Source organism: Eumetopias jubatus, unplaced genomic scaffold (assembly GCF_037043125.1).
Source record: "Eumetopias jubatus isolate StellerSeaLion01/CBP00866 unplaced genomic scaffold, mEumJub1_p1.0 scaffold_17, whole genome shotgun sequence".
Classification (NCBI taxonomy): Eukaryota; Metazoa; Chordata; class Mammalia; order Carnivora; family Otariidae; genus Eumetopias; species Eumetopias jubatus.
Genome location: NW_028274823.1, coordinates 542,626 through 610,324, shown reverse-complemented (window position 1 = coordinate 610,324; position 67,699 = coordinate 542,626). Strand labels below are relative to the sequence as shown.

Sequence of the window (67,699 nt, the reverse complement as noted above, 5' to 3'; positions counted from 1 at the left end):
GCCTTGGCTTGGGAAGAGAGAGGAAGCTGGAACGGAGAGAGATGTTGAGGGCAGAGGCCAGGGCCACGGTGCTTAGAGAGGAAGGAGCCCCAGGACCCGCGGGGGAGGGGCTACGATGCTCCCGGGGGAGGGGCCACGGGATGCATGGAGAGGGGTCACGGTACCCACAGGGGAGGGGCCCCAGGACCTGCGGGGGAGGAGCTACGATGCTCCCAGGGGAGGGGCCACAGTGCGTAGAGAGGAAGGGGCCCCAGGACCCGCGGGGGAGGGGCCCCGATGCTCCCGGGGGAGGGGCCACCGTGCTCCCGGGGGAGGGGCCACGATGCTCACGCGGAGCTAGCTAGGTGGAAACCTCTGAAGCCCGCAGCGGCTCTCGGTCAGGTCAGCGTTCTCCTGGGAGTTAAAAAGGCCCACCCAGAGTCTAGGGGACAGAAGAGCACGTGCTGTTGTGGCCATTTCTGAAAAATGCCAAACCACCCGAAGCTTTCTCTGGGGAAGAGCCCTTTGTCAGGACCCTCTGGCTGAGAAGGGCCTGGAAAGACAGCAGGAGGCCTTTGTGGGTGGGGTGTGCGGAGTGATGGGAAATTGGGGCGCAGGGGGCGGAGAGCGGGTCGTGGGGCTGTGGGCCGCGTCTGGGGTCAGGGTGGGGCGCCCTGGGCCTCCTCTGGCCGTTGTGTGGTCTGCGAGTGTACTAGGAGGACTCCGGAGCCGCAGGGGAAGGGACAGCCTGGAGCTTGCGGTCGCGGCCAGGACTCCTGAGGCGTACCCCTCACTCCCGACGGAAGACGAAGAGGGAAACAGAAGCCAGGTCAAGGCCTCACCGCTTTCTTGGTGCTGACAGGAGTCTGGAGCACCACTCACCCACAGGGGTGGGGGCGCCTCTCCAGAGAGGGGAAGGGGAGTGATGTGCAGGGTGTGGCCGCCCTGGCCTGCGCTAGGCAGCCTCGTGGGCTTGCCCCGCCGGCTCACTGTTGAGGGGACCCCTCCTCATCCCACAAGGACTGCAGCGCCAGCGCAGGAGCATGGGGTGAGGAAGGGTGACATCCCAGACCCCACCCGAGGGGGAGACAGGGGTCCTCCTCGGCCCGGCCCCCACCCCTGGGAAGTTAGAGGGTGGTGTTGGGCTGGGGCCACCTGCGCCCCTGCCCAGAGGCCTCCGCCCCGCCCCCAGCCATCCGGAGCGTGCCTCCCCCACCCCCCAACACCGCTGCGGGGCCTGCAGGCACTCGGAGCACCTTGTTGGAGAAGGTTGTATCCAAGTTTCTGCCCATGGCGCCGGCCCTTTAATCCCGGCCGGGCCCCGTCTGGGCTGCGCAGGACTCTCCCAGGCATGCCCGCACAATGCGGGAGGAGTGTTCAAAGGGCCTGAATAAACAGGCGGCACATTTCGGGAACAATGGGCGGCCGCGTCTCCAGGAGGGGAAGGACCTGTGGAATCCGAGGTCCGGCCGCTCCCGAGGCCTGGGGACTGCGGCGCTTTGTGCCCCGGGTTAATGAGCTGGAAAATACAATTGCGCTTCCCCGGCTGTGAAAATCGCTCCAGGGGCAGCAGAGTCACTTAGTTGCCCAGAGAACCCGGAATTGATTTCCTTTGTCCCGAGGTCCCAGCGCATCCTTGCAGAGGCCTGGGCCAGGGGCTGGGCCTCCTCCCAGGAAGACCCCAAGCCCACTGGCCTTCAGAGAGACCCTGAACTGGGCCAAGGCCCTGGGAATAATGAGGCTATATTTTTATTTATTTACTATTTTTGGATGAGGCTTTTAAAAAAACAAGTCTGTTGTTCCCACCTGACAGAGCCCCACCCCCTCTTTTGGACCACATCCCCTCCTTGGGTAGAGCTGAGTTGTGGCCACTGTCCCTGGAGGATGGCACTGCCCCTGCATCTGGACACTGGGAAGGTCCGCTAGGTCAGCCCTACCTGGGAGGCCCCAGGAGAATGATGGTAACTCGAGACCTTGCCGTTCTTGGCCAAACACCATATTTGCTGTGTAACAAATGTCTCAGGCCCGCAGGGCATGTTATTTTGGGCAGATTGTGGGAAGTTTCTTAATCATTTCCCAGATACAGGGTCATGAACATTGAATAGGTTTCTGAGCCGAGCAAACAGTGCCTGACACTTCTGTGATAATTTCCTCCCATCTTTCAGGCTGACCCAATATTCGGCGTTAGATGTGTATGAAGCTTTGAGGGCTGGATGGTCGAGGTCTTGCTGGTTGTCTGTGGAGATCCTACTGGCCAGGTTGAGCCCTGGGGTAGAGGGCTTCCCTGCTCTCTGCTGCAGAGACGTCTGACACCAGGAGCACTCCACAGAGGGACCACCAAGCAGTAAAGCCCAGGGGACCTGTGAGCTGTTTTCTACTTGGACCTGGAATTCAGAGCTGAAACCCTGATTCCCAGACCTCATTCCTGTGATTGCCAGAAGCCCCGAGAAGCCAGAAGTGGTTTGAGGAAGGCCTGTAAATCCCAGGGGAGGGGTATCAGGACAGCGAGGGGTGTTGAGAGGCACTGGCCTCAGCTGGACAACCCCTGGAGTAAGACACAGGACCAGAGCGCAACCCCCTCAAAACTCCTTAGCTATGGAAAGAGAGGAAGAAGGCTCACAGCCTCAAGGACTAACACTTTCCTCCATTGAATTCTCATTGACGTACATGAATTCTCAAAACAAATGCAGCCTCAATGCTGGTGATTTTCCAGCCGACCTGTCTCTGCTCCGGCCACTGAGAAATGGGAGTTCTTCCTGCAAAGGGATGCTCCCAGCCAGGACTGAGCCGCTGAGGGGAAGCTTCTGGGGTTTGTAATCCGGCCTAATCCTGTCGGACCTCAGACCCCCACAGGCTTGGAGGAAGGCAACACACAGCAGTCCCAGCCAAGACTGGCCATGGTGACAGGCCAAGAGAGTGGCCTGCTCCCAGCCCTGAGCCCCTCGGGACCCTGGGGGTCTGGGTCCAGGACAGGCTGACAGGCAGATGGGCCAGTCTTGCCTGACTCTCTGTGGCCTACCCTCAGCCCAGCCGAAGTCCAGGGCCGAAATAAACCAAAGCTGGGGCCTCCACAGCCACTACAGTTGTGTGGGTCAGAACCAGATAGGAGACACTGGGGTTCTTAGGAGGTGTTCTGGAGTTCTGGTTCACACTGAGCACTGATCCTGCCTCAGGAAGTACATGAAAAGGAGTGGTGCCTCCAAGCTGACCACTTCTGTTCCTGAAAATGGCAAGTGGGAGGCAGTATCCTGGTATGAGGCTCAAACAGGCCAGCCCCAGAAAGTGATGGTCTCCCCAGTCTCCCTTCGGCGCCCCAGCCCATGCCTGGTCAAGGGGAAGGAGGGCCCGGGGCCACTTGGGTCCAGTCTACCCTCCATAGTGGCCTCTGGTCAAGGCTTGACCTCTCCAGCAACAGAGTAAGTGAGGGACACTCCCCACACTCAGGGCAGGGAACATATCCCTCAACAGGCCTCAAGCTGCTGGAGCAAAGAGAAGGACATTGGGTGTGTGGTTAGGGAAACCCAAAGCATGAAACTTGAGCAGAGAATCTAATGCCAGGAGTGTTTTGGGGACAGAGGCAAGGCCAATGAAGCTGGCACTGTGGGAGGAGGCCAGAAAGGGAAACAGGATTGTGGGGTCATGAAAAGTAACCTTGGGATCATGAGTTCTGTTCTAAGTGAGGGGGGTGGGGTGTGCAGGACTGCACATGAAGCTTGAGATGGCCACTCCAATGTCGGAGATATCTATTCCTGCCTCACAGATTACGCCAGTGCGGGTGGCATAGCCTTGGGGGCTGCTGAGACCTTACCAGGAGCCCCCACTCCTCACCTCCAGTGGGGGGGTGGGGGAGGGGAGGCTGCACTTGGGAGCTCTGCTAAGAGACATAGAGGTCCACAGAATTCCCCTTCTTTTTTTTTTTTTTTTTTAAGATTGTATTCATTTATTTGACAGAGAGAGACACAGCGAGAGAGGGAACACAAGCCGGGGGAGTGGGAGAGGGAGAAGCAGGCTTCCCGCGGAGCAGGGAGCCCGATGTGGGACTCGATCCCGGGACTCCAGGATCATGACCTGAGCTGAAGGCAGTCGCTTAACCAACTGAGCCACCCAGGCGCCCCAGAATTCCCCTTCTTAATCGAAGGCAACAGGCAATGAGTTGTGTGCATCGGAACGAATCATGGCCCAAGAACTGTTATGTTTGAAAGCAATCTAAACTAGAAAGTGATCTGGGCACCTGGTGGCTCCCTTGGGGAAGTGTCTGCTTTTGGCTCAGGTCCTAGGATGGAGTCCAGCATGGGGCTCCCTGCTCTGCAGGGGAGTCTGCTTCTCCCTCTCCCTCTGGCCCCTCCCCCAACTCATGCTCTCTAATAAAGAAAATCTTAAAATAAAATAGAAAGTAAGTAACAATCTAGTAGCTAATTTAATCCTGGCCTAAAAGACCACTTAAGCCTGGGCAGCTGGGCTAACATTTCTGGCAGTGGGTCTGACTGCCCACGATTCGTCCCCAGTCCTGGAGGAAGGAGGCTGCAGGGCAAGTCTGGGCCCTGGGCTTTGGTCGGGAGGGCCTGGAGGCTGCTGTGTGTCCCTGCTCCCATGGGCAGGCTCAGGGGCGGTGAAGGAAAGACTGGCTCTCTGCTTCGGGGATGCCGTGGGGCTCCCCTGCCTCAAGTTTTCCTTCACAGTTCTGGAACAGGCGATTCTGGGGGCACTGGCCCAGGGCAGGCACTGGGCAAGGGATCTGCTCTGGCTGCCCTGCAGGCCTTTTTCAGCGTTTCCGAAGGGAGGACAGAACCCCTGACCCTCTGCTTCCCTGCAGGAGCATCCTGCGGTGCGGGACGGGAGACGCACCCAGAGAGGACTCTGGCTGGGCACTGGGGCCAGGCTCAGGCCGGATGGGTGGACTGGCCACACTCGAGTGCTCTGGCCGCCCTACTGGGGCTGTTGGCCTCAAGGCCCGTGCCCCGCGGCCCCTTTGTCATGCACATGAGGGCGCTGAGGCTGAGAAACTCTCTCCTTCAAACACGTTGTCAGCAATGACAAGCACTTTTTTCTTTCCGGATCCGCGGGCTTGGCACACGCCTGCTGTCCCAAGGGGCCCCTCATGGAAGGCCAGTTCTTTGTCCCTCGAGGTGCGCGGCTGACAGCCCCAGGCAGCTGCTGCGCGGTCAAAGGCTCTATAGAGAGTCTCTGCAGGTGAGCCTCCTGCCGGGGGGTTCCCCGTCAAAGGCTCTTTGAGACGTCACCGGGGAGCGAGCTCTGCGCGTGTAGCTTCTCACAGCGCCGGCACAATGGGCGCGCCACTCAACGGGCGACCCCGCCGCCGCCCCGCCCGCGCGCGCTACCGTCGGGGGGGCGTCCGGGGTGGAGGCTGCCGGGCCTCGCTGTCCTGCGGCAGGCCCCCCCGCTCCCCGCCTCCCCACCTCTCCCGCCTCCCTGCTCCCACAACACCGGGCCTCCCCGGGCTCCCCCGCTCCGGCCTCTACCCCCTTCCCCGGCCTCCCGGGCCTCCTGCCGGCCGCGGGTAATTGCCCCTTTGAAGCCCCGGCCGGCGTGGTGGCGCCCTGAGCGTTCCCACCCGGTGCCCGGGGCTGCCGTCCGGTCCGCGGGGTTGCAGCTCCTTTTCAACTCGATTAAAACCAGCCCTGCGCCGGGGGAGCGGCTCCGCCCCGCGAGGCGGCCGGCCGGAGGGGCAGGGCCTACGCTCTGCGGGAAGCCCCGCCCCGCGCCACGCCCCTCCCGCCGGCGAGCGGGGACAGAGCCCGCCTTGCCTGTGGGAGGCCAAGCGTGGCCCGCAGTCCTAGGGCCCCAAGGCGACCAGGTGACACTCTTAGGACTCACTGTCCACAAGCAGCATGAGGTCCTGCTGCTCTGGTCCTTCTCATGGTGTTTGGTTTGGTTTTTAGTGTTTCTTGAAAGAATGAGAAGGAAAGGAAAATGCTGGAAGCTTTAGGGTACCCTCACCTCAATCGCCCTGGATGGAACCTCAGGCCTCAGAAGCTGTGCTGGGAGGGGCCTGCAGGGGGTGGGCGTGAAGAAACCCAGGCGTCCTGCCCCTGGGAGATCCAGCTGGTGGCTCAGGGACAGGAGTGTCCTTGGGGTCTAGCTCCCAACCCCTCAGCTCCCCAGCTCTGCCCTCTGGGGTGAGGGCCAGCAGACATGGAGTTGTGGGGAGGTTGGAGGGGCAGCACCTGCTGTTTGCACACATGTCCCTGGGAAGTCTGTTCTCCGCCTGGAGCAGATCAGCTCTTCTTGCAAGTGCACAGTGTGTGATATGAAAACACTTCATTCACTCACCATTCATACTGAACAAACACCTGTGGGCCTTCTGCCAGGTATGGCCAGGCCCTGGATGCGGCCCTGGGAGGGATGGACTTGACCCTGGACCTTGAGGAGCCAGGAAATGGCTCTGGAGAAGAACAACCCTTTGGAGCTTTTGCCGCAGCCCTTGCCCCATCCCAGAGCCCTAGGCTGCACCCCCAGCCCCAGGCTGCACCCTCAGCCCCAGGGTGCACCCCCAGCCCCAGGCTGCATCCTCAGCCCCAGGCTGCACCCCCAGCCCCAGGCAGCACCCCCAGCCCCAGGCTGGACCCCCAGCCCCAGGCTGCACCCCCAGCCCCAGGCTACACCCTCAGCCCCAGGCTCCACCCCCAGCCCTAGGCTGCCCCCCCAGCCCCAGGCTGCACCCCCAGCCCTCGGTTGCTCCCCCAGCCCTAGGCTGCACCTCCAGCTCCAGGTTGCACACCTAGCCCCAGGCTGCACCCTCAGCCCCAGGCTGTACCCTCAGCCCCAGGCTGCACCTCCAGCCCCAGCCCTTGCCCCATCCCCCAGCCTCAAGCTGCACCCCTAGCCCCAGGCTGCACAAGGGGTTTGCCTGCCCTGGGCTTTTTGGTTGGGGGTCAGGCTTCAGGGACTCTGAGAGGTCAGGCAACACTGTCCAGGGAACTGGGTCATCTGGTAAAGAGCACAGGAGACACCTCCTGGCAGGGCCTGAGTGAGACCGCAGGCACAGATGTGGAAAGCCCAATGGCCATTTGTCAGAACTGTATCTACCCAGGACCAGACATGCAGGCAGCACTGGGTGGTGTCCAGGCTCCTAGACTTACAGCCCCTTGGAATTCCCTGGGGCGTTCCGACAGTGGCTGCCCCCCCAGCCCAGGAGATAGCAGCCTCTTGTTAGCTCAAAGAATGAAGGTTCCCTCAGGTCAGTCCTAAATCTATGCCCAACCTGTCCTCTGAGCACTACGTGCCCCTGCCCACTCTCCCTTCCCTGCTCTTCTCCCTATAGCCTCTCAACCATGGGCCGTGTCTCCCCACAGGCCACCCCCTGCCTGCCCCACTCATGCTGGGTCCAGGCTCCAGTGACCTCCTAGGCGGGCATCAGGTTCTGGCCTTGCTCTGTTACCTTCTCGAACTGCTCAGAACAGCTGACCATACCCAGTGATGGCCACATCTTCCTGGTGAGAGCAGCCACTCTCCCTTCGTGGACTCCAGACAAACCACCTTCTGGATGCTCGGCCCCTGAGTGGGCTTGTATGCTGGGGTGCATAGCAGGTAGAGGGGAAGCAGGCTGGTTCTGCCCCCCGTCCCTGTGTCCAGGCCCTGCCAAGGCTGACCCAGACATGGCATCTCCATACTATGCCATGTGGTCATCACCCCAGACCTAGGATCACTCTTCCCAGACCTTGGAGCCCACCAACCTTGATGGAGGGGACAGTACCTGTTGGGCCAGCCTGGCTGACCAGTGGAGCAGAAGCCCTCGGGGTCCTGGAATCAGCCGGCTCTTGCTTGCGGTGTGGGTGGGTGGGCAGAGCAGGTGCTAGGAGAGGTGAGGGAGGAACAAGGCTGGTGTGTGTCTCAGTCTGGTACGCTTCTCATTTAGAGGCTGTGGCTCTGGGCACGGTGCTCCCACTTGAAAATCCGAGAGAGGTTCCTTGGAGCCCTTGCTCTGCATCAGGGCTGTTGGATGCCTCTCTCGGATTCCGAGTTCACTCCTGTTTGCCTTGGTCTTGAGGACTGGGACCTGTGGACACATGGCAGCCATTGGGCTGAGGAGGCCCAGGTGATGCCCATTGCCGTAGCCCACCAGCAGCCCACATCTGGTTGGCCTCATGGGAACGAGGGCAGGCAGGCCAGCCCCTGATGGCTCCTTCTCCCCCCAAGCTGGGTGGGGATGGGCAGCTTTTGAGAGGCCCTGCAGAATGGAGCCTTCTCCTTGGGCCTGGTGCCCAGGCTGCATTCCGTGGACACTCAGATATCCTTCTAGTAGGGTCTTCTTGCTTTGGTTTCCCTAGGCCTTGTTCACCTGCTGGGGCTTGGGCTCCGCCTTTCCCTCCCTTTTTCCTGTAGCTGAGCATCGCAGAACAACATGGGGTTCAGGTCACTGGGAATGCATCTCAGGACCTGGTTCTCCCCTCCCCCCACACATGACCCTTCCCTCCTGCCCGCAGCCCCGGTGAGCCTCCGTTCCTTGCCGTACAGGGTTCTTGGTTCTACTTGCTGTTTGGGGCCTCTCAGTTTGGCTGTTCCTCTGCCCAGTGTGGGGGCCCCTGGACAGGGCCCCCAGGAGGTGGTTCTCAAGTCTAGCACCAGCCTCCACCTTGTGACTGTGCCCAGGCGCTGGACCAGGAGGGGCCACAGGTGCCTCCAAATCTGGGATCATGAATGCAAAGATGTCACTTGACCAGGGGCACGCCTCCATCAGCGAACTTCAGCAGACCAGACAAGGGCACACCATGTGTGGACGTGGCCCCCATAGGGCCTCCCTTGCTTCCCATCAGTCCTCCACTGGGCCTGTGGCTCTTGGGTTCCTAGCTCCCTGGGTCCCCCCAACGGTGGCCACATCCCAGGGGAATGAGACCATCCATGCCTCACCTGCCAGACCCTCACCTGGAACCCAGCTCACCTTAGCCCCCAGGACCCCACAGTCCCCTTGTGCCCCTTCATGTGCACAGCCCTGCCCCATGTCACCTTCCCAGGAGGTCTCCCCTGACCACCAGTGGCCACATCCCCTGTCCTTCTCAGCCCTTAGGACCACTTACAGGATCATCCCTCTCCCTTTTCTCTGTCTTCCTACAAGCGTGGATGTTCCTGTGTTTGCCAGCTGTTCCTCAGCATGGACCAGCAAGCACTCAGCAACCATCTGTTGAATGAACCTGTTGAGGGTCATGGGCACTAGGAACATGCTACGCTTGGGACACCTGTTCTCTGTCTGGACCCTTGGGAACCTGTAGGTAGCAGGAAGCACATCCCACCAACGAGATCAAATGAGCTTCAGGTGCTCATAAGCAGGGCAAGGCTGGAAACTGCCGCTCCCCATCCCTGGGACACCCCCAGCCCAGGGTCTGGTGCAGCATCTCTCAGAGGCAGCCACGCCTGGGGGCTGCTGTGACCTGCCTCTCCTGTGCAACGCTGCACCCTTCCACTCTGCTGTGGCTGTCACTGGGCCAGTGGCTTGCCGACCAGCTCCATGGGTGGAGGGAGGTGTCTGTCCTGGGCTGGGGAACAATCCGGGGAAGGATGTGGGGCCCCCGCTCAGTCTCTCCACCCCCGAGTCTGGGGACTTCCTTCAGCAGCGGCCTCTCCCCTCCCGGCCCAGTAGGGACGGCGCCAAGCTGCACCTGTTTCCAAACCCTCTTCAGGGTGCAAGCAGGTGAAGAAAGGAGCATCCTGTGTGTGCCCTAACGTAGTGAATCACCCCTGGGACCGTGTGAGCCATGGTGGCCCTCGGGAGCCCTACTGTGCAGCCGGGAGCTGGAGACCCATGAGCTCGGACACGCAGTTTCTCACGGCCCCCAGCGGCTCCCACTGCAACTGTGTGCGGGACAAGCTCTGTGACAGTTTTCTGGGTCAGACATTGTTCTCCGTCCAGAAGGAAGTCAAAAGAAACACTTTGTTGACGCCGAGCAGATGTGAGCTTTTCCTCTGGGTTCAGACGTGAGCGTGAGGGCTGGTGAGGCGCGGGGGGCTGGCCTGGGTGGCAGAGCACAGTGTCGGGTCTGACTTCCAGGCTCCCCCCTCAGTGAAGGGACCCGAGAGCAGGACACCTCCTGCCGCTGAGAGGAAGCACCTGACCTTGGTCGCTGGGGTAAGCTGGAGCCGCCCCCTGGCCTTCGACCTCCTGAGGGCGTGTGGGGAAGGGGTGTCAGGACAGCCAAGCCAGAGTGGAGACAGGACCTGGCTTCCTCACGCTGTAGGGCCGCTCCAACCCAGACAGTGACGGACACGGAAGGGTCGGGACCAAATCTGGGCTGGGGTGCACCCAGAGCAGGCCCTGCGCTCGTGGGCCCAGAGTTCAGCCCCAGAGGAGGCAGATGTGTCTCCCCCCTTGCTGGCGTGGGGGAAGGGGCAGAAACAGCACCGGGGCACTGACCCACCAGGCTCTCAGGTGGGCAGTGAGGGACACTGTCCACGCAGCCAGAGGGGCTGCGTCGGGATCCGCTGATTTGCTTCCAGGGGCTCAGCCCAGGGGAGGGCTAACGGGGTTTCCATCTCTTTCTCTTGAGCTTTTCTAGGACAGCGTTTGGACTCAAGCCCACCCAGACCAGCAGCTTCCCCACCGCTGCCTAGGGGTGCGTCCGGTCTGCACGGGGCCCACTGAGAAGGAAAGCCCTGAATGCTCCCTGCCCTCTGACCACAGGCCAGCCCCGTGCCTGCGCCCTTCTTGCCTCACCCTCAGACTCAGGGCCGCACGCACTCACGTGGCACGTCAGCGGGGCTGGAGATGTCCTCGAACCTTTGGAGTCCTTGGAGAGGGCTCCCCAAGAGGAAGGACCAGGAGTCAGCGCCGAGAAAGACCCCTCAGCCTCAGGCCTCCCCCTGTTGCCAGGACCATGGTTGCGGTCTCAGGGCTGGGACCACATGGTGCCCCCTCTGTGGCTGTGGGCTGCCAAGGACACCTGGCCTCCTGAGTGACCCCAACGACCTTGGCCAAGCTACCAGGCTGTGGGCAGCACGTTCTCTACCAGCCACCAGGGACCCCAGTGCCCAGGATCCCCCCCTTGGCAGAAACTTGACACCTCCTGCCAGACAGGAGATGGCTGACCAAGGGCTGGGGGGCAGCATCCTGCTAAGGCCGTGAATGAGGAGAAGTGAATGCTGGGCTGCACACAAAGTGAGAGGCAGCTCTGTCTGAGCCGTGGGCGGGGGAGGGGGGATGTCCCCAGAGCCTGTGGTGCAGACATGGGGACTTCCCTCCATCCAGGCTCTGGGGGGGTCCCCACCCGAGGCTCTCTGTGTTCTGGGACCCAGCTCAACATGGAGCACGATGCCCAGCACAGTCTCTGATCCTGGTCGTCAGGAAGGCCCGTCTCCACCTCCCCTTACCTGGCAGGGGCTTCCCTCCCATCCCCACATCAGAGGCCTTTGGAAGCAAGGATCCCTTCTGGGTGTGGCGGCGGGCGGGCAGGTCTGAGGCCTGAGGCCTGGGCCTGGAGCTGCAGCTGCGATGGACGCAACTGACCCATGGCTGAGTCACGGCAGAGGAGCCTGTCGTATGCAGGGCTGACTGGAGCTTGGTCCTCTCTCCCCCCCTCCCCAGACATATCTGCGGCTTGCCAGCCAGCTGTGCCGGGGGCTGGACACACAGACCCCACAGATGCTGTCCGCCTCATGGAGCCCAGCCAGGTGAGGCTGTGAGCCAGGAGGCAGGTGCTGCGGGCTGAGGGTGAGAGGGATGGCTTGGCAGAGCCGTGACCCAGGGATGGAGCGCTTCACATGGCCAGAGCCCTGGGAGTGAAGGGGCGGAGGAGGGGAGGGCCTGGAGCCAGTGGGGTCCCACCCAGGAGACACCCGTGGCCATCCAGACACCGTTCAAAGAGGCTCGGACAGCAGCGCCGAGGTCTTCCGGTTCAGCCTTAATGAGAAGGAAGGAGGAGAGCCACCTGTCCTTCAGGAGAGGTGAGGACCTACCTCAGGAGAGTGTGGTCACGGGGGCTGGGAGGTGAGCAGGAGAGGCGCGGGAGTGGTGCTGGCTCACTGTCTGGTTCTCCAGATCTGGAGGGGAGGAGCGGGCGGAGATTTACAGCCCAAGCCCCGAGCTGGGGCACAGTGGCTCTCTTGGCTGTCTTTGAAGAAAACACACAAAGCTCCAGAGGGCTTGGCTGGTGTGGCTCCGTGGCTCCGGCAGGTGGCACTTCCTCCCTGCTGATCCAGCTGCATTTCTGGTCGGCAGCACCTACACCTCCTGAGTTCCCAGCGCTTTGCTTACACAGCCCTACCTTTCCTATGCCATCTTGATTTGTTTTAGTTGAAATATAATACACAGAACATAAAATTTACCATTCTAAAGTGTGCATTTTAGTGGGTTTTAGTGTATTCACAAGGTTGTGCGGCTGTCACAATTCTCTAATTCCAGAACATTGTCCCGGTCCTGGTAAGAAACCCCGTCCGCCATTAGCTGCCGTTCCCTTTTCCCCTCTGCCCCTGGCCCCTGCCCTGGCAACCGCTAATCTACTTTCTAGCTGGATTTGCCTGTTGCGCACATCACCGGTAAACGGAATCAGACAGGATGTGGTCTTTGTGCCTGGCCCCTTTCACTCCAGATACTGCTTCCCGAGGCTCACGCACACTGCGGCATGTACAACACACTTTGTTCCTTCGGTGGCTGGGCCACACTCCATTGTGCAGATTGACCTTCATCAGCTGTGGGACATCTGGGTCGATCCCACAGTCTCGCTATCGTGGGTAACATGCCATCGTATTTTATGGGTAATGCTATAGAACAACATGTTTTCAGGGCCCAGGAGGATGTGTCCTAGCAGGAGCATCTGTGTCCTCTACTCCCACGGACCACAGACCCACCCTGGTGGCGTCTCAGCTGCCTTCTGGCCAGGCTCCACCTCCCAACCTGACTCTGAACTTCCTTCAGTGCCTGGGAAGGAGGGGGTGTTCCTGGACCTTTGCTAGGGCCAACCTGCTAGTTTTAAAATGTGGCAACACATTAATAAAACAACAACAAAAACCCCCAGAAACTTTAGGTGAAACAAAGCTCCCTGCCACCTTGCTTGGCCAAAGCCCTGCCCTTGACCTCAGAGAGGCAGCGTCTGTCCTTCCCAGCTGAGCCACCTGAGTTTAAGGGTCTGTCCCAGGGCCACGTGGATAGTCAAAGAGCAGAGCTAGGGTCGCAGGAAGCCTTACAATCTCTGTTCCTCCCTGACCGAGTCAGCCCTACCTCAGATGCCTGATAGCCGTGGGCTGGGAAATGGTGTGACCACCAAGGGACAGGGCAGCCAGGTGATGGGCGGGACCACCCCAGTGGGGCAGCACCCCGCCTCTTGTGTCCCGGCCCTACACATTCTGGCCTCGAGTGCTGGGGGCACGGGCTTGCTTTCCAGACTGTCCCCACTAACACACGGGCAGGGGCCCCAGGCGATCCAGGAACCCAGGATGTGGTCATGTCCGCTCAGCTCTCCCACCAGACTGGGCTCAGGGGTGCACAAGGGCTGATGGCCCTTGGATGCACTCAGGACTGGGCCAGGTCTGGCTGGAAGGGCAAGCAAGAGGCCCTGGCTGCCCCCGTGTGCGCCCGGGGAGCGGTGCCATTGCCACCTGGACCTGGCCAGCAGCCTAATGACCACCTGCCTTCTGCCACCTTCCTCCAGCACAGGGTTCTCTCCTCCCTCCCTCCCTCTGCTCTCCTCTCCAGCCCCCACCAGCACCGGCCCAGGATGACCGGAACTGGGGCCCGTCCCTGCCTGTGGGAGGGACGAACCTGCCCGTGGCTGCCCCACGAGGCCGCGGCCCACAGCCCTCTCTTCCCTCCCTGCTCTGTCTCCCTCTCCCTTCTTTTCCTCCTTCCCCTCTCCCTTCCCTCCCCTTCTCTCCCTAACTCCTGTCATTCCTTCCTCCCATTTCCTTGATAATCCGTCACCTGTCAAAAGGTGGGGGGACCGGGAGCAGGGTGCAGAGGGGGGAAGGGAAGAGGCTGTTCTCGGTTGGGCGCTGAGCAGCATGCCCACAGAGAAGTGAAGACAGGCCCAGAGAGCCACACCGCCCCGGGAGCTTCCGGAGTGCCAGGGCAGGGCACAGAGTTGGGAAGCAGGAGCCCAGGTGGGACAGGAAAGCGGTGCCCTCTGCGGAGTCGCTGAGGTCTGGGAGGCCTGAGCCAAGCGGGGTGCGGGCAAGGCGGTCGCTCAGGCAGGCACGTCTGCCCTGAGTCGCTGATAGCTCAGGACTGCAATGATGTCTATGTCACTGACTAGGCCCCAAGGACAACTGACCATGGCCCAGAGGGTCCCTGACTACAGACGGGGAGGAGGGCATGGTGGCTGCCCATGCCCAGCCCACCCCCAAGGGTCTGCACTCAGTGAGCAGCCTTGACCCTCGACAGAGGAGCCACGGAAGGGGAGGGTTGGGTCACCTTCCCTGTAGCATCTCACCCCCACCTCGGCCGGGGCTGTGCTGCACGCACCCTGGCACCTCCCCAGCTCCCCCTCGCTGGTCCAGACCCCTCTTCTTGGTGCTGGACCCCTCACAGTGACCTGCCTGGAGTACGGTGGATGGAGCGGGCCCAGGCCAGGGACCCCCTCCCCCACCCCCACGGTCACCTCCTCCCCCACTGCCACCCCCAGAGGAGCGGGGCCCTGCCGAACTGGGTCAGAGGCAGCGGCTGACCTGTCAGAGCCGCCCAGCACATGTTGGAACTCTGGGAGCTGGGAAGCCAGAGTGGATCGCGCTGCTCTGAGACCCCAGGGACCCCTGGGAACCCGGCCCACGGCACTTAACCGCTAAGGAGCGAACAAGCTTTAGTGAAGAGCCGACAGCTGTCTGCTAGGGAAGCAGAGTTAACGAGGAGGGTGGGGGGTGTGAAACGGGAGGGTCCACCTTTGAACCCCCCACCTGCCACTCCTGTGCTCTCCCCACCCCCCAGGCTTGGGTTTGGAGCCCCGGGTCTGAGCCAGGCCTGGGCTCAGCAGGGTCCCCTGGAGGCCTGGGTGTGAGTGCGTGTGTATGGGGGGGGAGTTGTGAAACTCCTCCGGTAGGGAAATGAAGTCTGGGTCTGGGACCACCCCACCCTCCCAGACCTGCGTAAGTGTGACCGCAGAAAGTGGGGGGAGGAAGGGGTGTCCCCAAGTGCTACAGGACCCAGGAGTGCAGGTGGGTGTGCAGCCAGGGAGGGCTCTGGCCAGCAGACCTCCTTCCCAGGCTGCCCCCAGCCGTCAGGGGCCTGGGAGTTATGCCCCCTCCACCCCTCTCTCGGCCCAGGTCACAGGAGCAAAGAGCAGTGGTGTCTTCTGCCTCCCAGGGGCAGCACTGACTGGGCTTTCCCTTGCAGCCGCTTCTCCCTCCCTCCCTCCCTTCCTTCCTGCAAGTGGAAACTACCCCTGAGCCCTGTTAGCTTCTGCTGAACAGAAGAGGGAACTGAAGCAGGGAGGCCACAGGCTTCTGCTCCTCTCCTCATTGGGTGGCACCCCAGGCCACCCTTGCTTTGGAAGAGTGAGTGTTGGTGAGGCGTGGGCATCCATCTGATCGGGGGGAGGGGGGCAGGATGTGCAGGGAGGGGTGAGCCCCTCGAAGGACTAGTTGTTGTGGAAAATCTTCTTCATACCGGATGCCTGGGTGGCTCAGTTGGTTAATTGTCTGATTTGTCTCGGGTCATGGTCTCAGGGTCCTGGGATAGAGCCCTGAGCCTCTGGGCTGCACCCCCAGCCCCGGAGCCCCTGAGCCCTGAGCCCCCGAACCCGTGAGCCCTGAGCCCCTTGAGCCCCCAGCCCTGCAGGCTGGCTTCACCCTCAGCCCACCCAGGAGTCTGCTTCTCCCTCTCCCTCTGCCCCTCTCCCCCTTGTGTACTTGTTCTCTCTCTCTCTCTCAAATAAATAAAGTCTTAAAAAAAAAAAAAAAAGAAAATCTTCATCCTCCAAAAAGTGACAATGCTGGAAGTGTGCGTCCCTCAAAGTCCCATTATTTCAGGCACGAATCCATCAGCTAGGCGTATGGCTTTTTTTTCTATGGGATTCTGTCCTCAAAGAGCAGACCCCTCTCTCCATGCCTCTTGGAGGACATTACCGGGTTGTGTTCCAAACCAGTGGTGACAAATCAGGGGCCACCGTGGTTCATGTAGTGTGTGCCAGCTTCCCCAGCATCACCAGCAGAAGCTGCTTCATAAATTCTGGGTTTTGCTTGTTTCCCAGGAGCAACACAGTAGCTTGTGAGTTTGAGTTTCTTCCTCAGGTATGAGTTTGAATAGCGATTTCCTTAAGTGATCGCCTGTAGGGTGATGGATCAGATTGGAGAGGAGCCTCTGGAGACACACCTTCGGCTCAGGTGGGAGGAGGTCTTGGAGGAGGGGACAGGGCCCCGAGGGACACAGATGGCTCCTCCCTTGGGTTATGAGTAGAATTCGGGAAAGGGCCAGTGTTGGGGCTATTGGGTGGGTTTCCCGAAACCGCCAGGAGGGGTGCAGCTCCCAGGCTGTTGTGTCCCCTTGGCCTGAGAGGGCAGGAGCAGGGGAAGTGACCCGAGCCCCACGTGGCTGTTTGGGGAGGCCACCCAGCAGCTGGGATCTTCTCTTGGAGGGTGCAGCCAGCCCCAAGGACACAGAGGATGCACTCCCACCCCTGCGCCTGGCCAGACCCCCTCCAGCGAACCCAACCAGGAGCCACCGAGTCACACCCAGTCATCCCCGTCACTTCTTCCAGCAGGAGGGGCCTGGTCCAGCAGCCAGCAAGCCCAGTGGCTCCAGCAAAGTCCCCATCACACAGATTTCCAGAGCCCCAGATCTCCAGACCTGGGGGCTCCAGCCAGAATCTTTTCTCAGAAGGGGCAGTGCTGTGCCTGTTCTCCCTCTGCCCACCCATCCCCATCCTGCAGGCGGGGCCTTCCTCAATTCACTTCCTTCTTTCGCCTTCCCACTACTTGTGCTTTAGCAGAGAGCCTCTAGAAAGTGTTGGGTGCAGACTTCCTCCTGTCTGGGGACAGCGTGGGGGAGGGTCCCCAGCTGCCTCCCAGGCCTCCCCTGAGGACCCGCATGAGGAGCAGCAGTGAGGACCGAGCGGTGCCCGCTGGCCGAGAGCCTGCACTCTTCAGGCCCTCGGGGCCCAGGATAGTGTCCGAGCCCCAGCACTTAACCGTGGCGGAGCAGGTGCAGGTGCCTCCTGGACACGTCCTTACCCACTCGGTGAGAGAAAGGGGTGGCCAGCCTTCCCGGAGCGGGAACCCTGTGAGAGCAGGCTTTCCAAGTGTGTCCCCCAGAGCCTTGCTCCCCTGGTGTTCATGCCACCTGGAAGGGGGTGGTCTGGGGGATGGTGCCCACGCACCAGGGCTTGCTGGGCAGGAAGGGTGGACACCGTGGCCTCGTGCAAAGGTTCCAGCCCAGTGCTGTGCCGGCTGGGCTATGGGATGAGTCCCCTCCTTGTCACCCCCATGTGGGTGCCTTCCTCCCAGTCACCAGGTAGAGCAGGTGGAGATAGGGGTCCCTGTGGAAGCAGAGAGTGGGCAGATGGGCTCCTTCCTCCTTCGTTTCCCAGAGTGGCTCACTGGTCCTCCTCTGACTCCCCTGCTCCTGCTCTCACCCAAGAGGGGAGGGGTCTCAGCGGGGGACTGCCTGGCAGAGGGGCATCTCGGCCCACGGTGTGCCTGTGAGGCTGGCCGTCACACCAGCTGCCATGTGGGTGTGCAGGGCTCCAGTGGGCAGGGTGTCTGGGCAGGGTCACCTCAGCTAGCTGTGGGCACATGAGAAAATCGAGAAAACCTCCGCCGTGAGTCCTGGGGAGATGGTGCTTGATGAGCCTCCTTAGAAACGAGCAGACAGACCTCTGGTGGCCAGAGTTGCAGCTCAGTGCTCTGTTCACTGAGTCTGAACAGCAAGATCTCGACATGAGGGTCTCGAGCGGCACAGAGACAGTTCTAGTGCTTTCTGGAAAGTGTGACTGCTTTCCTGGAGCAAGTATTATCGAAGACCCGTCTTCGTCCCCTTGGGCTCCGGACATAGCGCCGTAGTCTGGGGGCTTAAGCAACAGTTATTTCTCAGTCTGGAGACTGGCATTCTGGGGTCAGGGCGTCAGCACGGTCAGCTTCTGGTGCGGCCACCTCCTGGCTTGCCTGCTCGCTGCATCCTCACCGGTGGAGGGCTGAGGGCGTCCTCCGGGACCTCTTTATAAGGGCACTCACCCCATCCATGGGGCTCCACCCTCATGCCCCAATCACCTCCCAATACCATCACCTGGGGGTTAGGGCTTCAACATGCGAATTTGGGGGACACAAACATCCAGTGTATAGCAACCCCTCCTTCCCAGGAACCACATGAACCACAAATGAAGAGAAAGAAAGGACGGGAAGGTGTGGCCACCATGTGCACCAAGCCTTTCAAAGCCAGTGTCTTGTGGACATCAAGGAAGGCCCCACCCCCCAGATGAGAACAGCGAGGCTGATTCCTCAGAGTGCACTGAAGTGGGGGTCCCATGACACTTGTGTGTGGCAGAGACCCAGGGGCAGGCAGGGGAGTAGGAGACGTCGTAGTGGGAAGGGGGCTCAGGGGCCCCGATGGAGGCTGGGAGCACAGAGCTAGAAGAGGGGCACCCTTGAGGTTGGTCCGGGGAGCACGCTGGCTTTCTCCTGAGTTGGAAGGGGGAGCGGTGAGTGGGAAAGCTGGTGCACACAGGACCCTCACGTCTGGTCACTGTCCATCTCCTGGCAGGTTTGGGCGAGTGGTCCCAGGGGCTGTGCATGGCTTTCCGAGCTGGTGGTCCCGTAGTCTGCCCAGTCAGTCTGTCTCCATCTCTTGCAGCCCGAGGGTGGTTTTCTTCTCTGGAGACCAGAGGCGGCTTCCAGGGCTGGATTCGCAGGCAGCACCCATGGATCCTGGCCCTGCGGAGGAAGGTGTGGCCCCGGCCATCTCCCCACTGAAGCCTGGCGAGAAGTTCCACCTGTTTGTGAGTTACAGCAGCATGGATGCCGTGTGGACGCACGGGCTCATCAGCCGCCTGGAAGCTGACCTCCCGGGGCTGAGAATCTGCCTGCACGAGCGGGACTTCACCCCGGGCAGGAACGTCCTGGAGAACATGGCCGAGTGTATCCAGCAGAGCCAGAAGGTGCTGCTGGTGCTGAGCCAGGACTTTGTGCAGAGTAGGTGGTGCCTCCTGGAGGCCGACCTGTCCCTGTTCGGCTACTGCTTGGAGAGGAAGCCGGTCATCCCGGTCCTGCTGCGGCCCTGCCAGATCCCGCTGCACCTCAGCCACCTGACCTACCTGGAGGCCACAGACAGCCGCTTCCACCTCAAGGTGCAGCATCTCCTGTGCCAGCCCAACCACAGGCTGACGCGCGCCCTGCCCGCCCGGCACCCGACCCCCTCCCTCTACAGCGGGAAGACCCTCCTGACCCTGAACTGCATCAACAGGGACAGCCTGCCCTCATGGAAGGTGGGGTCCTTCAGCACCCTGGGTGTCCCCGACCCCTTGAAGGAGGTGTTGGAGGACCCCGAGGTGTACAAGCATGCCGTGGGCATCCTGAATGGGGTGCAGTCCCCCAGGTCCTGCCTCCGGTACCTGGGCTGCCGGGTCCCCCTGGGCATCTTCCTGATCACCCTCTCCTTGGCGATGCTTCTCCTCCCCGTGATGCTGGGGCTGCAGCGAAACCCACCGGCGGAGCGCTTCCTCCTAATCTCCGCCACCGTCTTTTTCTGCCCTCTCCTCGTCGCCTTGGGGGTGAACAGCCTGTGCTGGTTCAGGAGGTTTTCTCGGAAGAAGATGCGGGAGCTGGAGCTCAGAGTGGGCGAGGCCAACGTCCTGCTGGCGCCCCACTCCCTGCTGATGGGCTGTGACACCATGAACAAGCTGCACTTCGTGTACGTGCTGCTGGGGGACTGCAGGCAGGTCTTCCTGCAGGCCCCACAGGGCGAGGCCCTGTTCCGGGAGGCCCTCCTGCGCTTCTCGTCCAGCTACACCTGCTGCGTGGCCCACGCACACTTCCCCGCCTGCGAGGACACCCAGGGGGCTCCAGGCCACCTGGAGCTGGGCCTGTGCTTCTGCCAGTTCGTCTCTCTGCAGCTGATGAAACACGAGGGTCTTGGGGTTAACCCCGTGTGACGACAGGAGGGGCCCCTGGGGCCATGGCTGGCCCTGCAGGCATGGCCTCCCCGAGACCCAGGTGGTGTACACGGGACCCTCACGTCTGGTCAGGACTTTCACCCTCGCCGAGGGCCCCACAGCCTGCTCTGAAGGCAGAGGTGGCCACGTCAGCCCAGGTGGCCTGACTGTTTGGGGAGGGGCTTTTTGATGAGACTATGTGAGGGGAGGCTGGGGAAGCAGCAGGTCCCCTTAGGATCTGGCCTGCTCTTGAGGAGGAGACGGTCACTGCCGCTGTCTGGGTGGCCGGTTCGTGTCCAGGGGACCAGGGCAGACCATGCTGGCTCCCTGTGGCCCCCTCCCTGAGCAGCTCTTCCAGGCACCTGCCCCTCGTCCTGGGACACGGAGCATGGTGATGCTGGGGTGAGCGGGGGCACCAGGCCGAGCGAAAGGACCCTGGGCCGTTCACCCTCTGCTCTCAGGGCACCAACACACAGCTGTCGACTCTGAGAGCCTGTGAGGGGCCAGCCACAGCCGTCCATGGCTGGGAACGATAAGGCCTGCGTGTGTCCTCAGTGGGGACGCCCCGTCAGACCTGGGTCTCTGCTCCCTCCCGGCCTCAGCCTCAGCCCGTCCCCAGCCTCCCTTTCCAGGGCGGAGGGTGTGCCTGTGCCTGGGGGCTGTCGCCTGGTGGAGCTATGTTCTCCACGCTTGCCCGCTCACCCTGAAGTCTGGCTTCCTGGGCTCAGACGTCACTCCGCACCCTGGTGTTTCTGGGCTTCTGCAGACGCCCTTCCCCGTGAGAACAGGGAACTATCTGCAGACAAGAACATGAAACGCTTGAGCTGGTTCTGTCTGTGGGGGCAGAACAGGGGGCACCGCGAGGCCGAGCTGCACGGCCCCCTCCGCTCTGAGCCCTGCCCAGTGGGTGGGGGTGAGACCCTCACACCCCATGCCCGTGCCCATGTGAAGGTCAGTCAGGCTCCAGAGACCCCCTCGGCTCCAGCAGAGCGCCAGGGCAGGACTTTGGAAATGAGGGGTGGCCCCCAGGGCGCTGCCTTGAGCCTCAGCTCACCTGTCTGTAAATGAGCAGTTGGCAGGTGACCTCCCGACAGATTTGAAGTTAGTGCTGGGCACATGTCCCCAGAACGCCTGGGCTTCCCTTGGGCTTGTGGCCCGGTGCCACACTGGTGAGTATTTGGCTCAGCTACTCTGGTTTGCTGACTTGCAAGCTCGGGCCCAGGCCACAGCCACAGAGCAGCAAGTCCCTCATCTGACCCCCGAGCAGCCCTTACCCTGTGCCCACCTCCCAGGACCTTCTCCTTACGTGCCCCTTAGATAAGATCCCCCAGCCCACACCATGGGTCTTACCAAAACCTTGCTCTTGTGGTTTGAACTGACCAATCTGGTCCTAGCTCAGGATCCCCAGAGCACCCCACCCAGAGACCGTGGTATTGGTGGGAGCTTCTGATCCTGCCTTGTCTGCACTCTGCCTTGACCACACTACCTTGACGTGGCCTCTCCAGGCATGCGCACACCTCCTCCAGGACCCGTGAGCAACAAACTTCTCTATTTCAACTTCTCTTGTGGAAGCACAGCAGATCCTGTGGTCTGTTGCTAAACCAAAGCTCCCCACTCGGCAGCCTGGACACTTAACACGTGTTAATGGAACACAGAGGCTGGACTGCTCGCCTCTCTCCTGGGGCCAGGACTGCCCCAGGAGGGTCGCCCTCAACAGGAGACTGGCCAGAGGCAGGTGTGTGAGGGGCAGAAAAGGGAGGGGCTCTGGGCAAGAGGGCAGTGTGAGCAAAGGCACAAGGTAGGACCCCAGGTCACAGGAGGACCTGCCAAGTAGGGGATGGTCCCGTGAACCCCAGGGCTCGCTGGGTGGCTTTGGGTGCCAGAACTTTCTTGGGGGCAGTGCTTGGCACCAGGATCCACTCCAAGGGGCCCCAGCACCTGGTCTCTGAGATGTCCAAAGCAGGGGGCATGGTCTGGGCCCCAGGCTGAGCAAGAGCCTCCCAGGAGCAGTGGGGACCCTCCAGCCCCCACAGTTGTGGCATGGGACGGGGACCCAACAGGCCCATCCATACCCACTGTGGGCCAGGGCCAAGCTCCCAGAGGGCACACACGGTCCTCACGGACACCGAGGGCCCAATCCAGGCCATATCAGTGGCTGCTCTGTCTGGGGTTGGTGCTGGGGGCCTGCGGGCCAAAGCCCAGCTGTGTGCAGGGGCCCCCACATGCACACACAGCCCCCACTCCTCAGGCAGTATTCCCACCCTACAGTGCTGTGCCGTGTGGCCCAGAGACAGCAGACGGATGAAAGAGAGACGACAAAGTCCTGTCACTTCAAAAGGCTGTGGTTTTTAAGGTCATGAAATAACACAGTTGTGCACACAATAAAGAGAAAAGGTCTAAATGAACCACTTTATAGGACCGTTGATCTTTTGCTCTGGCGGCTTTCAGATTGTGCCAGCTCAGAAGGCCAAGGAGGCTGGGCCTGTGGGGCCCTCGGCCTCCAGCCTGGACTCCTCCTCTCGCTCCCCATGCGGCATGTGTCCAGTTCTTGCACAGATCCCCTGCTGGGGCCGGGCCGTGTCAGGCTTGCGGAGACGCTAGGCCTAGGGGAGTGGCACCCCCAGTGCCCTCAGCGGAGCAGGGTCTGGGGCTGGCTGCACTCTGCCCCACACCCCCAGCCAACACCTACCCCCGGGTTGCATGACCCAGACCCGTGGCTCCAGAGGGCAGGGACCCCAGCACGCCCAGCAGCCTGGACGCGGGGCTGCCCCAAGCCACCCTGCCTGCCCTGACCCTTGTCCTTACCCACACCAGCGGTCAGTGGTCGGGGGTCTGAGGCCCCCTGTCCCCAGGCTGCTGGTGTTCCCACCCCCAGGCATACCTGCTGCACCCAGGAGCAGTGGCCTCCACATGAAGGAGGAGAGGCCACTGCCTGCCTGACCTCCATTGTCGACCCAGGCCAGCCCCTCAGCTAGCCCTGCAGAGCACCCAAATGCACCCCCTGGGAGCTGCATCTCCTGAAGATGTCTGTCCTGGGCTGGTTCTCAGTGGGGTGACCTCAGGAAGGCTGGGGCCTGAGAACCCCACAGAGGGGCTGAGCCTCTAACACTGCAGTCCTGGGAGGACCTCGCCAGGCTGCTGGTCACAAGGTACCCCAGCTGCTGTCCGGGGCCAGCACTCAGTCTTGGTGCACCACCCACTGGTGTCCGCCCTGTGGGGCCTCTGCGGCAGCCCAGGGGCTGTCCATGAGATAGGAGATGAAGGCCTCCAAACTCCATTGCAGTTTGGGCCTGGCTCCTGTAGGGGTGACTGGGGCTCTCAGTGGACAGGCCCCAGGGCCCTATGAGACCCTTCAAGTCCTTCCGGGACTCCCCAGATTCCCTAGTGTGCCCCCTCCCCCACTGACCCTCCGCCTGGCTGGCCTCTGCCCTCTGGGTTCTGGAGACCAGTTCTGGAGGGAGTCTATTCAAAACATGCATCAGGTCTGGGGCACCTGGGGGGCTCAGTCTGTTAAGCGTCTGCCTTCAGCTCAGGTCATGATCCCGGGGTCCAGGGATGGAGTCCAATGTTGGGCCCCCTGCTCAACAGGAAGTCTGCGTCTCCCTCTGCCCCCACCCCGCTCATGCTCTCTCTCTTTCTCAAATAAATAAATAAAATCTTAAAAAAACAATGCATCAGGTCAACTCCGGCCAGTTCAAGGAGCCCTATTCAACACCCCAGGATAGCTGCCACCTTCTGCTTGCCCCCACCCACTGCCCCACCCTGGGGAAGGGTCTCCATCCAAGAGAACACGCATGTGGATCTGTGTGTGGGGACATCTGGGGAGGGGAGAGAGTGATAGTACATGTGCATGCATGTTTGCATGTATGTGTGAGTGTGCACATGTGTGCCTTGCCTCTGTGTGTGTGTACATTGCCTGCCTGCGTGAGTGTGCATGTGTGTGCATGAGCATGTGTCTGCACACGTGAGAGTGTGCACATGTGCGTGCACCTTGCCTCTGTGCATATGAATGAGTATACACGTGTGTGAGTGTGCACCTTGCCTCTATGCACGCGAGTGTGCACGTGTGTGCGCACCTTGCCTCTGTGCATGCGTGAGTGTGCACCTTGCCTCTGTGTACGCATGTGAGTGTGCACATGTGTGAGTGTGCATGTGTGGCACATGCATGCAAAGGGGACCCTGGAAGGGTTACCTCATCATAGGACTCCTAGGAAGGAAGAGCCCGTGTTCTGGTTCCTCTGTTCCACGGTCTTCCTCAAGCTGCAGCCCCTCAGGGTCACACCGTGGGGCCCAATGCAGGGCCTCACCAGGGGGTCACACCTAAGGTCACACTGTGGGTCACATGTTGGGGGTCACATGGTGAGGCCACACTGTGGGTCCCACATCAGGGTCCCACTGCAAGGCCACCCAGCAGGCTGCAGTTCTAAGAGGTTCCAGGGTGCTGAGGCCGACTGCAGTGTGGTCACCCCCGTGAGCTGGGACTCCCTCCTCACTACCCCCTGCACAGGCTCACCTTTCTGCTCCGTGGCAGCTGGCAGGGGCCTGGCTGGGGGAGGTGCCCTGTGCTCCGGGCACTATGAGTGCACACGCGGGTGTGTCTCCGTTTCTGGGACGGTAGCATTGGTGAAGGTAATGACCAATTGAGTAGAGGCCTTCTACTGCTGGATCCCGCCCCTGAATCCCCAGGCCTGGCCCTCAGTGTTTGCCTGATGGGGAAAGGCATGTAACCTTGCAACGACCCTGAGGATGGTGTTTAAGGGTTGCACTTGAAAGCTGCCCTGAAGAGATGGGAGGGTGTGATAGGAAGTGGGGGAGAGTCAGAGGCGGGTGGGGGTGATGGTGCATAACAGCGTACCTCGATGGGGCTGGTGGGTGTCTGTGGCGTGTGCGTGCGTGTATATCCTCCCCAAAAGGGTGCAGCGCTCTGTGTTTGCTTGGTAGTTCCACGGTGGAAACCTCACCCAACCAAACAAAACTCAGGTCCTACCTAAATTATCCCCTCATGCGTCGATCACACTGAGATGGGCAGCCTGAGGAAGCAGAGCGGACTGTGCATCTGCTTACTTAGGTCTGCCCCGCCCCTGAACTCAGGGTTAACTCACAAAGGACCCACGTGGTGCACGCGGCATGTCCAGTAGAAGGATGGCCGGCCCCAAAGACCATGATGCCCTGTGTGTGACTCTGCCTGGTTTGACCTCGAACGGAGGGTCTAGGATTTCTTCTCCGCCTGAGCACAAAGTTTCTCACATTGTCCCCGAATCTCACCATCCTGTGGGATCCCGCATCAGGAAGCCTGTGAAGTTGGGACACAGTCTATGTTTGTGTAAGAATTGTTTTAACTTTCGGATATTTTATATGACACTATCAACAATATGGGGTTCCACTCCAGGGCGTCTGGCTTGTGAAAGAGTTTTTGCAAGCAGTTTCTGTAAAATTTGGGTGAGAACAAAATTTAAAGGACACTCAGAGGATGTGTGGGACCCTGGAAAAGGGAGCCGGCCGACAGCAGGGCGCCTGGCACATGGCCCTTCGGGGAGCTGGCTCCTGCAGCCCAGGTTAGGTCTGCCCCAAGCCCTGGGTACACCATGAAGTCATACTGTCTCCTGCTGATGGAGCATAAGCAACTTGTTGTAGTTTGAAGGTTTAAATTTTATCTCAATAACCTTGGCTTTTAGTGTTAGATGTGTGAGAAAATTTCAGTTTAAGATCTGACTGACTCTGACTTGGTTGTGTTCAACATGGAGTAGCATACAAATGCTTATAGAGGTTTTGTTAGGTAGGTTTGTAGGTCTGCATGATGTTCAAAATGCTTAGAGTGGTTAGAGCTTGAAATACCTAGGACATCTAATTAATCGAGTTCATCGTGTTTGTGAAATGTCTTTTAAAAAATTAGAGACTGAATATATCAAATGCTTAAGTTAATAGAATATTAATTACAGAGTAAGTGAAGACACACTCACACAAAAGTGACTAGATTCATAAGTAAGCTTCTAAATGGAGCTCTAAAGCTTGGGGAAGCTGGTGGAGAGGTTCAGGACAGACCTCCCCAGAATGTGCCATGTTGGCATACGGATTATTGTGAGCTGAAGACACCTGAGACCCTGCAGGCTCAAGAGAAACTTTTGCCCCCCTCTTAACGACACAGAAGAACCTAAACTGGGGATCTTTCCCAGGATAAGGGTGATTAACAGATCAATTTCATCTGAGTGACCCATCTGTATGGCAGGGCAAGCATTTGCTCTTCTCATCACCCTGTGAAGTGCATCCCTTTCCTCTGAAGTCCCAGACCCCCACCCCCTTCTGCAGGATGACAAATGGATTTCATTTGCCTGACTTTAGAATTTCCATGCCTGCATGGATTCCCCCTTACGGACGGACGCCATTACGTTCAATTTTCTCCTGCTAATCTGTCTCATGTCAATCTGATTCTTACTCAAGCTAGAAGGACCTTTGAGAGGTCAGGAATTCTTGCTCCCTGACACTGGTTTAAATTTATAATTGTAAATGATAACATTTTATAAATTAAAACATTTTAACTCAGCAAGACCACTCCTGGGAATTTGCCCTGAAGATAAATCTCCAACAGTACAAAGCACATATGCATAAATTATTCATTGCAGCATTGTACTGCAAAATATTGTAAACCACCCAAACAGCCCCTGTCAGTGGGCGCTGTGCGTCGGTGACGGTGAAGAAGGAGAGTGCGTTCACACCGTGCACGGTGATTCTCTGTGTGTGTTAAGTGAATGTGCTGCAATAAAAAATGTATTTGGCCTTTGTCCCCGGCTCCTGGGGCAGGGCTCCTAAAACCCTTGGGATTTCCCGAGTTACAGAGAACCTTTTGATACTCAGCCACATCGGAGTTTATGCTGATGAGATAGGGCAGGGTGGAGTAGAAGCTGCTTGGGGGGCGGCTTTCAGCCCCACCCCTGACCTGTGCGAGGGGGGGGTGAACACGGGTTATAGGAACTCTTGAGCAAGGAGATTCGGAGGGCTTCCTGATTGAACACTCAGGTGCAAGGAGGTTCGATGCTCCTGTGCCCACACCTGGCCTGTACCTCTCTTCCATCCGGCTGTCCCTGAGTTGTATACTTAATAATAAACTAGTAATCTAGTAAGTGCTTTCCTGAGTTCTGTAAGTCATGCTATCGAGTTACAGAATGCCTATATTATATATCACACCCCCAGCTCTATGTACCCAGAGTGCCTGAAGCAACACCCACAACCAGCACCCAGATCCCAGTGGCACAAGTCAAGCCTGGAGCATCTTTGTGCAAGAAAGTTAGGAAGTGCCCAGAGACTGATGGACACATGCCCAGAGAATGACTTCCACGAGCCAGATATGAAACAATGTGAACACAAAAATAAATACTGATAGCAATGGATTTTAGCCTATTGAATAAAATGGGAATCAATGTGTCACACTGATGTAAATAAGTGAGTAAATAAATGATTGGGGGGTAGGGACGACAGCCAATCTCCCAGAAAGCGGAGGAGGGAGAGCTTTTCTTTATGGTAAACTAATAGAATGTCAACCAATCAGGTGTAGAAAAAATGCTGAATTTAGACAACCACCACTTGGAAAATACAGTATTATTGATTCAGACAAGAATGGTCAATGAATGCTAAAATGAGGGAGAGATTGGTGAGGACCAAGATATTTATATACTCTCAGAGTATCTTCCCACAAAACGTGTATTAATTTACAAAGGGCAAATGGTAAGGTCACAGGGCAAAACCCATCAAAGCCACCTTAGCCGAGTGATCTAAGTTAACCTCAGGGGTGGACAACCAGACCTCACGTGGCTCCTGACGTGACACTGAGGGGAACACAGCATCACTCCTGGGAAAGCTGATCATGACAACACACCTCACGCGTGTGAGCTGAGGCCAGTCTACAGATCACCTGGCCTGCATGCTTCAGAACTGTCAAGGTCATGACAGACAGACTGAGCTGCCCCAGGTGAGAAATGGGTAAGGAGGATGTGGCCAGGCACCTGGACCGTATCTCAGGCCAGATTTTTTTTTCTACAAAGGACATTATTGAGACAATTGGGAAAATACTAATAAGGTACATAGATTAAATAAGAGTATTGTTTTGAAGTTAAATTCCTGATTTTGATCATTGCATGAAATAAGCACATGCCCTTCTTAGGAAATCCACACTGAGGTATTTAAGGGTAAAGAGGCAACTTCCTCTCCAAGGTTCAGAAACACTTTAGCCAGGTACCTGCTAGAGAAAGACAGGACAGATGACAGGTCATGACTGGCAGATGAGCGGATGGATGGAGGGCTGGCTGGACAGATAAGAGCTCAGTGATGATGGACACAGTACTCACAGCCCAGCCCTGACCTGCCCACCCCCACTCCCGCCACCTGGCCTCCAGTGTGTCCATGGTGTCTCTGGAACCCTTCGAACCCCTGTCTCACCCACTTGCTGGTCACTGCCCCCTGTTCCAAAGCTGCTCAGACCCTCCCCCCCAACCTTGCCTCCCTGGCCTGGAGGCTGGATAGTCCAATATTGTCTGAGCGCCTGGCCCTGTGTCCCCCCACATGACTGCACTAGGGCCAAGGGGGTCCCCCCGGGACTCTGACCCATGTCACCCGACACTGGGAAGCATGCTGAAAATGCCTCTTTCCTGTTTCTGTTGCATGAGCTCCCAAGGCTGTCATCCCTACCTCCCAACCGAGCTGTCAGTGCTAGGACCTGAGTTCACCTCTCACCAGGTGGGGTGTCTGGGCTTAGGATCAAAGCTCTCAGAGGAGGATATGTGCTGGAGTGGGGGCCATGGTCAGGCCTAGCCAGGCGGGAGCAGACCTGGGCTTCCCAGTGCTGAAGCAGAGGGGAAGGTGGGCCATGCTGTGGGCTGGGTAAAAAGACTCTTGCCAACTCCAACATCCTCAGACCTCCCACCTCCCCTCTAGCTCCAAGGGAATGGGAGATGGGGTGCTCTGGGAGCAGGGAGCCCTTTCATGCCCCAGGGATAGGCTCACATCCCCTCTCCTGTGGCCCAGGGCCCGGTGGATCCATGCATTCTCTCATTTCTTCAGTGACTCACACCTGTGGGCAGCCAGTTGAGGGCAGGAACCACATGTGGGTGCTTGCCCAGAACAGGGGAATTCAGATGCTCCCGTCAAATGGGGTAGTTGTGTGGGGACCAGGAACGGCAGCAGGGGATGGAGCAGCTTTGCTGGATGTAGGGTAGGGGGTAGTCAGGGATGGAGCCCAGGTCCTAGAGGCTCCCCTGAACAGAGGTGTGCTTATTTCCTTGCAGTCAGCTGAGCAATGGACCAGACAAAGCCCTGTCCGCGCTGTGCCCTGACACCCAGGGCGGCTAGCACACCGCGGCTTGCCAGGGCGGCTCACTGCCCCTCTACCGCCGCTCTTCAGGATCCTTCGGGGTCCCTCTGGGCAGTAGGGGGTTGGCATGATGCCAGTGCTCACCCACGCGGGGGGTTGGGAAGGCAGGAAAGAGGCCAGGGGGACGGAGGATGCTCAGGAGAAACAAGAAACCCAGGTGGATGTGAATCTTTACTTAGAGAAAAGCAACAGAGCTAGAAGCTCAGGGGGCAGGGGGCATCAGCAAGGGGTCCTGGAAGCAGGGGCACGACCACAGGATGTGAGAGCGTCGGGCGAGGGCTGTCACAGGTGCCGGCGCGGGGCGCTGCCGAGACAGAGGGGAGGAGGGGCGAGGGCGGGCGCTGCGAGGAGGGTACACGACCCCCCACCGCCCACCTGCGTGGGAAGAAGTGCATGGCTGAGCCCCGCACGGGACCTCCGCTTCCAGGTCCCGTGACCCCGCCCCCGTCCCCTCCTCCCCGCCCCTCCCCCCAAGCACACCTACCCGGGCTGCCGGTGCGGAGGCCTCACTGGGGGGCCGGGGGCGGGACGCTGCCTGCCGCCTTCCGCGCTGCCTCTTTCTCTCCCGGCGCGGACGTCTTGCCGGGGGGCTCGGTGGCCGCCGCCCCCGCCCCCGCCGCCGCCGCCGCCGCCCCCGCCGCGCCCGCCTGGGTGGGCGCCTTGGGCCCCTCCTTGACTGCGCGGTAGCTCCCCCCCCAGGCCGAGGGTGTCTCCGTGCCGTGCTTGCGGCTCAGCGGGTAGGCCCCGATGGCGGCCAGGATGCTGCGGTGGCGCTCGGGGTCCATCTCGGTGTAGTACATCTCCAGGGTCAGCGGGGTGCAGATCTTGTGCTGCGGGAGGGGGCGGGTCAGGGGCGGGGTAGGAGGGCAGAGGGCGGGACCGGAGGCAGCCCGCCTCCCACGCTTCCACGCGGACCCCTCCGTGGGACCCTCCCTGGCACTCTGCCCAGCGGCATCGGAGCTCGGGAAGGCCTGGACGGCCCCACGCCCCGCCCCGTTCTGCAGCTCGCCAGGCCTTACCCGAAGCAGGAAGCCGTCGGGGCAAGTGAACTGGTCGTACCAGATGGCCTTGTACATGATTAGGACGCAGCCCAGGAGCGCCATGGCAAAGGCGATCATTCGTGCGGTGGGCAGCTGCAGGGGCGGGTGAAAAGGAGAGGGACCCCGTGGAGGGGGCTGTGAAGCCGCGGCAAGGGCAGGGCAGTGGTCAGGGGCTTACTGGCCTCTGTCGGGGGAGTGCTTCTGGCGAAGGCCTCTGAATGGGTGAGAGCAGGAGAGAGAGCAAGGGGACCCCAGCCAACCTGGCTCAGAGCATGGGTACCCATGCCTACAGCTGCCTGCTCACCATCTCCTCTGCCCTGAACCCCCCCTGGAATCGACCCCTGGGCAGCATGGGACTGGGAGGGTTGGGTTACCCTGCGCCCTTCCTCTGGGTGGTTACAGGCCAGCTTCTGGGCCTCCAGGTCGGGGAACTTCTTTGGCTGGTCCGGGGAGGACAGCTGGTATTCCGTCTGTGTCTTGATAACCACCTGTGGAAAGAGATGACCTGGAGGGCCCTGAACTGGGAGGACTGTGAGGGGTCCAGGGGTCAGCTGCCCAGCAGTGGTGTGCGTGCTGACCAGCTGCCAGGACTGTCTAGTGGCTAGGCTCCGCTGGTTACGAGCCAAGGCTAAGGGAAGGTGGATGCTGGATGCCTGCTGGGCCATGGCAGCCCTGGGGCCTGGCCACACCACAGATGGAGGCCCTCAGTCTGAGGGCTGCCTTCAGTTCTAAGGGTGTCAGCTCTTCTTGCCAGGAGCTTCCCCTGTAGCTGTTCCACATCTTGGCTCCCTCCTCCAAGAAGTCCACCCTGACTTCTCCTCTGGCTCCCAGAGTCTTGAGGCCCCTACCACATGCGGTGCAGGCAAGTACAGTCCTGTGCTCTGTGAGTGCTCCCAAGGGGCAAGCACTGAGCCTTCCCACCTGTCTGTTGAGTACAAGGTCCAGAACTATAGTGGACACCACTGAAGCCCCCCCAGATCCCCGGAGAACTGCCCTTGGCCAAAAGTTGACTGACATGGGTACAGATGGCTGCCCCCTCCCCTCCTGCTGGGACAACTTCTGATGCCGGCCATGCTCCAGAGCTCAGCTGGGGTCAGGCAGGACTACACCAGAGCTGAGTTCTGCTTCCTACAGATTCCTCCAGAAAAAGGCTCTCCCTCAGTTGTTGCCCAAAGACCCTGTCTTGGGCCCACAGGGAAGGGTGGGCATTTTTGCTTGCTGAGCCCCTGCTGGCGGCCCTTCCCGCTGACCGAGGCCCTCACCTGGTCAGGGAATGGTGGCTGGAGCTGGCTGACGTCCAGGGGACTGATCAGAGGGACGCTGTCCGTGGTAGCCCCATCCTGGTGCCCAGGGTCTTTGCCCGGCTTCCCAGAGAAGCTGCAACCCAGCTTCACCATGGTGCACGGTGGTCCTTGTCCTGTGCAGAGGTGTAGACACAGGTTACTGCCCACTCACCACCTAGCAGATGTCCGTGCCAGCTTATGAGGGAGCGAGAGGGCCCCAGGCTGGCCCCAGTGTTGCTCATGCCAGAGCCAGGGCAGGCCATGCACGGACAGGCCAGCCTCTCAGGACAAACTGGGCCTGTTCAGCCACAGGCCTCTAGTCCCTTCCTGCCCTCTGGTCTCCCCGTGGGTCCCAAAGCCATGGACAGGGTGGTGTGTCTGACCAGTGACTTCCCAGACACACAACACTGGCAGAGTGTGCCATCAGCCAGCCTGCTCTAGGGCACATTCTAAGGGCAGCTATTGTGCTTAAAGAAAATGACCCCAGGGCGCCTGGGTGCCTCAGTTGGGTAAGTGTCAGACTCTTGATTTCGGCTCAGGTCATGATCTCAGGGTCCTGGGACCGAGACCTGGATCTGGCTCTGTGCTCAGTGGGGAGTCTCAGATTCTCTTTCTCCCCCGTCCCTCCCCCCTTCCCCTAAAATAAGTAAATACATAAATAAAATCTTTTTAAAAAATCATCTGATCAATTTAAATAATATCTGGAAAAGTATTTGACAAGATTCAACATCTGTTTATTATTTTAAAAGTCTATTAGCACTCTAGGGGCAGAAGGAAACTTCCTCAATCTGATTGATAAAGGCCGTCCACAAAAATCCCTACAGCAATCCTTATTGAATGTAAACAGTGAAAGCTTTGCCTTTTAGATGAGGAAGGAGATAAAAAGGCCTTTTATTATCAGTTCTATAAATCATGGTGCTGGATGTCTGAGCCAAGCTGTAGGGCAGGAAAACTGGATAAGAGATAACAGGCCTGGACGAGATCAGGTAATACTCTGACTGTTCACGGATCGAACATTGTGTGTGTAGAAAATCCACGTGAATCTGTGGATCCATTACAAAGCTTGAAGAGTGAGTCCAGCAGGGTCCATCCAAGGCTTTTAGGAATCATTATATTTCTATGTATCAGTGACAAAAAATTAGAAACTAAGTTTTTGAAAGACTCCATTTAAACGGTATTGGAAATACCAAATGCTCAGGAACAGACTTCAGAGAAATGGAAAGAAATTCCATATGGAAAATCATGGAAGACCTCAGGCAAAACATTGACTAAGACAAAAGGAGACCTAACTGCCTTAACAAGTGGGGAACAAAACGGTCATGGATTTTGGAAGGTTCCACATTTAAAAATGTCATTTCCCCCAAAATGTATCTGTAGAATCAATAAATACCAATCAACAGCCCAAAAGAATTTTTTTTGTGTGTGAACTTGCCAAGCATTGTAATTTTATACAAAAAGGAAAGGAACAAGAACACATGTGACATCTTGGAGAACAAGGGGGTACTCATCGGCCAGGCACCCAGCTTACACAGCCGTGTGGCACTGACGTGTGGTGCACAAAGCTCCGTGTGACACACCCCACACACAGGGACCACGGATTTGCGACAGAGAGGCCATGCAAAGCAGGCGGCATGGCCACCTTTTGATAAACAGATGTCCACACGGAAAACAGGGACCTGATCCCTACCTCCCATCACATATAGAAATCTACTCCAGGTGGATACACCTAAGTTAGGAAAGCATCTTGAAAATAATACAGGAGAGTATTTTCCTGGTCTGGGGGAGGGAAAGAGTTCCTCAATATGAGAAATAAGTACTAACCATAAAAGGAATACATTAAAATTAAGAACTCCCGCTTATCAAAACATAGCCTTCAAAGAACGGAAACAGAAAGCAAGACCGGAGAAGATATTTGCAACATGCAAAGGACTTGTGGGTTCGTCAACAAGAAATGTTCAGGTCCTAACCCCTGCTACCTGTGCGTGTAACCTTACTAGGAAATAGGGTCTTTGGACATGTGATCAAGTGAAGGTGACGTCACACTGGATTACAGGGGCCCTAACCCAATGACTGGTGTTCTTGTAGAAGGGGGAAATCTGGACACACACAGGGAGGTGGTCATGTCAAGATGGAGGCAGAGGTTGGAAGGATGCATTCACAAGAGAAGGGACACCTGGTGTCGCCAGAAGCTGGGAGAGGCAGGAAGGATCCTTGCCTAGAGCCTCAAAGGGAGCACAGCCCTTCCCAGTTCTTGATTTCCAGCTTCTTGCCTCCATAGCCTGTGAAAGAATAAATGTCTGTTGTTTTAAGCTAGCCAGTTGTGGTAATTTGTTACAGCTGCCCAAGGAAGCCAATACAGGGCAGATATCTAAAGTATGTAAAGAACAGCTCAAGTTGATAAAGAAAAAGATAGATAAACCCAATAAAAAAATGGACAGAGAAGGATTTCAAACAGCCATGAGTACTAAAAAGGTGCTCACCCTCATTAGTCCAGAGGGAGACCAATTAGAACCAGCTTAAAGAGATATACTGAAGCCCATCCAAACCCAGGAGAGCTCAAGGCACAAAAGATGCCACACAGGTGGTGTCAACTCACAGAATCCACACATGTCGAACCTTGACCAGCCCTCATTCCAGGGTGCACACCCAGCAAAGAGACGGGGTGCATGAACTTGGAAAGCAGTGCTATTCCCACAGAAGTACACAGCACCACGCATCACCCAGAGTAAAACAAGTCAATCAACGGAGGCATTCCTAGCAAGTGAAGGGTCACAGCAAGCACAGCCTGGAATCCCACAAAATGAGGCTGGCCAAAAGCAGCCAGGCACAGAGGCAGGTTCAAGAACAAGCCAACTCTAACCATAACCTTTAGGAACCAATCTCGGGCAATTAGGGACACGCACTCCAGGGGTCCAGACCAATTAACTGCTCCTGTGTCTGGAGAGTCTGGGTGGCCGTGCCTTTGGGGGAGGGGAGCGGCTTCAGGGACAGGTGGGGATTTCTAGGCTTCACTTGGATGGTGGATGACCGGGGAGCACTTACCTTAAGTCACTAAACCACATGTTTGTTTTATGTCCTCTTCTCAATATTCATTATATTTCACAACAAAAAGAGTTCAAAATAAACGAAACCAACAACCAAAGGACAGCAAGCTGGTGGCAGAGGTACAGCTACCCCATGCCCTCCCCCAGGATTTGGACCCTGATCAGAGAAGGTGAGCCCCTTGGTCGCAGTGTCTTGGCTGTCCCTCGACTCCCTTCCTTGTGAGGACCAAAGGGCTGAGCCCCAGGGGCTGTGCTTCCCTCCCTGGCCACTGCCTGCACCCACCCTACAAAGACCGCTGTGCCTCTGAATCCCCAAACTTCTGCCCTAGGGGACTTCGCCATCCCCAAAGGCCTCTCACTCTAGCAGCCCCACCAGCGCAGGTGCCTACCAGGCCCATAGGTGACCCAGTCTCACACCCCAGAGGCCAGGGTGAGGCAGGGTGGGAATGCAGAGGAGGAGCTCCCACCCAGAGGCAGAGAGGCAGAGAGATGCCCAGGATGGAGAGTATGCAAGGTGCTGGGCAGGGAGGTCAGGGCTGTGTAGGACAAAGGGGAGGGGTGGCCAGGAGCGGCACTGTGGGGCAGGCAAGAAGCAGCCAGCTAGGCAAGAGAGGGGCACCCCCATCGTGGACTTCCCCGGCGCTCCAGGGAGGGAGGTCCCATTAGGGCCCTGACCTGGGGCCCTTCCTTGGATTTACGCGCCTGGCCCAGGGCCCTTTCAGGTCAGCGAAGCGTCCCCAACTCCCACTCCCTGGCTGGAGGGCTTTTCCTGAGGAGAGTCGGGCTTGGCAGGGGAGCAGCCTGGGGAGGACTCACGGACAAGTCCGCACCTGCCCCAGACCGGCGCGCAATGGGTTATTCTTCACGCGGACCATGCAGACGACGTCCGCTCTCTGTGAGGCAGAGATGGACAAGGAACCACCGGAATATAAATATAAAGAGGTCGGGCTTTGCAGCGCGAGGAAGAAAACGGCTCAGGAGTGCTGGGAAAGTGTCACGGAGGGAAGGACCGACAGGGGACTGTAGGGGAGGGGCGGGGGAGGGGGGGCAGCAAGTGCCCAGGGCTTGAGGGGAGCTTCGCAGGGGCGGGAGGGGTGTGGCATTGCGGGGGGGAGGAGGCTGGAGGCCTTCTGGCCCCAGTGCCCCAGTGGCTCACAAATCCAGCCTATGGTTTGCAGAGGAGAGTGCGGAGGGGAAGATCTTGTGGCCGCCCCGCAGCCCCGCAGCCCTGCCAATCTCGGGTTGCTGGCCACGCCCGCTGGAAGGCTGGGCCGGGGTCTGCCCAGTCTCCCTACAAGGAGCTCCGCCTCTGGGGTCCTCTAGGAGCCAAACCTAAGCTCCAACTCCTCCGACATGGCTTGACGTCCATGTTGCGTCATCGTGGGTTTCCATGGAAACGGAGCCGGGGATGACACATCTTCGTGAAGGAAAGGAGATTATTTGGGGCCTTCTGGACTCTCCGCTCCTGGTTCCAGGCCTCATGCCCCAGGCAGAATGCTGGGGAAGGGGCTGGGCTACATGTGGGACTCCCTCCCCCGAACATTCGTTTCCCTCGCTGAGTCATGGGGACCTTCTGGGGAAGCTGGCTGGGCTCATTCACACGACAGACACAGAACTCTGTGGACTGGGGGGGGTCACCCCTATTCCTCCCACTGGCCCCCCCTCCCTCCACCCTGCGATGTAATTGTGTCTTCTCCAGCGGGTCGTCTGCTCCCCACCCGCTGTGGGCTCCTGGGTCGGGGCGGTGCATGCTCCTCTCCGACGTTTGGGGAGGGGGCACGGGATGGGCGGTGAGGCTGTGCGGCTGGACCGACGCACCGATGAAGAGGCGGGACAAGGGCCCTTAGCTGAAAACACTACAGAAGCCCGGCTGCAGATCCGCGGGTCGCAGACTCGCATTCACCGCCCCCCCTCGTATGCTGCGTCACTCAGAAGGGTGCGCGCCAGTGCGCACCAGCGCGGGCTTGTGCGGGCTGGGCACGAGCGTCCTGCGCGTGTCGAGAGCGTGCATGTGACTGCGGAGCGCAGGGCACTGCGTGCTTTGCTGAAACCCCGCGGAGCGCACACCTCCGCCCCCGCCTTACCCCCCCCCCCGCCCCAGCCGCAGCCCCCACCAGAGGCCCTGCGGGCGGGTCCTGGGTTTGGCTTTTGGTTCAAGGGTAGGTGAACTGCGAGCGTCAGCGCAGTCCCGAGAGGGGAAGCGCAGGTCTGCACCCAGCTTTGGCTTCCCACATACCAGCCACCTGTGGCCCCGAGTCCAGGGGCTGCGGCAGGTGGTTCTGGAGAAATACCCTTCTGCCTGCCTCCTGGCCACCACGCAGCTGCCCCGCCACAGCCACCCCAATCTCGGTGCCAGCAATGTTTCTCGGTGATCTGGTTCGTCCGACGCCTTCTGCCTCGACGCTTCCCCCGCCTCCGCCCCCCCGCCCACCGCCCCTCCACCCCCCCCCCCCCCGCTCTCTCCCACCCTCAGAAAGAGCTGAACGGGTTCTGGAACTGGCACCCCCTCCCCACCTCGGGGACGCCCACCTCCTAGGGGCTCTCTCAGACCATGGTGAGGGAGCCGATGTTCAGCAGTCCGACCCCCACCCAAGCTGTCCCGCTGTGCTGAGGACCGGAGATCCGGGCAGCCGTCGGGTCTGTGCAAGGCTGGATACCTACGGTTCTTCTGGAAGGTCCAGGCAGCGGCTCACCCCGCGGAGGCCCCCCCGATCGCCGGGGAGGCGTGGGGACAGCACCCCCGCTCCGGTCAGCAGAGACCCCAAGGGAGGACCCCCGGCTCGACCTGGCTGCCATTGGGTCAACCGCAGTGCCCCCATCCCTGCACACGCATCTTGCACACGCACCTGCACACGCACCTGTACACGGACCTCACACACCCGTGCACACTCCCCTGCACACACTCGGCCCCCCTTGCCCCCGCTCCACAAGGAGAAATGTGGAAATGGCTCACAGGCGGCTCCAACGGGCAGCTGTTGCAGGATGCGGTCGCAGGACGACGATGCGGAGGAAGGATGCGGTTCCAGACGCTTCGCAGCCGGGGCGGGGCGGGGGAGGGGCCGAGCCGAGACCGAGGCTGCTGTTGCCTGGGAGACGCGGGCGGAGGGACCGGAGCACTTGCGTCTGCTGCCGCGGCTGTACTCCCACTGTGCCCACCCCCCCCATCGGAGCTGTGCGGGGTGTGGGGGAGTATAGACTAAACACGCAACACCCCTCACACTCCCACCGCCTCACTGCAGGGGAGCAGACGCCCTGGCCAGCTGAGCCTAGGCTGCTCCTGGGCCTGGGGTATCGAGGCTGTCCCCCGCGACCTTGGTCAGGTGCTCAGACTGTCCTTCTTGCTCCCCTTGGCTTGGCCTTCACGCCCCCAGAGGAAGGCCTCCTCATGTCTCAGCGCCTGAAGCCCCTGGGCCGTCAGCTTTCCTAGGGTAAGCCTGTCCTTCTTGGTCACTGTTGTGCCCCAGCACCTGCACCTTGCCCCCATACAGAAGGTGCTCCGTGGGCGTTTGTCCAGCGATCGAGTGCGGGGGCTCAGCCCTGCTGGGGTCAGGCTCCACATCCCTGGCTCCCAGCTGGTGGAAGACAGCAAGGAAAAGAGCGTGTTATCAGTGATTGGTCTCTTCGGCTGTTGAAGAAAATTTGAGTAAAGCCACGGTCTGGCTAGGCCCCCTTTGATTCGCTGATGGGCCCCTGGACTGTTTCCAGCTTCGTCTGTTGTAGACCGTGTTGCTGGGAACGTCATACTTGTATTTGTGTGGACATCGGCCTCACTTCTCTGGGTAGGTATCTAAGAGTGGGATTTTGCTATAGGTCAGACGGTAGCTTGCGTTGAACTTTTTAAGAAAATGCTAACCTTTTCCCAAAGGGGCTGCACCGTTTTACATTCCCACCAGAACTGGACAAGGGTTCTACTCTCTCCACCTCCTGCCAACACTTGTTATTGTCTGTGTTTTTTCCAGAAGCCAAACAGCCACCTGTGGCCGTCAGGCAGGGCCACCATGACAGAGTGCCCCTTGGGCGGCTAAACCACAGGAATCGGGTTCCTTACGGTGCTGGAGGCTACAAGCCTGCTCCCAAGGGCAGGGCTGGTTTCCTCGGAGGCTTCTCTCCTTGGCTTGTGTTTCCAGATGGTCTTCCCTCCGTGCGCGTCTGTCTTCACCTCCTCTTCTTATAAGGACACTAATCAGAATGGATTAGGCTGACCCATATGACCTCCTTTTTTTTTCCAAGTTCATTTATTTAAGTAATCTCTACACCCAAATCAGGGCTTGAACTCAGGACTCCCAGATCAAGAGCTGCACACTCCCCCAACTGAGCCAGTCAGGTGCGCCCCCTATGACCTCATTTTAACTTAATTATCTCTTTAAAGATCCCATATCCAAATACAGCCACATTGTGCTAAGGGTTAGAACTTCAACGTAAGAATTTTGGGGGGAATGATTCTGCCCTAACACTGACCTAGTGGGCAGTAGTGATATTTCACTGTGTTTTGAAATCGAATCCCTAATAACTAATGATTCTAACTAAGCATCTCTTTATGGATTTATTAGCCTCTTATATTTTTGATGAAATATCTGTTCAAATGTTCCAAATATTTTTCAGTGGGGTTTTTTGTCTTATTATTGAGTTGTAAGAACTCTTTATATATTCTGCATACAAGTCCTTTATCAAATACATAATTCACAAACAGTGTCTCACAATCTATGACTTGTCTTTTCATTTTCTTCGTGGTGTCTTTTGAAGTGCAAAAGTTGGTCATTTCGATGAGGTCCAATGTCCGTTTTTTTTCTTTTCTGTACCATGTTTTTGGTGCTGTAAATTTTCTCATTTTTTTTTCTTCCAGAGGTTTTACAATTTTAGCTTTCACATTTAAGAATGAAGCGTTTTGATTTTTTTTTTTTTTAAGTAGGCTCCATGCCCAGCGTGGAGCCCATCATGGGGCTTGAATTCACAACACTAATTGCAAGATCTGAGCTGAGATCAAGAGTCGGAAGCTTAACCGACTGAGCCACCCAGGTGCCCCTAGAATGATGCATTTTGAATTAACTTTTGTGTGCAATGTAGGGTATACATCTAAATTGTTTTGTGGGTGGTTTTTTTTTTTTGGCATATGGACATTCACTTGTCTCAGCACCTTTTGTTGAAAACAGTCACTTTTCCATATCAAATTGTCTTGACATCTTTGTCAAAAATTCGTTGTCCATATTTACATGGGTTTATTTCTAGACCCTTAATTCCATTTCACTCATCTATATACCAATCCTCATGCACGTGGCACATCCTTTATCACTGTGGCTTTATGGCAGGTTTTGAAATGGAAGTAGTGTGTGTCTTCCAACTTCGTCCATCTATTAGAAATTTGTTTTGACTCCTCTGAGTTTTGCACCTTTTCACATAAATTTTAGGATCAGCTTGCAGATTTCTACAAAGAATCCTGCAAGGAATTTGATAGGAGTTGCATTGAATCTACAAATCAGTTTTGGGAGAATTGCCATCTTAACAAAATTGAATCTTCCAATCCATGAACATGGAACACTTCTCCATGTATTTAGATCTGTAATTTCTCTCATCCCTAGTCTTGTGCTTCTTTTGTTAAATTTATTTCTATTTCATTGTTTTCAGTGCTATTATGAATGAACTTTTTTCCTAATTTCAGTAAAATTGTTCATTCCTAGTATATAGAGAAGACTGATTTTTGTACGTTGGTCCTATATCCTGAGATCTGGCTACTAATTTATTTGCTTCTAGTAATTTCTTTTTGGATTCCTTAGAACTTTCTAAATATGGGATCACATCCTCTGCAAATAAAGACAGTTTTACTTTTCCATTCTAATTCAAGCATAATTTTCTTCTTTTTCTTGCCTTTTGCTGCACGACAGTACAGTGTTGAATAGCAGCGTCTTCATCCCAAACCCAGTCTTAAGGAGAAAGCTGTCCACCCTACACTGAAATACGGTGTTTGCTGTAGGTTTTTTGTACATTCCTTTTTATCAAGCATGTTCTTAGTTGAAAGTTTTTATCATAAATGGGTATTGGATTTTGTCAGATTCTTTTTCTGCATCTATTAAAATGATCACATGTTCTTTGTCCTTCATTTTGTCCGTATAGTGTAACGTATCAATTCATTTTTGAATATTAAATCAATTTTGCATTCCTAACATAAATTCCTTTGTAGGCGTTTTAATATTTTATTAAGAATTTCTTGTCAATGTTCATAAAGAATACTAGCCTATACTTTTCTTTTCCGTATAATATCTTTGCCCTTGGAGTCAGGGTGACACTGGCCACCTAGGAGCGTTGTTGTCCCCTGCACAGTCTGCTAAGACGGGGCCGCGGCCTGGCCTGTCTCTGCTAGGAAGTCAGCTGTCAGCCAGATTCCTGGTGCTCTGCCGGCATGGTTTTCCTCTCTTGCTCTTCTCAAGACTTTGTCTTTGGGTTTCAACAGTTTAGCTGTGATATGTCTGTGTTTTATCCTAGTTGGGGCTCATCGAGCTTGTTGGGTCTGTAGTAAATGCTTTTCATCAAGTTTGGAGTGACTTTCGCCATTCTGTATTGATACATTCTTTCTGATCCTTTCTCTCCCTCCTCTTCTTTTGAGACTGTGTACCTATATGTGTACAGATGCATGGTGTGTGTGTGCACGTGTGTGCACGTGTGCTTGACACTTGTGGTCTAACAGGTCTCTGAGATGCTGTTCATTTTTCTTCTTTTTTGGTCTCTCCAGATTGGATAATTTCTTTTGATCTGTCTTTAAGAGCTCATCTAGGGGCGCCTGGGTGGCTCAGTCGTTGAGCGTCTGCCTTCGGCTCAGGTCATGGTCCCAGGGTCCTGGGATCGAGCCCCGCGTCGGGCTCCCTGCTCAGCAGGAAGCCTGCTTCTCCCTCTCCCACTCCCCCTGCTTGTGTTCCCTCTCTCGCTGTCTCTGTCTCTCTGTCAAATAAATAAATAAATATTAAAAAAATAAGAGCTCATCTAACTTAAAGATATTAAATACTTAAATGTGTCTTCTACTAAACCCTCTAGTGAATTTTTAAATTTTAGTTATTGCGTTTTTAAATTACAGAATTTCCATTTGATTCTTTTAAGAATTCTGTTAATTGAAATTACTTAAGACATTTCATCACCCTTCTCTTTAATTCTTTACGATGGTTCCCACTCAGCTCTTATCTGCTAAGTCCAGTATCTGGGTCCACTCAGAGAACTTTCTATTCCCTGCTTTCCCCCGAATATTGGTCACACTTTTCTTGTTTCTTTGTCTGTCTTGTAATTTTTGGTTGAGAAATAATGATCTCATCAAGGGAACAAGTGTGTCATACCAATGCCAGAGGCTAGTGGTGGGGAAACAGGGTGAGCTGGAGAGGGTGTATGGGGACTCTACTTTCTGCTAGATTTTTCTCTGTACCCAAAATTGCTCAAAAAATCAAATCTCTTCATTTAAAACAAACAAACAAACAAACAAACTAGATGTCTTAGATTATATGTTGCAGCCACTTTGGATTCTGGTATTTGCTGATGAGGGTGATGGTTGTTTGTTTAGCAGTTTCCTTGGATTGGATCTGCACACTGTTTCTTTGTGATGTACGCCCTGACCTCATGCTGTACCTTCCCCTCCCTGGCTCTCTGACACCTGGCTTCCTGTGGGTTGCCCCTGGGTCTACACTGCTCAAGGCCGTGCCCGGTTGGGCAGTGGGGTTCTGCTCTCTGCCGACGGCTGGGAGCACAGAGATACGTTGAGGCAGCTTTTAGGGCTGCTTCCCTGAAACCCCCCTGTGGAGCCTCTGTGCCCACCGCCCATGAGGAGGCTGCTGGCCCCTCCCTTCTGACACAAGGTTCAGCGCCTGTTTGAGCACCCACTTCTCAGTTGCGCCTGTGCCATGGGTCGCGTTCCAGAGCCCTGACCCGGTTGGTTGTAAGGCTCCTCACTCTCACTTGTGGGAAGCCCCAACTCTTGCACGTGTCTCTGAGCAAACCCAGATCCAGGAGGAGGCCTGTGCCCAGAATGCCCAAAGGGCAGGGGGCTGCTGGGACGGTTTTCCAGCTTCCAGCCAACCAGTCAGCCCAGTTTGGGGTCCAATGCCCCCAGGTCACAAAGCTCTGGCCTGCAACATCAGGACACCTTGCTGGTGGGTGGCCAAGAGGAATGCGCATGGGGCATGCAGATTCCAGCACAGGGGGCTGAGGTGGGAGGGGCGCTGCATCAGGCCCGTCCTGAAGTGGGTGGTGGGGCACTCATGGGAGTGACAGCTGGTGGAGAGCCAGCTGGGTAGAACCAGTCATCAGTGTAGTTGGGATCCCTGGTCTCTGACCTCTGTCCAGGTACGCCCACATGGGGCCATAAAACCCCGAGGAACCTGGGTGGGGAAGAGCAGGGCCAGGTGTCTGAGTCACTGTGTGCTTGGATCTGGAACTACGGGTCCCTGAGAGCACCGTCTACGCTGAGAAGGGGACCCCATCATGAGGAGGTAAGGCCCAATGCTCCTGAAGCCAGACACCCCCAGCCCCTGGGGCACCTCCTTCCCAGCTCAGGCTGGCTCCAGGGGAGGGAGTTGGTGGGGAGGAAGGGGTGGCTCTCTGTCCTCACGCCAGTGTTTGGCTGCAGTCCCCAGGGCTGCCAGAGGTCTCCTTCCTGAGCTACCAGCGATTGTGGCCCATCTGGTGTCTGTGTCTGGGCACCAGCTTTGAGGGCCACCCCTGGGATCCCCACGAGAGAGAGAGAGCACACCTGTCCCTTGGGGTCCCTTGACCCAGCAAAGCATCACCCCTGCACGTGGGAGGGAAGAGGCACCAGGTTTGTGACGGCCCCAAAGAAAGGGTTGGGTCAAGAAGAGGAGGCTGGAGGCTGGCAGGGGCTGAGGGCAGGGGTCAGACGCTACGCTGAGAGAACATCACCCTGGAAGCAGGGGTGTGTGCTGGGCCCTGGGGCCAGACACTGTCTTCATTCCATGGGGGTCCCCTTTCCTCCTCCTCTACGCCAGAGCCCTCCCCTTGCCCTCCTGTTCTGGGGGTTTCTCCTTGGAACCCTGGTGTGAACCAGAGGCCATACCCTCCTGTAGAGAGGTGGCTCGCTGGGTGGCTTGGGGGTCTTGGGAACATTTTGGTATCCAGAGCTGTCTTCCTGGAAAGAGACCTACAGGGGGCCCACAGCCAGGATGCCCCATGCTCCCCACCACTCTCTGGACCCAGCAGAGGTCCTATGTGGGAGGTGTGGGAGGTGCTTTCCCTGGCTTAGCTGGACAGTGTGGTGGTGCGTGTAGAGTCCAGACACGTAGGCACAGGTCCACAGTTCAACCCCTGCCAGCACGAGAGCCGGCCGCTGTCTCCGAGTCGGTGCCCAGGAGAGGCAGGGCAGTTGAACCAGACCAGGCCAGTGCCCCAAGGTCCAGGGCATGCCCCGGCCCTTTGGCTCCCGTGGTGTGCACAGGAACCCTCGCCCCGAAGTGCTGAGCCACTTGGAGAGAAGAGGCAAAGGTCTTTGTGGGACTGGAATCTGTGGCTACGGGGGTGGGGCAGCTTGTAGGAAGCCTTGATCTGAGGCCCCTGCTGACCCTCTGGGCTCCCCGGCCCCTCCCAGCCCTGCCCAGCCTGCCAGCTGGCCAGCCACAGAAAGAACCCTTCCCCAGAACGCCAGGAAGAGCCCTGTGAGCACACAGACTGTTAAAAGATAAACGGAGGCATATTAAAATTTTGAGTTTATTTGAGCAAAATCAATTAGAATCAGGCAGCATCCCATCCGGCAGACAGGAATTACAGGCAGAAGGGAGCGGGACGAGAAAGTTCCTGCAGCAAAACGCAGGTGGGTCATTGCAGGGTGACCTTTCCTCAGGGGACAGCAGGGGCCTGTCAGGCAGATGACCTACCCAGGGCTGACCACGCGTTCCCGCCTCATTGCTTTAAGGATCCATTTCTGGGTTTGGGTTGGTGACCTGGGGCTTGGGGTGAGCGATTCCATTTTGGGCCTGTTGTCTTGTCTTTTAACAAGACACACACACATGCTCACCCATGCACACCATATGCACCATGCACACACACCATGCCCACATGTACCACACACCATGCACGCACACATGCATCATGCACACACCGCGCAACACACACACCATGCCCACATGTACCACACACCATGCACGCACACATGCATCATGCACACACCGCGCAACACACACACACACACACACACACACACACACACACACACACACACCAGGCACCAGTCAGTCTCCCAGGACCTTTACTGCTGGGTCCATTGGTCACCTGTCCTGCGTGTGTTTCTTTGCAGACTCCCTGCTTGGGGCTTGGTCCTTGGCTCCTCTCCCCTCTTGGCCATCCTGGCCTCCCTAGGGGTCAGGCTGACTGTGTCCAGGAAGAGCACCCATCCTGCCTGCCTCCTGTGGGGCTTTGTGCCCAGGCACTGACACCACAGTCCACCCACAGCTCTGAGATGAGCCAAGGTGCAGTCTGGCCCTGAGGGAGCCACCGTGCACAGCTTCAGGGTGCCACGGACACAGAGCACTCTGAGATCCTTGCCCCAGGTCCTAGCCCATCAGCACCTAGGCGAGGATGCTGTTAGCCCTCACTGCTCTGTGTCCAAGAGGGTGCATATCTGTGTGCAGCTGCTAGCCCAGATGCTGGGAGCTGGAGGCAAGGCACGGATCATCATATCCACCTGGCGGCCCGTGCTTGCAGCGATCTGTCCAGAATGTTGGGTGCAGCGGGGCAGCGGCCCCTGGTCTGAGGGGCCCTGAGAGCACGTGTGGGCCTGTGGCAGTCCCACATCTCTGTGCCTGTGTGTCCTTGGTCTATGAGATGGAGAAACAATGAAGTGGACCTGGCCCCAGGCCTCCCTGGCTGGGACCCATACTGCCAACCACACTGGGCTGCCCCCCTAGGCGTCCCATCTGGAGGTTGATGAGCAGGAGCAAACCTGCCCGGCCTCTCACTCTCCTCTCTGGTCCCCTCAGGCTCCTCCTGGTCACCAGCCTGGCGGCTCTGCTGCTGGAGGAGGCAGGCTCGGCTTTCCTGCCCCAGGTATGTGTGAGCTCCTCCGCCCAGCCCTGCCCCACCGGCAAGGAATGTGAAGGAAGGGCACCAAGTGTGGCGGGTGGCCTTTTGGGCACTGGGAGGGGCCCTCAGGATGACGGGGAGCAGGTCCCTGTGTGGGGTCCGATGGGCAAGGCTCACGGACGCCCAGGTGGTCCAGGTGGAGGAGGGGGCCCTTGATGACACTCACTTGCACTGAGTCCGAGCACATCCTCCGTCCTTGTGCATGCTCTCTGTGCAGGTAACTGGTGCCAGGCCATGTCTCCCCATCCCTCTTCCCCTCCGACCCCACCCTGGGCCAAGACCACTCAGACTTGCACATCTGGGAGAGACCAGGTGAAGGGGAAAGCCCACCCCTTCCTGGCAACAGACAGCTGGTCGCTCCCCAGGGGTCACGTTTCATTCACTCCCCCGTGCTCAACTCGCTCCACAGAGGGCTGGACTCAGAGGAGCTGGCCCCCCTTCCTCAGGCCATCAGCCAGGGAGGGGTGGTGCAGACGCAGCCTCAGGGGTGGTCCTGTCTCTCCAGGAACCACATGGCTTCTGTCCAGTCCGCAGAGGGTGGGGTGGAGTCAGCAAGTGTGGTCCAGGGGACCTTGGAGCCATCTCTCTGCAGGTGTCCTCTGACCTTGGACCCCACACCTGTGACCTCCCTCTTCCAGGTCCTCATCAAGACCAAAGGCCACGTCGGGGCCCCTGAGCGGGACACAGAGGAGTGAGTGCCCCCAGTAGCCCCTTCTGGGAACCCCCTAAGCTAAGGGCGTTGTGGACGGCGGGGAAGCCCCGCACAGCAGCTTCGGGGAGGGGGCAATGCTCCAGCCTGCATGGGGCCCCATGGGATCTGTCAGAGGCCTACCAGAGCCTGGGGGCAGGGGGCTCCAGGATGATCCCCTAGCTCTCCTAGCAGCCTCGGGGACAGGGCCGAGGCCCCAGACAGAGGTCCTCCTAAGCCATGCCCCATTCCCTGCACTCACATGAGGCAACACCTGCTGGTTTCTCCCCCAGGGCCACTGGGCCAGGCCAGAGGGCAGAGAGCCACTCCCCAGCGTGCACAGTCCTGGCCTCCGGAACAGGAGGGAGCTCCTGCCCACGTTCTCTGGGTCTCCACGACCCAGGGCTGGGCCAGGACGTTTTCTCAGGGGACACCCTTAGGATGCCTCCCAAGGGACGCTCTGACCTTCCTGGGCCCCCTGCAGCTCAGGGATGTGGTGGGGAAGCCTGGCCTGCTTCCATGGAGGTTGCCTGGCCATAGCTCTTGGGGGGGGGGGGGTGGGCAGGGCTGCTTGTCCCAGGGCCCCTGGGGCAGGTCGTGAGTGATGGAACTGAGCCACCAAGGACTCTGGTGGGGAGCAACTTCCCACTAGGTCTCCTGCCCAGGGCCCCCAGGCTGCTCAGAAGGTGGTGGGCACCCTCACTGGCCGGGCTGGCTGGCTGCCTCCTTTGGAACAGGTAGACCTGACTGACCCAGCCGTGCTCGCAGGGCCTGGGGCACCCGAATGGTGGAAACTCTGAGAAAGGACAACCAGCTCACGGGGCTGCTGGTGGCACCAAAGCCTGCGGCTGCCACATGGGAGAAACCACAAGGTCAAGGTGAGCACCCCTGGCGGGGTGTGGAACAAGGTCACAGCAGGCGAGCCCCCATGGAGTCGGCTTCCCTCCAGAGGGGAACCACACCTCCATCCCATCTCCTTGTCCTTAGGCACCAAGGCCCAGGCAGGAACCGAGGACACCCTGGGCCATGTTCCAAGCCCCAGGTGGGACCCTGAGCCGGACCGTGATGACCTGTACCACCCACCGCCCGAGGAGGCCCAGGAGGTCCAGGATGAGGCAGGGCTCTGGTCCTGGGCGCTGTCACTTCCCCAGGTGCTTCAAGGGCCAGAGGAGGATCGAGACCACATCTACCATCCCAGAGGGGATTCCTGGGGCCCCTGACCCCTCCCCAACTGGAAAAATAAACCTCACAGAGGCGGAGGCCACATGTGTCTTCAGGAACAGTGACCATGGTCCTAGCCTGCTCTGTCTGGGAGAAGGGAGGCCCGTGTCCTCCTGGTGCCACAGGCTTGTCTCCACACATCGAGAGCCCCCAAAGCTCCCCCAACCCAGCACCCCTGCTCTTGGAATAATCTGTTCCCCTTAGGCCTCCTCCTTGTACATTGGGATGGGGCTAGGGGCATGGCAGAGGTCAGTGGTTGGGACCAGTCAGCTCCCCGCAGATGGGCCCTAAAAAGACGGCAGGAGGCTGCCCGTCGGTGGGTGCTCAGGTGGACAGGTGCACCAGTGCTCAGGTGGGGGGCAGTGCAGGACTCAGGCTGCGGGCATGAGCTCACTGGAGTTATTTCACATACTGAATGTGTGCAGACTGTGTGTGCAAATGCAAATGGGGTTGTGTGTGGCGATCATGTCCCTGCATCAAGAGGGAAGCATTGAGTGCCTCTCAGTCCCCAGCCTGAGCCACTCCAGTGCTTAAGACAGAATAAAGCACCAGGCAGATTCGGATGCATCCGGCTGCTCTGGGGACAGTGGGCTTGTCCAGGGTGACCTCACGTGCCCTAGAGTTCTGTGTCCTCCCATGGGTACCCTCTGAGGACTTGAATGGTGGCCCACGCCCTGATGCTCTGTCTGACGGCTCACGTGCTCACCGTCTGGCACCGTACCACCAAGTAGGGGCACTGTCATCCCCACGTTACTGAGGAAGGGACCCCAGACTGGATAGTGACCCGTTCATGGTCCTGCTCTGACAGCAGGACCGTAACGGTGAGTCCCAGCCTCACCGCTGTGCACCTTGCACTTGCTCTTGCCCCAGACCAGAGGAGCCAAGTGCACAGGGAGGCCCCAGACTATCCTGCACAGCACATGTGAGGGTTAGTAGGCCTGCAGGTCGCCCCCGTCTGAGCAATTTGGGTACGGGCAATTGGGGCCCAGCGCCGAGCTCAGATCCAAGGTCAGTGGTGGCCATGGCCCTGGACAGCCCAGGGTGGTGTGTGGCCCAGTCTCTCTCTGGCATCCCTGGAGCCAGGATTCCCCGTGGGCATTTCCTCCAACCCAAGGGTGCAGCCATGTGGCTGAGAGCTCCTGGAGCAGCAGTGCCGCTAGGATCTGGGAGTGGGCCATTGAGGTGAGTGAGCCTCGTGAGCAGGGGACGCTGGAGGAGGCAAGAGGCTCTCCAGTGTAGACAACATCCAAAGGCATTTAACTGTCCACTTTAAATGTGTACAGTTGATTGTATGTCAGCTAAGTCTCAATAAAGCTGTTTAAAGAAAGGCCTTTGTGTGGCTAGCAGTGGCCGTGGGATCAGGGGTCTGAGGTTAAGTCCTGGCAGTGACTGGGCCCAGGCAGGGTCCCTTCCCTAGGCTGAGCCCCAGACCTCCGGCCCAGTGGGCCTGCCTGCCCTCCAGGTTCTCCTTGGCATCTGGGACACCAGCGCTGGTCCCCAGCAGGGGAGCCTTCCCCAGGCACCGAGGGACCTAGGGCCCAGGAGCCCCCGTTCATACCAGCTTCTGCACCCACGTGGCTAGAGGGAGGCCTGGCGGGGAGGGCAAGGGTTTGGGGAGACCCTGGGGCCCAGAGCAGTGGTGGCAGGATACTCCCACCCTGCGCACCCTGAGCCCCCGCCCCAGCCTCGTGCCAGAAGCCACCATAGCCCCCCTCCCACATGCTGCCTCCAGGCAGGCTGGCCCTTTGCCTGCTGGGCACGGCCAGTCCTCTTGCCTCTTCCCGCCTCACCCCCGTTTCCCAGGACGGCTCAGGCCCTGTGTGTTCAGCAGGCACTCAACCACTGGAGAGAGGGAACAGGAGGGAGGCCCTCCTTCCCACCTGAGGATGCGTGGCGGGGAGGGGGAGGCGCTCTGAGGAGCCAATGGCCTCCCTTGTGTTGGGCACCAAACAAGTCTTTGTGAGGACGGGGCTGTTGTTGAAACCCCTGGACTGAACACTGACGAGTCACCACACTTCACACCGTTGTCGTAAATTGGCTGAGTCCCAGCCCCAGTCAGCAGCCCCTCCCCCCACCTCCCAGGACTGGCCTGGCCCCTGGGGTCCTCAGCTGGGTGCAGTCTGGGCTGAGCAGGGCAGGGCCGGTTCGTCCGTTGTCTGGCTCAGAGATCCAGATTCCTCTCTGGGCCCAGTGGTCTTCGCCAGGCCTAGAACAGTGCCTCAGGGGCCAGCACCCCCTTCTTGAGGATGAGGTTTCCATAGAGGGCCGTCTCCCTGCAGAAGGAGCTGAGCTGAGCACCAAACTGGGATCCCTGCTCTGCCCCCCATCCCATGCACTTTCACCCCACCCACGAGACAAGTCCAGGGACCAGTCCTCAGGCAAATCCCTTGACAATCCTCTTCCCAGTGGGGCCTCTAGTCTCATTTGGGGCAGGGGCTGAGCAGAGGGTAGGGGAAGTGCCTCATATGACCCAGACCCAGCCAGACCTAGCCGAACCTACCCTGACCAGCAGGACCCTGCAGGACCCCGTGAACTCAGCCAGAACTCACCCAGTTGCTACAACAGCAAAAGCCTTTTTGGCCCGCGCATAAAACTGAAACCTCTCTATCTTCGCCAGGGTGCTCTGGAAGGCAAAATGTCATGGTTGAGGGGCCTTGCTCAGAAACCCTCAGGGCCCAAGCAGGTGCCAGGGGCATGAGGAGACATAGCCGCTCTGAGCTTCATGTCTCTGGCTCTCCTGGCTGAGGTCCCAAGGATGCTCAGCCTCTAAGCTGTGACGACTGGACAGGCAGGGACATGGGGGGCTGTGGTGGCCAGCTGCCTGGGGCCCTTGTGTCTCCTGGAGTTGGCCTGAAGGCAGGAGGGCCCCTGCCCAGGAGAGGAGTCCCAGGCAGCCTTTCCTCAGGTGGGTCCTGCCCAAGACGTGCCAGTGGGAGGTCCTGGGGGGGACAGGTTCATCCCCTCACAATGTGGGGGTGACACGCGGCATGAGGCCCGGCCTCTGACCACAAGACAGGGGCCAGGGGTGCCCCACTTGCCCCTGGCTCCACTCACACAAGCTGGGGTGGGTGAGGGGCCACAGGCCACGACAGGGTCCCTGACCTGAGAGGTGGGAGGCTGGGGGCAGGGGACAGCCACAGCCCCAGGGTCACTCTTTTGTGGAGGGTGAGCAAGTGAGCCACACTGTAGGGTGGATTCGGGGCCCGTCTTTTACTCCTCCCTGGCCTCCAAGGAGGTGCAGGGGTTCCTTGAGTGCTTTCCTGGTGGGGGCTGCAGCCTCACCGTGCAGCCAGCCTCAAATAGGATGGACTGGTAGCTCCTCCACACTGGAGTCTGAAGGCCTGTCCTCCTGTCACTGGGCACCAGCTCCATGACAGCAGCCTAGGAACAGAGGGGGTCAGCTTGTGCTCTATCTGTCCAGCTGCCGTGGGCACTTCCAGCCCCCACACTGGGTGACAGTTTAGGGGTCCTCTGATCAGGCTCAGGGCTCTTTGGGGACACATGTCCTCCCCCCACCCTTCAAGGCAGATGGGTCCTCCGAGGTCTGACAAAGAACCCAAGGATCAGAGCAGGGAGGGGGCAGTGTGGCGACAGGCACTCACCGGGCTCTCCACGTAGGTGTCCAGGGGCAGCACCTTCAGAACAGCCTCCAGGAGCAGTGGGATGCCCAGGCCTAGGGTGGAGGGCCAGCCTCAGCCTGCAGCCCTCCGCCACCCGGCCACCGGCAGTGCCGCCTGCCCTCTGGGCCTTCTGCCCTGGCCTCACGAAGCCGGCCAGCAGGGATGGTGTTGGGCCCAGGACAGCCGGGGATGCAGGCCCCTGCTGCCTGCCTGCTGACACTTACTGGGGTCACGCTGGCCTCTCCCTGCCACGGCACCTGTGACCATCCTGGCTCTGGGCTCGCCCTGCCCTTCAGTCTAGTTGCACAAACAAGTTATTGGTGGTGACCTCAAACACTCATCCACCAGAGGGGCACCTGGGCCACCTCCCTGACCCCAGCTCCCCCAGACGACCCCTGGGTTGCCACCTTTATCCTGTGGTGAGAACAGGGGTTTCTGGGAAGAGGCTGTTCTGCCCCAGGCTGTCCCCAAACCTGCCCACTGGTCTCCAAGATCCCTGCTCTCCTGTAAAGCTGGTTTCTCACGGTTAAAGTCCTGGTCGTACAAAACGGGGAAATACAGAGCTGGTGACAAGAAAGAACTGGCTGTAATCTTTTTGCCGGCTGGTGGGAAACCCTGCTATCCGGGTGCATTTTCTTCCGCCTTTTTCTCTGCTTTTCTCTGTGGTTAGATTTGTCTGCGTGGGGGCCCTGACCCCTAACTGCTTGTTTCCACTAACTCGCAGGCCGTGGGTCACTCGGAAGCCTGGCCGCTCCTTATCTTCCAGCATTCTGGCCTTCCCCATGGCCCACCTTGTCCCGTTCTCCTTGGGAAGGAGAGCATGTTGGTCATCTGGCCCACAGTGTAAACTGAGGCATGGCTGGCTCATCTCCCTCAGCAGAGGGTGGAAGTCAAGGCCACTGGGCCTGGAGCCAGCAGCCCACTGGACAGGCCTCAGACCACTGGCCCGCTCTGTCCAGAGGGGCTGCTTTACCCTACATTTCACATCTTTGTGCCTCAGTGGCCTCAGTTTCACAGAAAGAGTTGTGTCCTCTCTGAGAGCATTGCTAAGGGCGGGGAGACAGTCAGGCCCAGGCTGAGCCCACTGCCAGCCCAGGCAGGGCAGGACAGGGGGACGCTGGTGTCCTCACACCCCCCACCCCCTTATTCTTGGTACTAACTCGGCTACTACCATCACCTTGGGGACCTGACTCCAGGCCCCTCCCAGCCAAGCCTGCGGCCCACCCCGAGGGTCAGAGGGTCTCAGAGACAGAGCATGGGGGCACCTGGAGCCTGGGAGGTCAGGTCACCAGTACTGGGGTTTCTACAGCAGAGTAAAAGCTGAACACGGACCTGGGCTGTGGGGGGCAGGGGTGCACCAGCGCTCAGCCAGCCAACAAGGCATCTGGCCTCAGTTTCCCCACTGGCAAGAAGTTACTGAGAGGTATCTGAGATAGAGCAGGAGGCCCAGGGTCACCTCTGGGGCCTTGGGGTGGAAAAGGGTCTCTGCCGGTCCTGCCATTGGGATTTCCTGGGTCACTGGGGGGTGCTGGGGAATAAGTGGGGATGGGGGTTAGGGCGGCAGCACTTTGGCGAGCCCAGAGCTGGGGCCACGGTGTACGCACCCTAACCCCACTCTGCCGGAGTTGGCCCGCTCACCGTCAGCGCGGATCTCCTCTGGGCCACACCTGCATATGGAGGAGGTGGGGAAGTTCACGTCTGCAAAAACTGAACAGCCATCCAACCCGGTTAGACATCCCCCGGTGGGTCCGCGGGTCTGCACAGCCCACCTTCCCACCGGGTGGGTCACCTGTCCGACGTCAGGTCATGCCCACTGCCCTCCCCGACCCGTCGACTCCTCTCGTCAGAGGTGGGGGCGGGGAGAGGAAGTTTCCAAGTGCAGGAGGACCTGCAGGGGCTACAAGCGAGGAGCTTAGAACCCCCACCCCCCACCCCCCCGCCTCCACCCCTTAGGGGTGCCGCCGCCCCCAGCCCGCTCCGGCGTCCGGCTGCGCAGCCCCCGCCCCAGGTCCATGGCTCCAGGAAAAGACAAACCGCCCCAAAGAAAGCGGTGTGGCCCCTCGTGGGCCGCCTGGGAGGGGTTCTGGGGAATAAGGGGCACACTGGGCCTGAGGCCGGAGCTGGGAACTTGGCCCCGGGGCCCCCAGAAAGCCGGGCTGGGGGAGGGGCCGGACCTGCCGACGCAGCCCCGCCCGGACCAAGGGCCACCGTCCTCGTGACCAACTGGGGGCGACCAAGGTCTGGGCAGGGGCTCGGGCCACCAGCCGGGCCTGTTTCCTAAAGAATGTGGGGCTGGCGGGTGTCCTACTGGGAAGTGGGACGGGGCGGCCAAAGCAATGCCTCCACGCCAGGACCCGGCTCTTCCCGGGCTTGGGGAGCTGTCGCCTCCCGGACGGGAGCACAACCTGGGTCAGGACCCCTGCGGGGCCTGGGGTGGCGGGGGCCCTGTCCCCGCCCCTCACCGATCTCGTCTCCGTGCCCCATCCGTGCCAGGGCGTAGAGCAGCTCAGGGGACAGGAGCGCCGGGACGCCCTTCAGCACCACCATGATCTCGGGGCCTGGAGCGGAGGGGCGTGGCCTCGGCGGAAGGGGCGGGGCAGGAGTGGGGGCACAACCGCGCGATGGGGAGGGCCCCCCGCGGCGCCCGGGAGGGCTGGACGCGCCGACGACCGCGGCTCGCGCGTGCTGCCCGGGGGCGGGGGCGACACCCGGCACAGCCCCGCAGCGTCTTGCGGGGCCTCGCGTCCCTCGCGGGATCCCGGGCCCAGGCGTCCCTCTGCCGCCCCTCGCGGCCTCCCCATCCCCCTTCCGTTCCGCTCCTCAGGCCTTGCTGACCCCCACCCCCACTCCCAGCCCAGCCCGCTGGGTCCCTGGGAGGGCGGGTGGCCAGAGCCGTCCGACTTCTTCAACCAACATTCTTCACAAGGGCGCCCACGGGCCTGCCCTGCAGGGGACCCTGCAGGGGTCCCCTGGAGGGCAGGCAGGAGCGGCCTCCGGGCCAAGCTGGTGTGCTGGGAGCACCTTAGTGGGGGGTCCCACCTCGTCTCCCAGGCGCCAACCTGCTGACACCCCTCAGGTACCTGAATGGGGTGCAGTGTCCCATCCCAGGACAGCAGTGACCTGACCTCTTACCCAGGGGCCCCAGCTGCTGGTCCTCCTCAGGATTGGACCTCCCCACCCCCACCCCACGAAGATGGGGTGTCCAGATTGGGGGTGGGGTGGGGAACGTATCCACACCTCGTCCCCTTGAACAGAGGGAGCACCTTGCCTTCAGCCGGCCAGAGTGCCCTGCCTGCTTGCCCCTTGCCCCTGGAGACCTGGGACCACGAACCATACTGTGCTTTCCTGTTCAGGGTGCCACCACCTCCCTGCTGGAAGATACCCACCCCACCCTCCTCCGAGGTGCACCCCACCGCCTCTCTGTGTCCAGGGCTGGGTCAGGATGGTGGTTCCAGGGCCCGATCCTGGTTGAATGTGTAGCAGACTGTTTTCCAAAAATGGTGGCAACACTCCATCTGCCATCCTGCAGTGCCATGGGCACACCTCCACTGAGAGCTGGGGCCGTCTCCATAGAGCAAGACTGATGGGGTGAGGGATGGGGGTTGCATGGCAGCCAGCAGGGCCTCACCCCTCACGTAGGGCCATCAGTTAAGCTGTAGCTGCTCTGTTGCATGCACAGCGCCAAGAGCCAGCTGGGTCCCCATGGTGCCCAGCACCCACCTGGAGAGATGCCCATGTCCTGACCTCACCTCAGAGGGTCTGAGGATGTTTTGAGGCTGGGGCGCCACCCTGGGACAGTGACAGCCCCCTTCACCCATGAAGCCCACACAAGCAGTAGGAGAATGGTCTCTGACCCATGCTCAGGACTTTCACTCAATGGCCTGGAGAGATGGAGGGTCTAGAGCACTGTGCCTCGCTGACCCACGAATTCAGTGGCAGATGTTTGGTGGGGCAGAGGGGGCTTCCTGTAACTGGGGTCCCTCGGTCACCCAGTGCCCTGTGAGGTGTGATCTGGGGGATGCAGCTGGCCCACCAGTCCGAAGCCAGCAGAGGAAGCCTGCTGTGGAAATTCTGTCTCCCACAGCAAATGACACTCAGTGTTATAGCCCCGAACACAGTTCTGCTGGGCACCAGAAACCGCTGGAGACCGCGCATTCCAGGGCCTCCCATAGTTCTGATCCAGGTCTGGGCATGTGTATTTAAGCAAGCACCCTAGGGATTTGGATACAAGCAGCCCTAACACCAATCTTGCAGACTGACAAGCACCAGAAGACGGGCCCTGTCGACTGCTGCTGATGGGGCAGAGTGGGCAGGTCCCCACCGCAGGCGGTAGGCTCAGTTCTCGAAATCTTAACAGACATGCTCGCACCGCAGTGCAAGGATTCATGCACAGAATGGTCACTGCAGTGTTACCCATGGGAGTCCTGATAACAAGAAACGAGCCTAAACATCCAACACCACGGGGATAAGTAAGCGACATTCCTGTATCATCACGTATTTCAGGGCCATCGAGCGGAACGCTCACAGGAATAATACCGAGCAATGAGAAGAAAGCAAGCCTGAGGACCTGCTAGAACCTAATGGAGCCCGGAAACGCTGAATTCAGATACAGAAGGAAGGTAGCCGAGACAGCGCCAGGGCTGCTGGGGGGACGAGGGTTAGCGTTTGTTGGGGACAGTCTCTGTTTGGGAGGACAAAGCAGCGTGGAGATGGATGGTGGGGACGGCTGCGTAACTGTCACTATGCTCAATGCCTCTGAACTGCAGATTTAAAAATGGTTGAGATGGTAAGCTTTGTTTCCTAGACTTCAGCACAATTCAAATAGAAGAGGGTGCACCTGTGGGACCGGAGCAGAAGGTAACGGGTCAGCACGCTGTGCAGAAGTGTGGATGCACAATTCCATTTTTATAAGAAAACTGCTATCCTCGTGTGTCTGCACACGTGTGCAGAGAAACATCTAGAAAGCTACATACCTATTAACAGTGGTTACCCTGGGAGTGTGCCAGGTGACTTACTTTATGGACTCTGTTTGACTGAGGTCACAATGACAAAACAAGCTTGCAGAGTGACATGGCGTTTGCCTCCAGAGAGGCACAACGGGATCCGCATCTGCCGCGTGGTTGGTAGCACCCGCCCTCTGAGCGGTCAGTCACTGGCTGTGAGACTGCACAGCCACCAAGCAGGGGATGTGCTTCCACCTGAAGGCAGCTGTACAAAGTGACTGCTTGGCATCGAATCTCTCTCAGCTCCTGAAATCGAGTAAAACTTAAACACATCACCAAACACTCATGAGTGGAATTTTTAAAAAGATTTTTATTGATTTGAGAGTGTGATCGAGCGCACGCACACAAGTGGGGGAGGGGCAGAGGGAGAGGGATCTGAAGCAGACTCTCCGCTGAGCACAGAGCCCGATGTGGGGCTTGATCCCACGACCTGAGCCGACAGTCACTTACCCATCTGTGCCACCCAGGCTCCCCTCATAATTTTTTTTTTTAAGATTTTATTTATTTGAGAGAGAGAGAGAATGAGAGATAGAAAGCACGAGAGGGAAGAGGGTCAGAGGGAGAAGCAGACTCCCTGCTGAGCAGGGAGCCCGATGTGGGACTCGATCCCGGGACTCCAGGATCATGACCTGAGCCGAAGGCAGTCGCTTAACCAACTGAGCCACCCAGGCGCCCCATAATTTTTGATTAAGAAGAATACGGTCAGAGTGTGAACATGCTCCAGATACGGACTCTCATGGCCGCTGGGTGAAGACTGCCTACCACCCAGGAGTGAGCGCCCCAAGCGTCAGATAAACTGTGTGTCACCTACACGGCCCTTTATAAAAGAAGGATTTACTTGCTTCTAAGACTGTCAGACTCTAAATCTGTCTTTAAGTAGAAGGTTCTAGGCAGAGGTGGAGGCGCTCACTGGTCTTTGAAGCTGGCCTTTCTCTTTTCCACAAATGCGGTCATCCCTTCTTTCTGGTCTTCCTGTGGGAAAGGGAAAACAGGCACGGATAGACGTTCATGTTTTCCTCTGGAGTCAAGGTGTGGGGCTCTGCCTGTCTCTGTGGTTTGCTCACAGTCTGTGGGTTCCTCTGAAACTCAGATTTCACAGAGTGGAGGAGCTCAGGGAGGGAGGGTCCTGCATCAGGACTACCTGGAAACTTGGGAATGGCCTGGATTCCCTGACCACTTAGGGTTGGCCTGGAAATGACATTTTTATATGCCGCCCCCCCCGCCTCCCAGCCCCTAGGTGTGATCATTCAGAAACCACTAATTTGTGTGTCAAATAAACTGTCACCCACAGAGAACCTCAGATGCACCTGTTTGGTTCATTCACTAATTCATCACCTGCATGTGTGCATATATACACAAACACACCTTCACTTCCTCAAGAGCCAAAGTCATTTCTTAATCTCTCTTTCATGAAACACCTACACATGACTATCCGATACTGAGAGATGGGTTTTAATGACTTACAAGAAGGACTCCCTTTCAGTGACTGTCAAATCCTAGAAAACATTGATCTGAAGCTTCAGATTGCAGTATTAGAATACATTCGAACTCCATTCCAAGTAACTGGAATGATGCAGAAAATTATGGGCAGATACACTGCATTTAAATACAGGAGCTTGCTGTTTAAAGGTGCGATTCATCAGACCTTTTGTAATAGGAAGTCACCCTTCACACTTGTGAACTTCTACACACTGTACTCATTTGCAAAAATCATGCTCGTGGACGGGACACATCGGATCCAGCTACAGGGAAAGCGAACAGTTTGACCAAAGAGAAATGCTATTTAATGAAAAAACCTAGAAGGAAATTCCCAGTGATTTCTACAGCTGGACCATGTGTGTCTCCACTGAATGTTTACTCACGGTAGCGAAAGTTGAATAGAAGAGCTTCTTCTCCAGCTTGTTTCCCTCTGTTAATGTCATTTCAAAAGCTGAAAAAGAGAACCCTGAAGTTATGAACTCAGGTGTTAGATGTGGGAACATGCAACTTTTTTTATGGTGATAGGAAACACTCCCCACTGACCCACATCAACCTTAATTTCATTGTGATTTAGACCACAGCCTGGGAAGCACCCCTGTCTCAATGCCCCACCCCGGCTGAGATGCAAGCAGAGCAACCTACTCGGAGCTTCACCGCTGGTGGCCCCAAGAAGAGAGGCACGAGGAACTGAATAAAGGCCAACTCTGTCCAATCACAAGAGGATTTGAGAACCTGCAGAACTACATATATTTTATTACTTTCTGTTTTCTTTAAAGATTTTATTTTGAGAGAGAGAACACGTGTGTGCATGAGCAGGGGGAGGGCTGAGAGAGAGGAAGAGCTCACAAGCAGATACCGGCTGAGTGCAGAGCCGGACATGGAGCTCAATCCCACAACCCTGAGACCACCACCTGAGCCAAAACCAAGAGCAGGATGCTCAACGGACTGAGCTACCCAGGCACCCCAGAATTAAATATGTTTTAAAAAGCATAAAAATTAAGAATGAAAACCTGAAAAAGGAACACTGTGCCAGAACAGAGTCCCGGGTGGTAAGAATACCACTGCTCCGGGCCGTCCTTCCAGTGAAGGTGAAGCATCTTCCCTGGGTGAGCAGCTGGGGTGATGGCACGTGCCTCTGACCGTGGCCTCACTGGCCCTGTGCACGAACAGCAGTGTCCACCTCTTAAGCGAGTGCTACCTGCTCACCCTTGTGGCCACGTCACAAACAACAGCTCAGCCAACTAAGGCCGGCAGCAGCCCGGGGGCCTTGACCGCCTCCCTGCAGAAGAGCACACAGACCTGACGCAGCTCAGCTATCCTGGGCTCACGGCCTTCTCAACAGGCAGCACTGGGCAGTATTACCCCAATGCTGAGCACAACACGCTACATTAAGACTCAAGAAATTCTCAGGAGGGCTTGGAGCTGCTTTGCCTGTATAGAGGACGGAGAGTCCAGAGCAACCAGGAGCAGCGTGAACTGTCCCCAGTTCACGCTGGTGTCCCGTGAGTCTGTGCGGCCACCAGGCTGCAGGCACAACTGCTGGCCGAGAGGAGCATCTTCCACCAGGTTCCAGGAGGCGAGCCGGGCTTCTCAGGAGCCAGACTGGCTTTGCCTAAGGGACTGCCCTGCCCTTCCCAACCATTTCCCTGCACCCCAGTGCCTGTCACTCCTGTCCCTCAGGCCGGCTCCTTTCTTGGGTCCTGATACCAAGGACAACTCAGAACATTTCAGGAGAATCTGTGAGCCAGCAACCAAAGACTGGGACGCTACAAAGAGCCAGAATCCCAATGTTAAGAATCCTCCCAATTTCTGTCCAGGGAGGCTTAAAATGCATCATTTAGAACCACGGCTCCCAGCCCTCCGAAATCTCCTCCCGGCAGAACCCCTACCTGCGTTCACGGATTCTTTGGCCATTGCTGCTACGATTTTAGAATTGCTGGCAATTTTCTCTGCACACTGGATGGCTTCTTCGACCAGTCTCTCCACAGGAAAGATTTTGCTTACGAGACCTAAAACACAAATAGGTGAATAGCAAACAGCAATGGCTGTGCTTCTCTGAGTCACAAGACCACTCCTAGAGCTGGGGTGTTCTGGGGGCCAAGAGGGCTGCAGGGGTGCAGGGTCCACACCACCCCTGAGGTGGGGCCACAAGGCTCCTACAGACACACCAAAAGGGAGGGAGAGTGGGTCACCTGGGGCAGGGAGAGGGTGTGCCTGTGAGGGTCTTGGAGAGCCCCCACTGCTGACGCTGGGCTTGGGAAAAAAGATGGTTTTGACTCTTGAAGCTGATATACACTTCAGTTACTCTTGTACGTGTGGCATTCCAAATAAAGGCAGTTGTCCTCCGGGTTCTCAGGACACCTGAAGTCAACGTGCTGATCGCCCATGGGCACACCTGGATGCAGCCCCCTTCTTCCCATCTCCACTCAGCTCCCCGTGAGGGTGGCTCCGTGGGGCAGCCCTGGCCCACACCTGCTTGCTTGGCGTCCTGGGCAGAGATCCGGTCACCAGTGAGAATCATCTCCATGGCCAGTGACTTTCCAACAGCGCGGGTCAGTCTCTGGGTGCCCCCTGCACCTGCAGGGGCGGAGGGCTACCGGTCATAGTTGGCTCATGGCCAGCGCATGCCCAGATGCCAGACACACTTCCAGCAAGTTACGAGGGATGAAGATGGGGCCCCTTGGGTGGGGCAGGTGGACAGAAAGGAGGTAACCCAAGAAACCTCAGGAGAGGCTCCTTTCCATACTCGGGCCCTATGCCCAGCACATCGGGTCCCCTGCAGCTCAGACCCTGGCCCAGCTCAACCTGGAGGGCAGCTGGGGTGGCCTCCGAGTGTTGCCTGCTCCCCTCAGGGTCTGACGCGAGAGCAAGGCTTCTGCCTCCCAGGCCGCTCTGAGTGTGGTCTTCTGTCCCAGTGCCTCCACACGCCTTGTTCATCCTCCTGCTCACCTGACGCTCTGCAGCTGAACCGAGAGTGGTCTACCCTGTTGTCCGGCCCACAGTGAACCCCGGGCTGCCAGGGTGAGCCAAGGGGACCACCTGATGGAGACACCCGCAGTCCAACAGACTCAGGTGCTGCCTCAATTAAGCAGAGGCCTTGGGCACTGGGATGGAAAGAGCCCAGCAGAGAGCAGAGGTCATATAGGGCTTTGCTCGCCCTCAGCCGACCCCAGACACCCTCTCCTGACCTGACAGCTGCTCAGCAGATGCCCTCGGCTCCAGGCTCTACATGCAGGGCAGAGACTTGTGGGGCCATAAGCCTGAAGCTCTCATCAGGTGGCCCCCCGGGACACAGAGGAGTCACTGTTTGCCCATGGCTCCCGTCACCCTCCACGTGGGGGAGGAATCCCCGCTCTGCTGAACTTAGGGTCACAAGCAGGAATCACTGCAGTTATAGTGTGGTATGTGGCCAGCATTTCCTAATAGCGTCTGACAAAGGATCTGGCGGTCATCAGAGGAGCCTGAAGAGACCCAAGGCCCCCAGGGCCATTCTCTGAGTGCCGCTGTGCCCCTGGGGCTTAGTGTGCTGGTCAGCAGAGGGAGCAATGGGCATAGCCAGGTGGCCACCAGCCAGGACTCATATCACAGCCGGGACCCCTTGTCAGATGTAAGCTACACACTTTTGTCTATTACTGGAAAAGCCGATAAGCTCCTGAGGTGTGGGGAGATTCTGGAGAATTACCTGGAGAGTTTAAGCTATAGAGATGTCATCACTCTTTACCTGGGATGGTTCCCAGTAGGATTTCTGGCTGTGCAAACTGGGCTTTTTCTCCAGCATAAATAATGTCACACATCATAGCGAGTTCGCAGCCGCCACCAAGCTGCAAAACACGAGGCGCCGCCAGGGGACCCAGTCAGAAATTTACTCCATTTGCTTATTTAAATTTCCCGTCAAAATGAACATGGCCCAGGGTGTAGCAAAGATTAAAAGAGATGCAAAGTTTTAAGTTAGTTACAATTGGCTGATGCTGGCGACCTCCCTCTGAGAAGGACCCTACAGCAAGCTCTTTCAGCTTTGGGGTCCCACAGTCTCTGCTCTGCTGTGGGGGCTCGAGAGCAGCCAGAGAGAGTCTGTGAACCAGCAGGCTGGACTGTGGTCCCAGTGAACCTGACTGGCTGACCTCGCCTTACCCACAGGGAGCTTTATTAAGTGATCACGAGCTGAGCTGCCCACACTGCTTCACTACCACCGGCCCCAGTGCCCATGAGTGTCCTTGTGCCCAGAGACCCAGACACCACGCAGAGGACACCGAGCTCTCGAGGGTGGCAGAAGAGGTCAGCCTACAGGTGCAGAGCAGGCTGGAACCACTGAAAACCATACAGAAAAGCCAACGTGTGGCCTCCAGCCTAGCAGAGGGGAGACGTTCCCAGGAGTCACAGGGACCGCGGGAGGGCTGAGCATGGGAGAGCTGGCAGCGGAACACCCGCTAACGAAAGCTGGTGCTACAGCACCTCCTCTCCGCACATCCTGGATCTGTGGTGTTGCTCGGCAGGAACGGTGTGGCTGTAACTAAACTCCAGCCTTTTCAGAATAAAAATAGGTTATCTGATGCCTCCCAGTGTGCTGAGAAGAGACTTGGTCTGACACTCACAGCGTAGCCATTGACAGCAGCTATGATCGGCTTCTTGGCCTGGGCAAGTCGGTCCCAGTGGCTCAAGAACTTCCCAGAGTAACAGTCCTGGAACGTTTGGTTCTGCATCTCCTTGATATCAGCTCCAGCTGGGGGTGGAAACGAGTCCCAGTTACTAGAGAGCAGAGACCCCACTATTGCTGCACCCCCAAACCAGCACGGAGCTATGAGTGTGCACTGTGTGTAGGCACTGGGGGCTGCTGGGAATGGTTGACACAGGGCCCCATGCTTAAGGGGCCTGTGAGGTGCTGGCCATCTGGACAGAGTAGGGCAGCAGGGATGGTGGCAACGTGCCATGCTATGTGTTGATGGAGGTGATGCGGAGGGAAACAGATGCAAGCTGGATTGGGAAGGCTAGGCTTATTCATCAGTCACTTAAGCGCTTGACACACCCAAAACCTAACTGTCAAGGACCCGAATCACGCTGAATAATCTTATTTTGCTGGCAGAGCATGCGTGAACGTTAAACAGGCAGAGTGGCTCTCTGAGAAGTACCTGTGTCTTTTTACACTAGGTTTAAGTAAACCCCAAGTTGTCCTAACTCTTCTGACGCTACCATGCAGGTGTAAGTCTGTTCACAATGCCACATGCCGCAGTCAGACCGCCCCTCGCACACCTGGGCAACTGCTGCCATGCTGCCCACACACCTGCAAAGGCCTTCTCCCCACCCGTGACAACGATGGCCCCCACAGCCGGATCCTCCTCGAAGGCCTCCAGGGCCTGGTTGAGCTCCGTGATCAGGCCGTTGCAGAGTGCGTTGAGTGCTTTGGGGCGGTTCAGTTGGATGAAGCCCACGCTGCTGTTCTTGCCCTTCTTTTCTGCGATGATGTACTGAAAGTCAGCACCTGGGGGAAGAAGGGATTTCCATTCGTGTAGGCATCAGACCCGTCGTGGGCAGAGTGACCCCGACACGTCCGCTGCCCAGTCCTCGGGCAGCAGCACACAGCTCTCAGCCTCGTGGTGGCCAGTGCACCTCTCTCTACCTCCACAGAAGTTTGAACATTTCCCAGAACCTGCACTACAGACACCCTGTGATTCATCAGAAACAAGGGATGGGGAGAGAGGCTCCTTCCAGAAACACCAGCTGGGTGAGGGAGCAGAGCGGCAGGCACACCACGGGCCAGAGGGCAGGCTGCTGACCCGGGGCGCGGGGAGGGTCAGTATGGCCGGGAGAGAAAGAAGGCTAACCTCAGAAGCCGCAGGTCTGTGTGTCTGCGAACACCCCGGGGGTTTGGTGGGAGTAACGGGCGAGATGCTTAGCAGCAGGGTGTCTGCAGCCCAGGGAGTGATTGCTGGTGGCAGGTCAGGACCCGAGGAAGCGGGTCAGCAAAGGGAACTCAGGGTAAAATCAACGTGCTCCGGTAGCGGGGCAGGAAGTGGATACCCGGGTGAGGCTTAGGGTGCAGGGCCTCCATGCCCCGGCGCAGGGAGGGACAGGGCCCGGAGTGCCTCGGGAGCAGTGCGGCCCTGACTGAGGGCCCTGACCCGCGTGGAGGGCACGCCCGGCCGGCTGCGGGACGCAGAGTCTGAAGAGCAGACTTGGGAAAAGCCGCGGATGCGGGCAGGCCTGCGCGGGCGGCGCTGCCGTTCGGAGCACGCGGCCGTGCCCACCCCGGAGGCCCCGAGCGCACGTCCTCCGAGTCCCGTAAACCCTGCACCATTTCACCACCGACAACCAGACGGAAATGGCCAGAGCTCTTAGCGCGTCGTCAGGAGTCCCACCAACTGAGGGGCCCCCAGTAACCGCAGAGAGCAGCGAACCGAGGCAGCAGGTGCTGCGAGCGCGGCCGGACGGCAGAGGGGCGGGGCCGGGCCCTGCGTGCACGGGGGGGCGCCGACGGGATCGGGGGCGCCGGAGCGGGGGCCGGGAGGCACGGGGCCTCCGGGGACGGCCAGGGTCGGGCCCCGGAGGGAGGTCCGGGAGTCCCGGGGCGGCCGCGGTGCCGGCCTCCCACGCGCCCTAAGTCCCGTACTCACCCGAGACGAAGGGGCGCAAGGCCGCGCAGCCGGGCCGGGGACGCGGCGGGCAGCGGCCGCGGGGCAGCAGGGCGCGCAGGGCAGCCATGGCGCTGTGGGGACGGCTGGCCCCGCCCCGCGGAGCCGCCCCCGGCTGCGCCAGTCAGGGCCCGGCCCGCCTCCGGTCCGGCGTCGCGAGACGGCGCAGGCATCGCGAGACCAGCGGGCCCCGGAAGGGGGCGTGGCGAGGTGGGGGCGGGGCCGAGGGTCCCGGAGCCCAAGGAGGCTGGCGGGGGGCGGGGGGGGGGGGAGCGGGGCTCCGAGTGTCGGCCTTGTGGCGTGCCCCCAGCCCTGTGCCGGTCGTCGATGACCCTGAGCCGTGGGGCGGCAGCCCGGAAGGCCCCGGAGGGCAGGCTTGCCGCGTCCAGCCGCGCCTCGGCCCGGCTGCCTCTTACCGCCCGCAGAGACCCCCGGGCCTGCCCGCACCTCCTCTTGACCTTTGGCCTTCGACCTTTGCCCCCACGTCCGGGGCTCGTTCCCCCACTTCCGGGACGAGCCCTGGGGGCCGGAGGCCAGGCTCCGGGCTGGACGCGAGGGCGCCGCTCTTGGAACCGGGAGCCCCGACGCCCCCACGCTCCCAGGGACGCGCTTCCCTCCTATCAGCCCGCCCGCTGCGGGGCTGGCACCTCCGCGAAGTCAGCGGAAACCGGGTTTGCGGGCTGCAAACGAGTCCAGGCAGAAGGAAGCGCGTAGACACGGAGAAGACGGTGGCAGCAAGGGGCGCCTGCGCGGCTCAGGCAGTTACGCGTCTGCCTTCGGCTGGGGTCCTGGTTCCCGGGGTCCGGGGATCGAGCCCCACCTCGGGCTCCCTGCTCAGTGGGGAGTCGGCTTCTCCCTCTCCCCGTCCGCCTGCTGGTGCTCTCTCGCTCTCACTCACTCTGTCAAATAAATATCTTAAAAAAAAAAAAGTGGCAGCAAGATTATGTAGCTTATTAAAGTAAGACTTAATTTTTAACAATGACATTTTAAATGTATTTAAATTTTTTTGGTTATAACACGTAGGTGTTCAGACATGTATTACCAGGCCTCCGTTTGAATTCTTGTTCAGGTTCTGCAAATAGCGGAGACAAAACAGATAAATGAAAAGTAAAACTGATGTGTTCCAAATAAATAGTAAAATTCAAACCAGAATTGAATACTCAGCAAAGTTTATTTCAAGGCTGAGGGTAGAATAAAGACATTTTCATGCAGATTACCAACCCGGTGCTAAAGGAGACTGCGTCAGTGTGGGCTACACCGCTGTGACAGGCACACAAAATGAAATGGTTGCGGCATAAAAGAAGTTTTTCTAAGCCCCCAGGGCTGGTGTCCAGTCGAGCAGCTGTTGTCCTACATAAAATTAGGGACAAAAGAACAAGTGACCAAAAAAAAAAAAAAAATGTATTAACCTTCGAAATAAAAGTCCCGTATTTTACCAGCAAAAATGGGTTTATTTGGGAATAGCAGAGAATTGCAATTAGGGACATGCAAGCTATAGAAAAACCATGTGCCAGTCCAGCAAAGGTGAGGAACTTTATGGAGGAGGAGGGCATTGGGAGGGGTTGCTTTGAACTAAAGTCCACTGGAGAGAAGCAAGAGTTCCAGGTGAAGAGGGCTTCTTGGCTGAGGCGCGGGGTGGGCCATTTTTTGTGGAGGCTGTATGTTCACCTGTTGGGCTCACCCCCTGTTGGGGCCTGTAGTTGACTCTCCTGTTGAGGATCGTTTTGTAGGGGTCTGTAATTCACAATTCTTCCTGTAATCAATACCATGGAGTGGCATGGCTCCCCTTCTGGCTCCTGATTCCATTTTGGTGAGGTTTCCCTTTATTTTTTTTCATATATATGTATATGTAAATTGGGCCTCAGCAAAATTAAAATTTTTGCAAATCATATATCTGGTAAGGGTCTTCTTTCTAGAATATATAAAGAACATGTTCACCTCCATAATAAAAAGACAAACCATTACAAAATGGGCAAAGGAGGGGTGCCTGGCTGGCTCAGTTGGAAGGATATGGGTTTGAGCCCTATGTTCGGCGTAGAGATTACTAAAAAAAATAAACTTAAAAAAATGGGCAAAGGATTGGACAGAAATTTCTCCAATAAAGATATACAAATGGCCAATGCACACACATATAGGTGCTCAATATCATTAGTCACTGAGGAAATGCAAATCAGAACCACAATGAGATACCACTTCCTACATCCTAGAATGGCTATGACCAAAACGACTGGTAAGACCTGGAGAGTATTGGAATACCTTCACTAGGGCCCACTGGTGGTGGCCACTGGCAGACTACCTACCAAGGGACAGGGTAGCTGAAAACATGACACGGTAATTTCAAGGGTGATAAAGTCGAGGACAGTGACAATGCAACCTGAAAATGGGGCTGGAGCCTTGAGGTACTGCCAGCCACCTGGAGAGAGGGCCAGTGTCTAGCCAGTTGGTCTGCCCAGAGTGGCCAAGGCCCGTGCTAGGGGGCCTCCTTCACCAAGGACGAGCATGTAGATTTGTCCCTCACAGTCCCACAGTCAGGTCCATGAAGGTGGCACCGTGCTGCCTTGTAAGGGGCAGTGGGCGTGTCCCTCGAGACTCTCTAACAAGCTCCAAACAGGCCACAATAACTCACAGTTCTCACCCTGCTTACAGGTGCTGCTTGCCACAAGAAACTAAGGTACAGCCAGAAGCCACAAGCTCCAAACAAGCCCCAGTGACCCAGTTTTGGACCAGTTTGATTCAGTTCAGACACTGTGCTAACCCTCCAAATGACCTCAGGACATTACCGTATCACTGTAATAACAAAAAACACCTAGGGGCGCCTGGGCGTCTCAGTCGGTGATCAGGTCATGATCTCAGGGTCCTGGGATCGAGTCCCGCATCAGGCTCCCTGCTCAGCAGGGAATCTCCTTCTCCCTCTGCCTCTGCCTGCCGCTCTGCCCCTCTCTCTCTCATCAAATAAATAAATAAAATCTTAAAAAAACCCAAACACCTACTAGTGCCCTGACAGATCCAACTGCGCCCATTTAAGGGAAAAAAAGAGGTGGCAGTCTGATTCCAAGAAAGCTCCCTTCCTCTTCCCTAAAACACCCCTGGTCAGCTTGCTTACCAGCCCTTTAATTACCCTAAACCCGTATAACCCTGACCATGAGACCTAATCGAGAAGAAGATGACTTTAGACCATGAACTTCCCTTCTCCATTCTCTGGTCATTGAATAAATCACCAGCTTGCCATCAAATGTGGTTTGGTTATTTGGCAAACAATCTTGAGTAGGAAAAGAACTG

At 58.1% G+C, this 67,699-nt stretch overlaps 4 protein-coding genes across 7 annotated transcripts; 1 reads left to right on the top strand and 3 right to left on the bottom strand.

Moving 5' to 3' along the window:
* The first annotated feature begins 16,845 nt into the window (after positions 1 to 16,845).
* Positions 16,846 to 22,399, top strand: LOC114221824 (uncharacterized). The gene is made up of 2 exons (XM_028119981.2): positions 16,846 to 17,089; positions 18,698 to 22,399. The coding sequence occupies exon 2, from the start codon at positions 18,765 to 18,767 to the stop codon at positions 19,992 to 19,994; it is 1,230 nt and encodes a 409-aa protein (XP_027975782.1). The 5' UTR covers positions 16,846 to 17,089; positions 18,698 to 18,764; the 3' UTR covers positions 19,995 to 22,399.
* Positions 22,400 to 29,861: 7,462 nt separating this feature from the next.
* CALY (calcyon neuron specific vesicular protein) lies at positions 29,862 to 37,710 on the bottom strand. The gene is made up of 5 exons (XM_028120035.2): positions 37,676 to 37,710; positions 31,658 to 31,812; positions 30,770 to 30,883; positions 30,375 to 30,488; positions 29,862 to 30,185 (listed from the first exon to the last, which is right to left on the bottom strand). The coding sequence occupies exons 2-5, from the start codon at positions 31,790 to 31,792 to the stop codon at positions 29,862 to 29,864; spliced, it is 687 nt and encodes a 228-aa protein (XP_027975836.1). The 5' UTR covers positions 31,793 to 31,812; positions 37,676 to 37,710.
* A 6,688-nt stretch (positions 37,711 to 44,398) lies between these two features.
* FUOM (fucose mutarotase) lies at positions 44,399 to 53,882 on the bottom strand. 4 transcript variants are annotated; one of them, XM_028119990.2, is made up of 6 exons: positions 53,775 to 53,882; positions 52,951 to 53,019; positions 51,295 to 51,365; positions 50,975 to 51,073; positions 50,242 to 50,315; positions 44,399 to 49,965 (listed from the first exon to the last, which is right to left on the bottom strand). In XM_028119990.2, exons 1-6 carry the CDS (start codon positions 53,857 to 53,859, stop codon positions 49,899 to 49,901), a joined length of 465 nt encoding a protein of 154 aa, XP_027975791.1. In that variant the 5' UTR covers positions 53,860 to 53,882; the 3' UTR covers positions 44,399 to 49,898. The 4 variants fall into 4 exon arrangements, with proteins under 4 accessions (XP_027975791.1, XP_087876095.1, XP_087876096.1 ...); XM_088019969.1 differs by lacking the exon at positions 50,975 to 51,073 and having other exon boundaries at positions 52,917 to 53,019; XM_088019970.1 differs by lacking the exon at positions 50,975 to 51,073.
* A 2,723-nt stretch (positions 53,883 to 56,605) lies between these two features.
* ECHS1 (enoyl-CoA hydratase, short chain 1) lies at positions 56,606 to 64,511 on the bottom strand. The gene is made up of 8 exons (XM_028120003.2): positions 64,403 to 64,511; positions 63,073 to 63,270; positions 62,387 to 62,514; positions 61,516 to 61,615; positions 60,267 to 60,371; positions 59,684 to 59,803; positions 58,178 to 58,245; positions 56,606 to 57,287 (listed from the first exon to the last, which is right to left on the bottom strand). The coding sequence occupies exons 1-8, from the start codon at positions 64,488 to 64,490 to the stop codon at positions 57,222 to 57,224; spliced, it is 873 nt and encodes a 290-aa protein (XP_027975804.2). The 5' UTR covers positions 64,491 to 64,511; the 3' UTR covers positions 56,606 to 57,221.
* Positions 64,512 to 67,699: the final 3,188 nt, after the last annotated feature.

What these genes read in the sequence shown, in the direction of transcription:
- ECHS1 (XM_028120003.2), bottom strand. Translation starts at nt 64,490, where the DNA reads ATGGCTGCCCTGCGCGCCCTGCTGCCCCGCGGCCGCTGCCCGCCGCGT. An exon ending in TGGGGAGAAGGCCTTTGCAG is followed by an intron (nt 62,515 to 63,072) that starts GTGTGTGGGCAG and finishes TTCCACCCCCAG; the next exon opens with CTGGAGCTGATATCAAGGAG. An exon ending in TCTATTCAACTTTCGCTACC is followed by an intron (nt 57,288 to 58,177) that starts GTGAGTAAACAT and finishes CCTTTCCCACAG; the next exon opens with GAAGACCAGAAAGAAGGGAT.
- LOC114221824 (XM_028119981.2), top strand. Translation starts at nt 18,765, where the DNA reads ATGGATCCTGGCCCTGCGGAGGAAGGTGTGGCCCCGGCCATCTCCCCA.
- FUOM (XM_028119990.2), bottom strand. Translation starts at nt 53,859, where the DNA reads ATGGTGGTGCTGAAGGGCGTCCCGGCGCTCCTGTCCCCTGAGCTGCTC. An exon ending in AGAGGAGATCCGCGCTGACG is followed by an intron (nt 51,366 to 52,950) that starts GTGAGCGGGCCA and finishes CCTCCACCCTAG; the next exon opens with GCCTGGGCATCCCACTGCTC. An exon ending in ACACCTACGTGGAGAGCCCG is followed by an intron (nt 51,074 to 51,294) that starts GTGAGTGCCTGT and finishes CTCTGTTCCTAG; the next exon opens with GCTGCTGTCATGGAGCTGGT.
- CALY (XM_028120035.2), bottom strand. Translation starts at nt 31,792, where the DNA reads ATGGTGAAGCTGGGTTGCAGCTTCTCTGGGAAGCCGGGCAAAGACCCT. An exon ending in AGCCACCATTCCCTGACCAG is followed by an intron (nt 30,884 to 31,657) that starts GTGAGGGCCTCG and finishes CTCTTTCCACAG; the next exon opens with GTGGTTATCAAGACACAGAC. An exon ending in ACCCAGAGGAAGGGCGCAGG is followed by an intron (nt 30,489 to 30,769) that starts GTAACCCAACCC and finishes CCGCCCCTGCAG; the next exon opens with CTGCCCACCGCACGAATGAT.